At 38.4% G+C, this 72,089-nt stretch overlaps 1 protein-coding gene across 1 annotated transcript; it reads right to left on the bottom strand.

Annotated features, from left to right (window-relative positions):
* Window positions 1-37,298: 37,298 nt before the first annotated feature.
* Window positions 37,299-67,090, bottom strand: LOC139724664 (protein sel-1 homolog 3-like). The gene is made up of 22 exons (XM_071635823.1): window positions 66,975-67,090; window positions 62,166-62,856; window positions 61,380-61,506; window positions 60,295-60,419; window positions 59,503-59,618; window positions 58,814-59,005; window positions 57,889-58,027; window positions 53,685-53,896; window positions 52,957-53,094; window positions 52,378-52,498; window positions 51,589-51,650; window positions 50,489-50,608; window positions 46,740-46,883; window positions 45,781-45,843; window positions 44,469-44,642; window positions 43,715-43,839; window positions 42,973-43,147; window positions 42,251-42,338; window positions 41,228-41,334; window positions 39,817-39,950; window positions 38,045-38,144; window positions 37,299-37,601 (listed from the first exon to the last, which is right to left on the bottom strand). The coding sequence occupies exons 1-22, from the start codon at window positions 67,065-67,067 to the stop codon at window positions 37,299-37,301; spliced, it is 3,549 nt and encodes a 1,182-aa protein (XP_071491924.1). The 5' UTR covers window positions 67,068-67,090.
* Between the last annotated feature and the right edge of the window lie 4,999 nt (window positions 67,091-72,089).

Genomic DNA, 72,089 nt, shown 5'->3' with positions numbered 1-72,089 from the left:
AGTAAAACGCAGCACGGAAGTAAGAACAGACCTTGTGAGGTAGGGATCAGACTTCACAGACACATTATGATTGGAATCTAGACAAGCCATATGAATGTTTTTAATGGATTACTAAACCTGACAGTACTTCAAACTATCCTGTAGAGTATGTAAAGATTATAGCAGTAATGCTGCATAACATCTTCTGCAAATGACAATGATTACCCCTAAAACGATAATAGAAATTCCACAAATTTTGCAGTACATGGTCCGTGAAAAGATGGCACTAAAATTTGTATCAGTCTTTCAGACATTTCTCATGCCTAATAAACACATGATGAATTCATTCATTTCCTCTAAAGAGGTACTCAGCCATTTAGTCAGACAGGGGCATTGCCATCAAAAGGAAGGAGAAAAAAGCTGTCAAATTTTCCCACGAACTTGAAGCCCCCTGGGGAAATCCACAGCCAGAGGCATTCTTTTATCATAGACGACGCACAGGGGGATAAGAGATTAACAGAAAACATGGAACAAAGAATTCATGAAACAATTGCAATTCTAACTGGGTTTACCCACAGTCATAAAGATCTAACAAATTGTCATGGTATTACACCACTTTATAAGTCTCTCATTGTTGCATCATGGAGCTACTAACCGCTCCATGGTTGCATGAAAGATCAGCTGCTTTTAACAACTCAGCTCACAAGATGCGCTAATGTCTTCTGAGAGTGTGTGTGTGTGTGTGTCTGTCTGTCTGTCTGTGTCTGTGCTTGCTTGCTTTGGAATAGAGCACACAAAGAATACTTGAGTACAAGGACTAGTGTACATACAAGCTGAATATTTTGCGAGGTTTTTATTTTCGCATATTTCACGAGTCAAGTGTTATTCATGAATTTAAAGATACATGAAAATACCGACATGACTGTGACATGTGTGCATACATTTCTGCATTTAATAGTACTTTACTCCGCGACTGTGAATTTAACCACTCGCAAGATCATTGGGAAGTCCAGATTCATGAAAAAATAGACTCTCTAATTTTACATGGCGTGTACAGCAGGTCATCATCAATATATGAGTCATTATGACATGTTTTGATGTATTATCAGCCAGTCAGTACTTTAATTTTGGCTGCTGCTCAAATCCAGTATATAATGTAATGATACAAAATGTCAGATAAAAAAGTACTACGAAGAAGAAGAAGAGGACAATAAAAAAGAAAAGATTATGATGAGAAAGATGAGGAAGAGGATATTCTTGATAATGATGCTGAAGAGGAGGATGGAGAGAAAAGGAAAGAAGAAAAAAAGACACAAGGAACAATAGGAAAGAGAGATAGGAGGATAAGAAAGGATGAACAAGAAAGAAAGCAGAGCAGGAGAAACGTGGGTGGATAACTGGCCCCATGTATCACAGGAAGAAATCCTAAAGTTCAAAGTATTAGGGGAAGACTTCAAAGAACGTTTTAAAATCTCACATATTGTAACAATACATTCAAATTGTACTGCTAGCCAGTGTACTATTAACGATGTGTAGAAAAAAAAACTGTCTAGAATTCATGCCTGAGTAAAATGTATATTTTGATATTTTGTGCATTTTAAGCAAAAGAAAGATTGGGAAATGTTCTACTATTAAGTATCCCATCCCACATCAAAGGTAGCAGACTCTTAGACCCCCTCTAGACAGACACAGGGCTATGGGAAGTGAGCACTAAAAGGGGGATTTACAGTATTACAGTCAGCTACAAAACCTGGTCAGCTGTCTATCTACACTACGCTGCTTAGAATAGATCACATCCTAGAATAAGCCGTCTCTTGTCTCCTAATTCTACCAAAAGTGACCCAAAGGATCCAGGGGATGGTAGAACACAACTGAACAAGGCAAGAAATATTTTACAACAGATTTCCTGCAATCCTGGTTGCTTAAATTCCCATGATAGGTGGCCAACTAGTGGGACACACCCAGTAATAAATAATATCCCATAAGAACTAAAATAAAAGGAGACACAGCACTACCAAATGAGTCATCTTTTTGATTAACACTGAACATAATTATGGGTAGATTACAGGAAATCTATCATGACAGTGAATTTGAGAAAAGGTAGTACTCTGCAAAAAGCAAATCAGTGGAAAATATCATGAAGTCATTCCATTACTCACAGTGATCACAATATTCCTGATTTTCCTTCAATTTTTTTTTTGAGGGTCATATCTTTCCTTCTACCATGGTCATCCACACTGACTCTTTGTTGCAGATTGTTCATCAAAGACCTAAATCTAATCTAAGCCTTTAATTTCATTTGATGATGTCACTATATCATGTGATATACATTACTCCAAAGCCTTCACATTACATTTGCACGTAGAAAAAAAAGTCATGAAATTCCTGTAATTGAATTTCTGATTAAGAGAGTATGTATGATGTGCGATACCTATCAATTTCTAAATCACAGTGATATGGCATTGAAATCAAGTAGGGATCTATAAATAAACACCATACATAATGTATCATTTTCCAAACAGATTTTGTGGCTTGATATGAAATGTCATCATTCACCTCTCCCCACTCCCCCCTCTCCATCCACCCCTCTCCCTCCCCACCCCCCCCCCCCCCCCCCTCCACGCACACACACACACACTCAATGAGGGAGTACAGAGTCCTTGACTATAGATCATACTGCCTACTACATAATGTTTGCAACTAGAAGTAAGACAGACTCCTTAAAATGAGGTACATGTAATCAAAGGAAGAAGACATTATGTGAGATTCAGGGATGGCCTCATTCCCTTCCTTGTTAGAGACACAGAACAGATCTTGTCATATAATGTCGCTTGGGTGACAAGACGTTGTATCTCAAATTTTGGTGAAAATGACTTTCCTTAATTAATGGTCAAGTTTAATGATGTCCTCTCCAAATCCTAGCTGTCTTATCCCAAAAATGAAGCCACGACGGCATGTCAAAGGAAAGGCTATCCCATTTGATACAGTGCTTTGGCTGCCATGTTTCTTTGCTCTCCTGAACATTTGACATTTTGTAGATACGAGGCCTTACGCCCCAGCGACGATACAGCTCCTACCAATGAGGTATGGTCCTTACTTAAGCATGAAATCCTTTGCATCCAGATGAGGGCAATAAGTTGCCATCTTGCTATTTAAGACTAAGGCTACATCTATTGTCTTTCCCACGTTTGAAACATGTATCAATACCCACTATCGAAATGCATTTGAAAAGTCCTTTTGGATCACATTTCTCAAGTTGTTACATTTATCATCTCTTTCAGGAGTTGAGAGGAAGGCAGCTTCATTGTTCTGATTGACCCATGGAGTAGAGATCATGTAGTTGACATCATAGTCTAAGCTATAAACATGTTTCAAAACAATTCAAATTGTTCTTATCATCTCTACAGAAACATGTTTCTGGCTCAACCACAGCGTTTCAGAAAGGCATTTCTAACCCCACAATCAAGCAGCTTTGCGTTTATCACAGCCTGTAAAAATCTCCTTGGAAACCTTAATTCTACACCAAAAGTGAGATGATAAACATACCCCTAGACAGACATTTCCACCATTATGAAATACTTTCACTCTACCTCTTTAATATCAACATCACTTCTTTGTCTTCCTCCCATTCCCCCCCCCCCCACCCACCACAAACACACACACATACAAAGTAATGGGTACCAGTGCCACTGATATCTCAATTACCATTTTAATTCACTCTAATTCACAAAATAGGCACTTAACCTTCAAAATGTGTACGGTGAATTCCTCTAAAATTCTTTCAGACTGTAAGTAAGTATCGCTCAACAGGAAATATCGGGAAATTGAAGCGCAAAATACGAAAGTCACCAGCTGGCCTCATGCTGTAGGTTTAGACACAGGCTTGCCTGCAAATGGTGGATTGGTAGATATATTTTATATAAAATGAATAAATAAATGAATAAAAAATGAATAAATACATAAATACATGTATAAATAGAGATAGGTAGATAGATAGATAGATAGATAGATAGATAGATGAATAAATAAATAAATGAATAAATAAATGAATAAATAAATAGATACTGTAAAACATGATATATTCGCGGCATGAATTTTTCGCGAATTGGAGCCGACGGCCTTTTTTGCGGCATGATAGTTTCGCGAACTGCCACTGGCATTCAATGCATATAGTGTAGACAAGGACTATTTCGCATGCATTTTAATTGCGCGAATCTTGGCGCTCGCGAAATTCGTGAAATTAAAATGCACGCGAACATTCCTCGTTTTACAGTAGATAAATATGTAGATAGATAGATGGATGGATAAAGATAGATAGATAGATAGATAGATAGATAGATAGATCCAAGACAGAAAGACAGGCAAATACAGAAATAGATGGACAGATAAAGAAAGATATAATAGCATAGATAGACAGAGGAAAGAAAACATATTTATAATGTCATACAAAGGTTCTCTTGTCAGAAGCAGTGTTCTCCACCGGCAAAAAGGAACTTAGATTTCTAAAAATCATCTCAGTATCATCATAGACAGTGTGTAAGGCAAAACTCTGAGTGCATCCCACCACATCTGTGTCATAAGTATAGCAATCTAGGAAAGCGACCAACTGTACTGATAAAGTAACAAGAAATGTGTATGTAGTTACAGTCTTGTAAATCAACCTTGAACACCTCGAATAATGACAGTTTGACAACAAGCCCTCTCCCACCACCCTTTGCTGCCTCTATTGCCATAAATATGAGACCACCACTACACATGGGTGGCTGTCAAACTATGGAGGGCTTGATGTGGGTTTGCTGATGCTGGCAGAGGTTAATTAGACCTTTCCCTCTCCCTTCCATGGCTAAACAGGAGCTCATCAGGTCCAACATGCCGACACGGGATGAATCCAGTCTGCACACAGGCCTATATGCTTTCCATGATTAATCATTGGAATGGAAATCGATCCGCTCCATCTGTCTCCCAAAATTGTGTCATATCTGCCTGGCCGACGTTTGTCAGCTTTATAGTCTTCATCCACAGACCCCTTTCTCTATACTATCAGAATCATGTTCTGTTACTCTACACATCACAATAATGCTACACTCTTCAAATGGTATCCCACAATATCAACTGCATCTCTCTCTACACGAAAACTTGCCTATCTTAGAATGTCTGGCAGATTTCATGATCTAGACTAATCAGACACAGTTATTGTGCCAGCTGAATGCTAGATAATGATTGTTAAAATCAGTGTATGTTTGTGTGGATTATACTACACGAATCTTTTGTTAAGTGTAACTTTTAGAATCCTACACATCGGCAGACAGCATGTCACGAGGGAAAATAACACTGATTATACTGTATGTGCTAGGCATGGTATGATGCAGTAAAAAAAAAATAAAAATAAAAGCAAATATTTCTATTCGTGATCACCTCCAAAATGTGTTTTTCCACACTAGTTTTTGAACAGCCTTTCCAACTAGACCCCTCACTGTATCACAAACTACACTATGTTTCATTAATCCACAATATCCTTAACAGTTTCAGTGTGACAAGAGGAATGTATAATATTAATCCAATATACCTACACTAGCAGCAAAGCACTCTATTGGTATGACTGAAATGCCAAGGGCATGACATAATGAGATGTTCTACACAGCCATATAACCTACCGACAAACAGTAGACAATATTTAGAGTACAAGTCCATAAGAATGTGGTCTGTTGACATACCAAGCTTGTCATCCTATGACTGCTGTCTATGATTATTGAGTGGATTCTACACTGTGACATCACTTAGCCTGACATAGACTACACTATAATGTATTGCTGCTCGGCCATTTGAGCATCCATTTCTCCCTCTTGCAAGTGGATCGCTTCGCTTGCAAAACATCAAGAGGCATGTACAGTAGAACAGTGTAAGGCCAAGATATCCTATAGAAATATAGCTACAAAGCCACAACATTTTAAAGTTCCGGCATGTTCTTTTTCTTTTATTACACCACAGTATTTCTCTTCCAGACTTTCATACACTCGGCATGCATTTCTTTTTTCTAGTTCTCTGTTTTCTCCTAATCTGTAGTTAAAATGTCTTTATATTTCTTGGTCAATTTTTCTTTCCTTCATCTTTCTCAATCAAAATCTTAGCTGTACTAGATCGATATCTCTCTTTTCCCCTCCCTTCTCTCTCTATCTCTTTCTAATCAGTCGCTACTTTTCACTTTCTCCGTTCACACGACTCCCAAATTTCCCTCATCTTTCACCTTTTCTGTCCATCTATTTCTCCTCAAACTCCTGATGAAGGTTGAGCTATTTTCATTCCACCATCTGTCAGATCCAGTCCATCCTACGGCAATCAGAATCATCATCTCGTTTCTACCCACCACGAGGTCATGCATGAATTTTGCAAAGTCCAATCTCAATCTTGGTATGAAAAGGTCACACAAACACAGCACTGACATCAAAGACAGTGGAGAGATTTTGTGCAAGCAGGAAAAGATAGATCCTAAAAAAGCTGGATCAGTTCAAGGACTGAAATCCTTCAGTTGAGCCCAAAATTTATCTGCAAAAGTTGGGCAAAACTGATGGTGATTTTGATAAACTTGAACTAAAGCAATCAGACGACTTGTGCTCTCTAGTAATTAGGATTTCAATAAATGTGGAGTCAGAGCATGGTTGTCAACCATGAAATCTGAAATCTATTGATGAAATTTCCACTTCTTCAATTAGATCGGGGGGGGGGGGGTTCAAATGTCATTTCTATATATTTGCCATCCCCACCCCCTCTTTGCCATCACCAAAGAGACAAAGCCTCGACATATATGATTTATTGTACAAAAAACAATAATAATAAAAGTGTATGCTCTGCTTCTTCTAAATAGTATATATTAAAGTTGGTTTCATATTAAAATCAAATTCCTCATACTTAAATGCATACTGATTTGCTATCGTCTGACCCTTATTCCTATGAAACCCATAGCCTACACAAGAAATGTCACATTATTTCTTCTATCTATCACTTTTTGTCATCCAAATGGTATTGGGGAATCAGAGTTTATCACACAGACAACACTAAATCTGCCTGATGTGTCTCTTCAGCACAACTGTTCTACAGATTATGAATTCCAAAGAGTGGTCAATACCAAGCATACTGTACTGTACATCTAGACCATTCAATGAAATCTAAGATCATCTCAAAATATGATGAAATACATTAAGTCTGTTAACTTCAAAGTCAAGCACGAAGTCTGCTTTGAAATTTGATTCGAACTGCAACTTTTGAATATTAGATGAAATTGATTTTGATGGAAATGGGAAGATCACATGGTAAGAATGTTCCTCTCAAAATTTCTCACATCTGGGTATGGTGTAAGAGACTACAGCCCACTCGACAGAAGCTCAGCAGTGGAAAAGATGGTCTAGCATAGCTCCTTGCTCAGTGGTAACTAGTCTTGACAACCAGTCACTATCTTTTTACCACGAGCAATAAAAATGGTGTCTGTGATTTTGCCCATCCCTTGATTTGATGCCCTTGGTACAGGTTCAACTTTATCCTGCAAAACTATAGTGACTTTGTTTCATCTACTTTGTACCTTTTTTCTTCTTTTTTTCCTTGTGCCAGAATATTTTTAGCTCAGCAATTTTAAGCTTCCTGCAGCATTCAAGCCAGGTGATGACACAGTCTGTAGATACCCTCTACCATACCCAGCATCTTTACAACAATCTAACAATGTTTTCTAGGTCTTAAAGACCCATTTAGCAATAGCATGGGGAGACATGGGTAATTTGTAACCTGTATGATCAATCCTCATTCGCTGCCCACTGGGGTACATTCGAAAAACCACGAATAATGTCTATCAGCGAATATGTGCATCAAAGCGTGTACGCTCATCAGTAACGGTTGAATCCACTCGAGATTCTCTGGCTAGGTATGTACGTACTTTCATGTATAGGCCCGAATTCACGAAGGTACAGTAGTACAACTGAAACCATGGTTTAAACCATGGACAAAAAACATGGAGTGCCAAGTGTAGCACCAAATATTTCGTTACGAAATTGGTCATTTCGTCAACAAAATGACCGTTTCATTAACGAAATTATCATTTCGTGGACGAAATGTTCATTTAGTTACAAAATGTTATCATTTTCTTACAAAATGATCATTTCATCTACGAACTTACTGATTTCGTAACGAAATATTCCATGCGACATTTGGCGCTCCATGGTTTCATTTGTATCACCTTCCTGAATTCGGGCCATAGAGACCACTGATAAAAGCTGTACACAAATCATTATGGGGAGTCTCAAATATATCGGAGCCAGGATAGCCTTCTCGCTCCATAGTACCCCTTCCTACCGGTTTTCTACCTACATGTACCAATGTGCAATCAGGGAGGTGTCACCTCTCTGGTGCAATGCAATGAAGCTAGCAAACTGCAGAGACTCCAACTCTCCCGTTTTCGACGGGAGATCTCCCGCCGAAAGCCCATTTTTGCACAATCTCCCGTTCTCCCGTTTGAGATTTGATTTCTCCCGCCCTGGCCCTGTGTCTCCCGGTGGAAAGGATATCTTTCTTATTTCTATCGCATGTTGAAAAAATAAGCCTTAGATAGCACCAGAGAACATCTAGAATCCTAGGAACTTCGCGCTTCGCACACATCAACTTGGAGTCTCCCGTTTGCTAGGGGTTTCTGGCGGGAGAATCTCCAGATCAGAAGGTGTTTGGGGTTGGAGTCTCTGAAACTGATCACAACACACAATAATGTAAGGTTCCCATTAGTTGTCTTACGTATTCTCCTTAGGGCTGAAAACAACATGAAGAGACTGATACTGACTCACGTCCAGTGTTACATTGTAGGCCTATGTATGTGAATCCTAGTGTTACATTGTATGTGAATCCTAAACCACAACACATTCCTGGCTATAGAGATTAGAAGACATTATAATGTGATGACTTAGAGTGGGGGAGAGAGAAATGAGAAAAGGGCACACTAATTAATTCACCGTTCACTCTAGACAGTGTACAGGGGACACACATGGGGGGGGGGGGGGATAATGCCTCCGTCGTTGTCCCTCCCCCTTTGACTGACTGCTGAGCCAAGGGGAAATTTTGCAGGTAAGACTCTGCCTGGACTTTACAAGTTACACCCTCACTCTCCTGTGGCCCAAATCCATGGAAGACAGACAAAACTCTACCCCTACCCTCAGGGGAAGGGAGACGTAGGTGTGCAAACACTTCACTGACCGTTTTTTTTAAGGATTCTCTCAGCTCGAATGTCTTGTTCTTTTCTCTTTTCCTCATGAGGAACCTCAGGATAAAGACTGCAACTTGAAATGCCAGGCTAGTGGTTTACTTTTAGATGAAAAGTTACCAAAATATCACAGAAGTTCAAGAAGTGCAATCAGATATCAAACTGATGTGACTTCACTGCCGGTTTAATTCAGGATGAATCATGTAACAGCTTGGATTCCTGCAACAAGGAAAGTAATTACCCAGCAAGGGATTGTCCCGAAAGCAATTGTCCAGTGCTGGAGACCACAGTCACTGACCACTGAATAGAGAGGACCTTGAGATGGTTCACACATTACTCAGTGAAAACATGATTTTTTTTTTTTCTCCACATGTTCTGAAAACACAAACAAACGATCATTACTAGGCAACGCTGGACTCATGTAGGCACCACACAAAGACATGCAGACCCGACTTTGATATACCAGACTGATGTACACAACATAGTGGCCTTACACACAGTATTAAAAACCACTGTCACAATACAAACTCGACTGAACTGTATTCACTTGTGGTATCTGCTGGAGCTATCCAGAACCTATGGCTCACAGCTTGGCTTATCAGCTATCATATGATTCATTATGATAGTTTTCATATCATCTTAAAATCTCCCAAATTTCCAGCAGCGAAGGAGAAAGATAAAGAGTGTGAATAGACAAAGAACAGTTTGACTTGTGACCTCTAAAGGCAAGGGACTTATTATTCACAAGGTACAAGTGTAAAATGTACAAGAGTTGAAAGTAGAACCATTTTCTCCAGGACCAAAGGATTATTAATAGACAGGTGATGCATCTAACATCAAATACCATCTGAGCATCATTCTATCCTACATACATGTATTCAAGACAGACAAAGAGAGGGATTCTCCTAGAGTGAATATTCTTATAAATTAAATTCCACCCAAAAGTTTCTTGTGTCTGCGTTAGGAAGAGACATTTGTAGGCCTTTATTCACAAATCTAGTCTTCATTCATTACGATGCATGTCTGTTATCATTTTACAGTAGTCATCTGAGATAAACCAATCTGAGATTTAAATGCAATACACCTGTCTTCATTCTCTATTTTGAAATGGTCCAACATCCTCATGAATCCCCTTCAGATCAATGCCTTTCACTGTCTGACTCATCCATGTCTTCTACAAACACAATCATAGTTCCACATCAGATTTTGTCGTGACCACAGATCCCAGATAAGCCCAAAGCTACAATTTGTCCAGGAGATGACAACTGTGCAGATACAATTTGTATAACATCCATAAAGAAGAGAACCTCTCACGCCACAGAGCCCCCCTGTGATGGTTGCGACTCCTCTCACCTAACATTCCCCATTGTTCACCCCATCCTTACACCCACTGCCAGCCACTCCGCTTGGCTGCCACCATTGAAACTGAAACCCTTCCTAGAAGGAGGGCTTAGGCCAAGCCAACAATAGCCATCTTTACATTGTTGAGAGACTCAACCTAAGTAGTCGTAAGGAGTTTAATGACGCAGTTATCCTACTTTCTTACTCTTATCCCACTTTCTTATTTGAAAGAGGATCACAAGATAACAGTCGGGAGTATTGTCGCACCTGTTCCGATATTCTTTGAGAAGAGGCCCAAATGAGTTGAGAGATTCCTGACATTAAGATTACTCACCACAAACTAGAGAAGCTACTGGGATTCTTCACAGACAGAAGTCAACAAGATGAGATTCAACCTCAACTTCTCACCACAGACAAATCTGGCACTCCAAAGACTTGGTGTAATTCCAGTGGCATGCCTGACCAGAGTGTAGCCCAGACCAGGGTTGAGGGACAGTGTGACTCCAAATTCAATATCACTACCATGATCTCTTGCCAGACACCTCACACCTGTGTCTACAGCCATATGTCCACACATAATCATAGCTGTACAATATGTAGGCACATAATAGACTCCAAATCCTCATTCACAGTGATTGAGACTACAAACATACATGAAGAAAGATTTGTTGCTAATCAGTCTAGAAGTACTAAGTACATCATGTGATTATATGAAGAGGTGTAGGCCTACACAAGATATCAAGTAATCGTAATCTCAATATCATATGTCACCTGTTATCAGTAAGACTGATTTCCTGTGTGATGTATATTCCTCATTTATGTGATATTAAAAGATGTTAACTAAAAAATCAAAGTGAAAAAATGCAGCCATGACATGTATTTTATGTTGGCTCATGAGCAAACATCTTGCACTTGAATACTGCAGTATGAAGAAAATACTGCAAAATCATGTCAAATTACCTATATGCGCAATATCAACAAATTCAGCACAATTCAGATTTCAAAAGAGGTTGGATGCCCTTTTCCTTTTATCTATAACAAACATTGCTTTTTCTTTCCTCTTAGTCCACAAACTAGCCTTTATAGTATTATACCTAAAGTCAGTTGTTAGGCTGAGAAAAACAACTCTTAATTACTCTAAAGCACTCATGCCCTTCGGTCTTTTCAACTGAACATATCATGCATACATTTATCCAATTCCTTCTTTGTCTACAAAAGAACAATACTGTCCCTGATCACGCAGCGTACAGACCATTTTTTCTTCTTCCTGTTCACTGTGAATGTTGCTAGAAAATCCAGCAAATTTTCCCTCATGAAGCAGACTGATGGTGTGTTCTCTCCTACGAATCATTAAAGGGTAAACTTTTTTTTATACAAGATAAATTAGATTATTATTAGTAATTTTCCCTGCTGTGGCGAAGCAAGCTGTGGTGGGAAATGAAAAGGTGCTGAGAAGCTGAAGGCTGGCAAGAAGGAAGCAAGGAGAGTTGTGCTTTGTTAATTAGATGAACAGCCAAGGCTGGCTCCATTAGATTAATGAGAAAATGTTATGGGTTTAATCAATATCGCACACTATTAGCTGAGAGACAGCAATGCCAATCAGCATGCAATTATTACAGATGCTGATCATATTGTATACATCATGCTAGTCTTAGTTACAGACTTTTGTTATATGAGCTGATTTCTCCTTCTTGGCATGATTGATATGAACCTACATCAATGCATTTACCAATAATGTGAAATATCGATCTTTTTTGTGGAATATTCATGCATTTTTACTGTGTTACTGAAGTTTGTGTTTAACATATAAGAAAACAAATCTTTCTGAGAGATATTGAATTGTTAAAGGACAAGTTCACCTTCATAAACATAAGGATTGAGAGAATGTACACTGTAGCAATATTAGTAGAACACATCATTGAAAGTTTGAGGAAAATCAGACAATCCGTTCAAAAGTTATGAATTTTTGAAGTTTTTGTGCAGTACCCGCTGGATGAGAAGACTACTGCAGTGTATGAATAACTTAGATGTCACATGCGTACAACAATATAAGGAAAATATAAAGAGATTTTTCACAAAATTCCATCTTTTGAAAAAAGTACACATTCCCCTGACTCGTTACCGACAAATGTTATGAGTAATATTATTCCCCCTGCCTTTAGAAAGAGGCAAGTCAAGTGCTCTTTTATTATGCGAAAAAAGTGAAAATATGTTGAATTTTCTTTTACATTTTCTTTATACTGTTGTACGCATATGACTCACAAGCTGTAGTAGTCTCCTCATCCAGCAGTTCCAACACAAAAATTTAAAAAATTCATAACTTTTGCATTGATTGTCCAATTTTCCTCAAACTTTCACTGATGTGTTCTACTAATATTGTTGCATTTTCTCAATCCTTATGTTTATGAAGGTGAACTTGTCCTTTAACAGAAGAAGTCTTATAAAATATCATATGCAAGTAAATTTCTCTGAAAATGGACCAGAACAATACACACACAAAAATAATAATAAATAAATAAATGAAAAGTCTCTACATTTAGAGTGTGCATGAAAGTTTATTCAGAATGTACAGTGACACCACAGGCACACATAATAGACTGGAATATTCCTTCTTGTTTGTAGTCTCTTACTCAAAGTTTCAAGATTAAAGTTCAAACCACTTTACAAAGTGCAACAGCCTCCCAGTAAAATGCCACTGTCATTTGCATAATTGGCCTGCAGAAATAAAAGCAAAGGGAAGCTGAAGACAAGACTATCGGAGGTCACATGATGAGGGAAATTTTATCACATATTTCCATCAAAGGTGTTTACATGTTTTGTGGTCACATCAGTGAGATATTTAATCCTGATAAATATAGTGGCCTAGAGGTGGCCACAATCTCCTTACAAAAACCCTGCATGTCTTTATCCAGAAACCATCAATCACAACCAATCCACTGCAATTCCTCCTTTTTCACAAAGTAAAATGAGATGAAACCAGATACTAACTGGTACATATTACACTGCATTGTACACCCACAACACTTTGTTCAAACTAGTCTACAAAGAAGACTTCATGATACTTCATTCCTCTTCATCTGTCCGCCTTTTGATCACAATCTGTGTCTGTACCAGAGAGGTGACCACCTCCCTGGTCTGTACTAAGGTAAAGAGTGAGGCTTGCAAGTCAGCGTGCTATTCAAAAACAAGAACAATCTGTCTCTTTTCACCCTAATTCATTACACATGGTCTCACATCCATACTTGATAAATACATAAAGGAATGAGTATAGTAACTGATGAGATTCCTACGACAATCATGCTGTATTTTACAAGTGTGATGATAGTACAATTTAATACTTCTAGCACCCTTTGGAGAAGAGGCGTATAAAGCTATGTCAATATATGGCCTGAGGTACAGTATTGCATGCCAACACATACACATCATTCCCACATATTAGTTGACACAGTCAAAACAGCTTCATTATCTTTTTACAGTACACAGCTGTCGTCCATGCTGTTACGACCAATATCAAAAGGTCTGCAGACCATCTAGACTAGGAGGTAGGGCCGCTCTTCAAAGATGTCAGTAAATTGTGAATTTCACAGCTGAACTTGAGCTCCACGGCTCAGAGTACGCTGAGGTCGTGTGACAATGGAGAGCTATGGACAATACATCCAGCGCCCTGGGCTCAGCTAACTATCTCTCTCTCACCATACACCTGTCAGTATATTGAGCTGATAACAATGAGGGACCCAAAACACACAACATGTTTTTCCCCCATTCCATATCTGGCTTTGTACAGAGTTCTCTCTCTGCCAAGATGCTGATAGTAAAGAAATACCTGTAATAGTGAAGGGAATGTTTACCTCCCGGGATGCAGAGCTAGGTCAGAGTTAGGAGAAGAAAGATTTCGTTCAGCTTTTAAAGGTACTGTTTACCTTTGGAAACAGTGATTTCAAAAATATTTGAGTTATCACATATCATCACGCATATGTGTAGGTCAGTTGTATCACAAAACATCCTCTAAAAATATAAAAATTTTGCAATGAAGCCAAAAACATAAGGAGATATCACTATTGTTCTCACTAAGCCATAACTGTAGACAGTTTAGTCAAGAAACAATCTTATTTTACCAACTGTCTACATTTTGTATTTAACAATTTTAGAATTATTTTGAAGCACTGAAGCTACACTTAGCTGCAAATGGTAAATGATGCCTTTAAAGGGAAGGAGCCCTAGAATTTGACATCAAACCTATCAACAGGACTTTAACTTGAAATAATCATTATTTAGACCAATCCGGATGCAATCCGCTGCATGTTTCAATCTACCTACACATCTCACATCCCTCATTCTACTACAGAAACAAAGTTACTTGAGCACCATCTATCAAGCTATTTAAAACTGCCCTTGCAACCTCCTTTGGCGAGACTGCTCGATATTTTGCAGTGCAGTAAATGGAGGTTGATTGATATGATAAAGGAAGGGTCCTCGTTGAATATCACTTATATAAGAAGTGGGTGAATTTCACATACTCTATCCACAATGCTTGAAATAATGATTTTTAAAAGAGATCTGGGACAGAAACAAAAAAGTTTTGTATTAACAAAAACCTATGACATCTCATTATCTTTGTAATTCAAAGATTCAGCCTAATCCAATACTTGAAATCTACTAGTTATCATTGCAATCTATGTCTTTTTAATCCTATTTCACATGCTTCTGTTCATTTCAAAATGTATTCTTAATTCCTAACAGAAATCTCTTAGATGTTTCCAGAGGTGATTATGTGTGACGCTGCGCCCTAGGCAGGACGATGGTCCAAAGCCTACAGAACTCTCAAACTCTCCCTCCCTCTCTCTCCTCCAAGGGAACTTAACTAATTCCTGGCGTCTCAGACTCACAATACAAAACTCAGCTATGTGCCCACCAAATCTCCCATGTTATACTTCAATCATGTACATGTAACAATTCATGATTCTAGCAGAATGTGGATTTAAAAAGTCAAAAATGTTACAAATATTTATCTAATGACACGAGGTCCCCTGCTATGCTAGACTGCACAGCCATGCTCTAACACACACAAGTCCCATTCTCCTAGGCAGTGGGTTGTTTACTGCACAAAAACGAGGAAAACACCATTTACTCCCACAAGACTGCCTGGCTAGACAAAAAAGGCTGTTTACCAGTTTAGCATTCATTAAAGTAACAAATATCTTTTCATGGGCAGGAAGGCGTGGGTCACATGATGTGGTGGCATTCTACACGACCCCATATCGGCATACAGCGGGGGCAGTATGCGTGTCGGGTCATGTGATCAATATTTCCTGATAATAATAATGATGATGATGATGAAACAGCATTTATGTAGCGCCATTTATCTGTAGAAACATTCAAAGGTGCCAAGATCCTAAAATATGTCACGCATCATTCACAAAGTTGCTGGAAAAGATAAAAGTCTTCACAGTTCAGATTTGAAGGTATTGAGGTTGTTACAATTCCAAAGCGGGACTGGTGGAGAGTTCCACAGACATGGTACAACATAAGAGAAGGCTCTATCCCCATACATTTTTAGGTGGATATTGGGCACATGGAGAGTCAGTCCAAGACTCACACCAAAACTCATGTCAAGACTGACAGTCAACATTAAAAAAAGAAAAAGACTAATGCCTCATGAATATCACCCTGTAGCAACATGGGTCAGTGTCTAGCCCTGCTAGCTGTCACCAGTACTGGCTCTTACGAGTGCTACCAAAAATAGACACATGTTATGCAAATACTTTATTCTCGTGTAATGAAAAGTGTGGAGTGCTTAAAAGTTGTCTATACTTTGAAATAGCACAAAGAAGAATGGGGTAAGTCACACATTGGTCCACTGTACCCTACAATAAGACCACAGCAAACATACACAGCTGCTGTTTTGAATACAAGACACCCTCCTCACCTTGCTGTAAATCTGTCCTGTTTACTTTTCTTGTTTCTTAGGCCAGATTGGCAGGAGTGGGACTATGACTGGTCTTTACACAATACTTCCCACGCTGTGATCAACAAGACAACACAAGCTTGTTGTTTGCTCTCCAAGCTAATTGACAAATAGGACAGTGCCTTCCTCAACACACACACATGCACACCTTTGACGTTTGTATTTGAAGCCTCTTGGGCAATCTCTACACATTGAACTGGTTAGTGTGCTGTCTCAATACACGCTGACTTTCTCACGACACCTTCCTGAAAGTTACTCCAAATTGAGTATCTTTGAATTCTAAAATCTATGACACAGCTAGTTTTATGTGATGTCACTAAGACTGGATAATATATCTGTCTTCTGACTCTAGTCTATAAACTTAAAGGTCCTGTTTACCTTTGGCAGCAGTAATTCAAAAAATGTTAACGATATCACATTTGATACATGTTCATATGTGTAGGTCTGTTGTATCACAAAACATCCTATCAATACCATAGAAGTTAAAGCCTAAAATATAAGGATATCACTATTTTTCTCAATAAACTACAACTGTTGTGTAGACAGTTTAGTCTGAAAACATTTTTATTATAATTACTGTTCACAACACATCGATTATACTGATTCAAATTTTACACTGGTTGTTGCTATCCCTAACTCGCATATTTTAGAACTATTTTGAGGCACTAATGCTGAGTTTTCGTTTCATCTGCAATATTATGTTAAATTATGCCTTTAGTCATAATTTCCCTCATTGTAACACAGAGCTTGACATTGTTCTAAAACAGACACTTGACAGCTATAGTACGATGACAGAGAGCTGAGTGGTGAGACTCCCAGCCAAATATGGCTCATACTGACGGCTGTAATCACTGAAGTACAGAAATAGAAACCAACAGGGTAATGTCTTCATCGAGTAGACAACTAGTAATGGGGCGCTAAATCTTACAGGAAGTTGTCGATTTAGGAGCTCACAGAATTAGGCATACAGTAGTCCTCTGAGAGGACATGTCTCATCCTACTAGATCAACAAATTTATCTCATCCACCACTCGTCTATTGCTTTCCCATTACTACTACTAGCAAACATGTTCTCATATATCTTCTTTGCTTTTATAAATAACATAAATTCTGCACAGAACAGCAGAAAGTACTACATTGTACCTAAGAATGACAACTTTGTAAAAATATTGCATTATGAGGGATAAAAAAGGCATAAAAATTTGGAAGAAAATATCATAGTACTTATTTTCACCTTTCCTGCAATGAACATGTGTACAAAATAATTGAGGAAAAATTTTTTTTATGAAAACCTGCAGTATTTTTGGGAAGAAACAGAACAAAAACAAAACTGAGCCTGCATAAAAGTAACAGTTGGTATCTCCAACAGGACTTTGGAGTCATCATAGAATGTGACAGCTACTATAAATGCACAGGTGCAGCCCCATGGCAGGTTGGTGGGTTTTATTTTAGATCCGCTCTGTGTCAATCTTCAGTCAAGTGCAAAGTCTCCTCACAGGAAGTGGTCATAAGAAGCTTATCTCAGCTCCTTCATTCAGAAAAATAATAGCATCACCTTGATTGTCAAGTATAAAATACAAAAAGCTTTGTAGGTTTTGGGGGCTTCAGGGTTTTTTCCTGGTATCTCAGTCTAGTGACAGCTATGACAAGAACTCCATATGGCCACGGAGGTACAAAGGTACACAGGGGACATGTATAAGTACATCATCACGGTAATACAACATACCTTACAATGCTGTCACAAGAATGAGGGCATTTCATTGAAAACAAGTTACCAACTGAGTGTTTAGCACAGTCCCTTGTAAAGCAAGCATCAAACAAACACACAGTATGTCCTGGTTCTATCACCAACAGAGAGTACCAGGTATAAGCAAAAGGCCTCAATAGGTACGGTGCACCTTTACTGAGAAAGTAACATACAAAATTCATTTAGTAAATCAATTGTATTTCAAAGTCAGATAAAGAGTTCGTCCCAACAACATCTATCATTAAGTATCAATCAAATAAACAGTTAACTTAAACATCTGCTAGGCTGAGTAATGGGTTCATACTAGAATTTACCCAGGTTCTACTTTTGTTATGTACTCGCTTTCAGTCAAAGCTATACATTGATACTGTTCAGTTGACAATTTATGCATTCAAAACACTCACAAGTTGCGAATATATTTTGCTTGAAATGGTTTCTTTCTTCTCACTGTTTGATCGTGTTGATAGATTTTATTTCATTAGCTCTTTTTTCTCTCGCTATACTATTTTCCCTTGGCTTAATGACTTCACAAGACACCTGTCACTGAAAATTAGATAAATTGTCAATCACCATCATAACTGAATATCTTCATCAATAAGTTTCTCAAAATCATACAAGAAGCTATCCATAAATGCATGATTGTACTAATAGATGCAAAGATACAGCTCCTTCTCATTCCACTGGGTTTAAATGGATGATGTCCGACACAGGAACTGTTTTTGTTCCTTATCGATCAGCAGCCTTTAACTACAGCACATGTTTACTGTTGGTAAAATGCTCTCTTAACAATTAAAATCAATCAAGATTAAATGCGGTCTATACCACACCACCCTCTGGTATTGATCCTGGGAACAATTGTTGAGTATTTAGTGGAATTGAACCATCTCTGTCAAGCGTCTTGGAGTCTCGGGTTGGATTTAAAATTGGGACTCCCGAGGATCTGTGAGACCAACATGAGACCAGTGCGGTTGCAAGGTCAGTCGAACTATCAGACTTCATGTCGGCAAAACAGAAATTCTCCTCCCGCAGCCATTGTGATGTGAAAAGACGCATGTACCCACGGGAGAACTACTATGGTTTCCGCCTAATCACTGCATGATCTCTACTAAAGTACTAATGATCCTTGAAGGAACCATTTCTGTAGATGTGATCCCAACCTCTGTTCAACTTCAAAACCATTTGCCAATCAATTTGACTATACGGCGGATGCTTTTGTTAATAGAAAGAAGTTTCAAGGTGGATCTTTACAAAAATGATGAATTATTTGCTTTGCATTTAAGCCAGAGGCAAATGCCCTACCACCTGGTTCCTGGAGAGACTCTCAATAGCAATTCAAAGAAAAATTATTAGAATTAGAATACTTCTTTGCGTCAAGAATATGTATTTGTCCACAGATGAATAAGATGCTGAATTTCATTTCATTGTTGTTCAGAACGTCATGTACTCTTGTATAGATTCTAGCTGTCATTATTGGAATTGCATCTTATAAAAATGTACATATAAACCATAGAGTCTTTTTACGAGTGTATATCTTTTCTGAGTTGACATATCGATCTGTTTAATATTCCAGAACATAATTCCGGTGGGAGGGGGGGGGGGGGGGGGGACATAAGGAACTCTTTCCAATATTCCATTTCTTTTTTAATAAACTAGGTTTTATTTTAAAAATATATATATATTATATATATACCGTAGTTATGGGTAAACTCGGCCGACTTTACCCGCTAGGCCGAGTTTACCCATAACTACGGTATATCACTGCACTGCTCCCTAAAGTCTATCCTGTGCTGTGCTGTTTATGAGATGTTTCCCTTTTTTTGTGTGAACGTTCGTTGAATTGTTTTGTCAGGCAACCAGCTGTTCCTCCACAAAGCTTGCGGTATATTTCTTCTTACATCCCTCTCCCATCACCATAGAAAGAGACAAAGGGATGCGGCCATCATGCCATCATATTGGAAGCATTCGAATTCATATCGTATCTAATTAAATCACCGACATTCATAGAGGACTGCCCACCGCACATTGGACCAAGCTCAAGGGGCAAGCTGCGCAGCGTTCACCTCCAGCGAAGCACACACGCAGACAGAGACGCACACACACGAACACACCTCTCGCCCCAACCATCATCCATGGAGTAATACCATCCTCCTATTCAACCCGCTCCTGCGCAATCTCCTCAGCATCTCGTTGTGAAATGAAAATGTGATGGATAAAATTCACAAAATATCACATTTTACTTACCTCTACATAGTTGGCTGTTGAAACTGAGAATATTGTAACAAGTAACACGGCGTAAACTGCTGTTTTGGACGCCATTTCGGTGAAAATTTCCATCAAAATATCCAACGCCCAGTCACAGCTCCTTCGCTTGCAGTATCTTCGCCTCGGTAATGTTACTCCAGAAATGTACACGCACTCAACTGCACTTACTACACACAGCGTACTGTGGAGTGCTGTCGCTCCCTAAAGATATACACACACTACTTACAAAGGGAACACACTGCACTTATCAACGATAAAACAGCGGCCGCTTATGCGTGTGTATGTTTGTGTGTGTCTCCCGGCGTGCGCGACTTGAGTGCTTTTCACAAAGGGGAAAAAATATTGCCGTGTCCAGCCAATCATGACGTCATATTGATAATTACTAAACTATCTTGTGACTGGCCAGTTCATCATTTCGCATGAAATGCGGACCACTCAGCGGCTTCCTTATGTGTTTTCTAGTAATTAATTACGAGCTTCTCCCCTTACTCAAATGTATTACATTGCAACAAAATGTAGCAACTTTGGCATTTGGAGAATGTATCGTACGCGGAACGCGCATTTTAAAAGGTCTTCGTTTTGTTTACATCCTCAAGAAGAGACGCCTTTAGCGTGTTGTCAAACCAAAACGTTCATTATTTTGTCGACTGATGGCCGTGTATATTGCAGCTTGTTACCGACGACGACCAAAATATTTGACTTACGAAGTGTATAAACTACATTTTCATGATCCATCTGCGTAGCTAAACAGGAAATATATATTATCATCAAAGCCACAAATATTTGACAAACTAGCACATTCTGGGAATTTTGTAAAAGGCATTTGAACGAATTGTTTACTATTCGAGATCTTAAAATATGCAGTAATCAAGAGAGGCTCATATCAACATTCAAAATGTATCCATGCCACAATGGTGTTACATGCGTGATTTGTTTTTCAATCTCAAATTGTGTGCCATGCCTTGTCGAAAATTATTAAATAACTAAGATATTCAGTGAATAGCAATCGCTGAAAGGTTAGAATATTGATATTAGGTCACGTTCTCGGAGAGAGCAACCACATGGTAAGTTTTAACTTGAGTAGATGTAACTTCTTGATTTTATTGACACAACTAATCGCGTGTCTTAAAATGTTAACCAAATAACCTAAATAACAGAGACTAAGAAAAACAAAAACAATAAAAAGCACAAGGCAATGGGGTCATCCAGTACTGAGACTGGCACCCACCACAGGGGCGGACCCAGGAATTCCGTATGTAGGGGGCAGTGGCGGCTCGGAGGGGGGTGGCGCACCGGTTGTTAAAACAAAAGAAATAACAATGATAATAATAATAGAGAGACTCTTATAAAAAGAATTCCTGGATCCGTCCGTGAGGGGGGTGCCAAACATGGTTTCATTCGCCCCTTTCATTTTTTTTTCTTTTAATTTCTTTTGTTTTAACAAAATATAAAGGGGTGGGCGCGCCCGGGGAACCCCCCACTGGATCCGCCACTGTACCAGTCATACGGCCCACGCCATCGACATTAAACAAAAATGTCCATGAGTCATACAGCCCATCAGCTCTACACTAAGGCAAAGAAGGCCCGTGAGTCCGACATTAGGCAAACAATTAAGGCCAGCAATTCCGACACCAGGTAAAAAAGGCCCACGAGACCGACACTGCGTACATGAAGCCCGTCATGTAATGTCAGTCTCGTGTGCCCTTTTGTCTAGTGTCGAGCTGGTGGACGTAACAGCTCAATTCACAGTCTTTGAATTGAGCTCATATAAAGCGAGAGAGAGAGAGATATACCTGAATATTCCAGCAGCAAATACGTTTTTATGATGGTTTTTATTTTTTATAACAGACGCCATACAGGCAGGTCAAATGAACATTCGTGACCAAGTTAAACTTCATCATTCTCACAAAAATGGTAATATTGATTGTGATATCATGTTAATGGTATTTATTGATTACGTGTTCACATGTTAAAAACACGTGCGCCAAGAGCTGTAGGATAAAGGATGCATGGTTGCTTGCCCGAGAATTAACCTCCACGGAAAAGATGAGTTGATTTGAAATTTCTTACACGGACAGAAACAACTGCTCAAGATGGGCACGATTTAGAGGTAAACATAATTTTTAGATAATAAACATGAAATCTGTCTTTGTCATCTGACTGTGGCGTCTTCTGCCGTGTAGTCTGTGTGATTTTCTGCGATAAAATGGCCGATATTTCCTTTTCAAAAATATGTATCACTTCCTAAGGAACAGCCATGCAATATCCCTTTTTAAATCCCCTGAGAGAGTCGTCATTTACCTTTTCAGATCTTGGCTCTTGCCGAATTGATTTTGGATAAGTAGCAGGGCTGGCGCAACCGGGGACAGGGGGCCCGCTTTTTTTTTTTTCATAATACATACGGTCTTACCAACCACTTGGGCCCCATTGTTGTTTGTTTTTTGTTATTTTGTTTTTTTTTTGCTTGTAATCCTATTAATTCCGGAAGTGTTACCAGAACCTTATCCAAAATATCTTTCCCCCTCCATCATTAAATTGAATCGACGTCCCTGTTCTCATAAACAGGGCCCCTTACTTTTAAAAACGTAGCGCCGAGTAGACCTATACATATAGAGATCCCAAACATCTCCCGTGGAGTTTTAACTGGAGATTAGGAGATCATGATGATTTCCACGATGTAATTGATGATCGATATCAGTGGTGATGGTGATGGTGGTGATGATGAAGATGAAGATGATGATGATGATGATGATAATGATAATAATGATAATGACAATAATGATAGTAATAATATATAATAATAATAATGATGATAGTTATGATAACAATAATAATAATAATAATCACCATCATCATCATAATCACACTTAATCATAATAATAATAATAACAATAATAATAATAATAATAATAATAATAATAAGAAGAAGAAGAAGAAGAAGAAGAAGAAGAAGAAGAAAAAGAAGAAGGATAACAATGCTTACCTTAAGGATGATAACTGCTACCAACAGCATTATCATTCACTCATGTTATTATCATTTCAGTCATTACCATCATTATTATGATAGTCACAAATAAGTCAGCGAGTCTCATTCAGGCGAAACTGCTTTCCGGTTTGCTCAAAAGAAAAAAGAAAAAAAAAAGAGGGAAACAGAAAAAGAAGTGATCAACCTTATTGATACGATCTATAAGAATGGAGTGAGCTTCTTTTACCGCAAGAGAACAAGCAGTGAAGACGACAAATACATGACTAACATATAATTTGAGTTTATCATGCAAATGATTTCTACGAAACCAAAACAATGTAACCTGCTTGATGGCCCACAACTCGTACACTATCGGTAACGAGCACTTCTCGGAGCGGTGCCGTGCAAAGACGTGGCGGAGCAATATTGAAGGGCAGCGCCATCATCGGCAAGAACCTGTAAGTCTTTTGTTGTTCGTTCTAATTGCCTTTCTTCCGTTTTCGGCCTAACACAGGCCGACCTGAGAAGAATGTGATGTGTATTCGTACCTATTATTTAAAAACAAAATAGACAAATCTGTTCACCATTTGCCCATAAATGGTGCCGACTGAAAAAGAAAAAATGCACAATCCATCCCTTTCAATCAAAAACTCAGCAGTCTCCAAAGAATGTCATTCAATATTGATTGTGAATATAAACAATAAGATCAATAATTAGTTGAATAAAAAAACTGGAAACAAACATACTGTGCACTGTTCACTTCCCAGTTTTTTTTTTTTATTCAACTTATTATTAATCTTGTACTTTGACTGGATGAATGAGAAGAATTTACATCAGTCTATAAACAATTATATTTTGCTTACTACTTAACCCATTAGTAACTGAACTGCCCAAAACTGCCCGTCTGCCCTTATTTCCAGTTTTATGCTTAACTGTTTTCATTGTCTTTATATAGAGCATATACAACTTGTAATTTGAAAGAGGTTAAAGGTAAACAAAAGTACATGTATGTCAAAATTATTTCTGTGACACAGAAGTCTTTTGGTAAAGTCTTAATAGGCTTTAAAATAAACATAACTTATAATAGACAAAAATAAACATGCATGCAGTGATCTATTTTGCATAATTTAGAAAGTTGTCGAAATGAGAATAATATTGCTGTACCTTCCTGGGAACAATAGGCCATTACATGTGGAATCTTCAGTTGCTAAAGGGTTAAAGAGACAGTTTAGTATTGGTGGAGATGAGAATTTGGCTTTTAACTTTTTTCGAGACACCAGGAAACCACTTATGAAATATATGAAATTTCATCAAATAAACACTGAATTCCTCTTAAAATTACATGCTCTTTCGTATTTCATAAAAAAAGTTTCTTATTATCTCACCAAAAAATGTTAGAAATCTGAAGTTAGGTCTCAATCGAAACGGTACAATCTCTTTAAACTCTCCCTCTCCATTTCTGTCCCTTCTCTCTTTACCAACTTATCTCTCACACACACATTAAATTTGTCTTTTACTCTCTTGTCTCAAACCAATCCATTGTCTATCACTAACATCCAACCCAAGACAGATCAACTCATCCAAAAAACCAAACAAACAAACAAACAAACAAACAAACAAACAAACAAAAAGCAACACATATTTCTCTTGGACAGACAATTTTGATAATTTTAATAGTAAATTTCTTTTAATACTTAGCATTATAAAGGAGGCTTTAGTTCACGCAAACGGTGTATTATATGCTGTCATAATTGTATACTACAGGAAATTGTAAAAGGAAGTGTGGTGGAATTTGCAAATAATTTTTCTTTACCTACAACCTTATAATGCTATTGGTACAATGACATCAAGAATTTTGTCAAACATTGCGTTATCAAACTTATTACTGCAACATCCTCTTCAGTGCACTCAATATAATTACCTTGTTACATCTGGTATAAAACTGGTATACATTTTAGCACAAAGAAACAGCCATTAGCCTGTTAATTTTATATGTGCATATAAATTGCAAATGTACAGTAACAGATGCAAAGCTTGAAATTTTTAGCAAAAATTGCTTTTCCATTTTACCTCAAATGTTAAAGACTATCTTAAGTCTCTGGTTTTGAAAATGCTCACTCAATTACCTCTGTCACATATTCAAAACATCAAACCTGTAATGCTATAACATGTTTTTTTAGTTTTCTTGTTACTCTACAACCATCAAATTCTAAAAGACATTACTCATGTACTTCAGCAAATGCTTAATATTATCTTTGAAAATTTTATAATCCTACAATATAACCACTAATATCTTACAAATACAAGTCACCCAGCACTTTCTGAACTGTCAGAGACATAGTATACATGTATGTTCATAGCATTAAAAGCCTGTTAGATCATGGAGCTCCGTGGTTAGATGTACAACCTAAACATACACAAGTCTTGTAATCCTTGGTTCAAATTCAAGCAAGGTTTGTGATGAATCTGAATCAAATCTCATTTGATTTAAAGGCAAATTTTCTCTCCTAACAATTATCAAGATTGCATTGATACAGAAGTCAGAACATTGGGGGTCTTTCTCCCTTAGAAAGCAAGTCTACTGTGAACCATTTTTAACCACTGAACACACTAATAAGCAAAGAAAACAGCAGTACAATGTTTAAAACCCCAGACCAAGGTGTTAAAGACCATGTCATTATGCCATTGAACTGTTATTCCTGGTAAATATAAAAGTATGATCAAATTAAATGCAAGAAGGCATAACTCCATACACTAAAAGCAGAATGATGAACAAAATTTATACATGTGGATTGAGTAAATGCAGCAATATTAGTAGGAAACATCAGCAGAGTTTGACAAATATCAAACAATCCATTAAAAAGCTATGATTTTTTACAGTTTTGATGTCTCCATCACTGGATGAGAGGACTACAACTAGTTTCTGATGTCACGACTGGCCAATATGTTGTATTATATACCTCATTTCTAGAATCCTCTCATCTGATTGGTTAAAAGGGGAGTCATGAAAATAACTGTGCCCTATTTTTGAGTTACTGTGACCGGGGCCCGGGCACAGTTAGTAAATAGGTTTTAGAGACAGTCGCGACCCCGCACACGTAGATCGCTCATAATACGCACCAATGATACGACCGCCGCGCATTCAATCAGCGTGCTGTAAAAGAGACTAGCGGACTGGTTTGGAGACAATCGCAACCCCGTAGTACACGTAACGTACACTGTACACATCACTGTACACACCAATGATACGACCGCAGCGCTGTCTATCAGCATTGATTACGAGTGCTGTAAAAGAGACTAGAATCTATATTTTCGGTATCTATATTTCGGAATCTATATTTTCGGTATATAAAACAAATAATAACTGCTTGACATTCGGGTCACAATTAAAATTATGGGCCCTCGGTGATGTGAAAACCGTAACCATGCCCTCAGCTTCGCTTCGGGCATAGTTACGGTTTTCACATCACCTTGGGCTCATAATTTTAACTGTGCCCTCATAAGCAGTCATTATTTGTATACTATTATTCCCCCTTTAAATTGTGTGTAGTCTAATGTGGTTCTTAGTTGATGTTTGAAATTCACTGCTGTACACTCACAATACACTTCAGCTGGTGATCAGTCATCACAATGGACAAAGTTTCTCCCAAGGCTGCTGCCTGATATCAACAATCATTTGTTATATTATTGTAGAGTCACTTCACTGGAGAAGCCCAATGGTGTCTCCATGTCATCCATTCAATGTCTGAGACTTCTCATCAGTTTCCTACTAATCTTGCTTCAGTGAATAGGGGTCAATTCATGGCACTGATCATGACACTGGTGTAGAGATTAGTACTTGGTGGCTCCTGATAATACCTCATAATCCATGCATTGTGTCCATGTGAATAGGGCTCCAAGAATACAGCCCCTATGTCTCCCAGGGCATGGCTTTGAGCATGGACTTGATGGTTTTATATACTGCCTTCACACAGCCTGGTCCAGGGGGTAAAGACTGCTTTGATTATGATCTCAGAACACGTCATTTACAGTTCTATGAACCATAGAATCATGTGATGAAATCACAGAAGAAAAACCTGTTCACAAACACATCATTCACCTCTATCATAATCAGTGTAATCATTACTTCACTTACTGTACATCCTATGTTGTACACACACTGAACCCTAAAAACAGGGACTCTACATCACTTACATCAAACAAATCACAAACTCATCATGTTACACGATGATCATCAAATAGAATCCACATTTTTGCTATTTAAGATGAGCCATTATTACAAAATGAATGGAAGTTTTAAGGACTGCAAATGATCTCATAATGACAACATTCCTCCTAGGTGATTGGTTGTTGTCCAGTTGTTGCCATAGTAACTGCACTTGTTAGCATTTCCAATTACTGTCAATGACTAGTGAAATGTTGCCCTGGACACTGTGCCTTGACTTAGGCCTAATGAAGAAAACTGCAAACAGTTTTATAATATGATTGATGTGTTGTGGCTAACTACATACATTTACAAAATCCCATATTATACAAGATACAGAGGGACCTGAATTTTTCAGCCATGATCAGCCACACAATTATAGAAAACTTGTACTTTCATCATATGCAGTTTATAAAGCAATTACAGCTAATTATAGACACACTATCTCCTCTATAGAAAAGAGTGTTCTGACACCCGATTCATGTTCTTTGTGGCTGATTGTAAGAATCATGAACTGATATCATCAAAAACCTGAAAGCAAATTTCTTCACTAACATTTTTATAGAAAGAAAGTATGTATTGTCATTTGATCTGTAATACTACAATGGGTTGCCATGGAAACAGCATATTACCCTTTCCAGACATATGTTTCTCTACTTCTATGAATATCATCCTATCTAGTAATGATGCCAAAATTTTTCATGCTCCATATTAATGTTTGGTGATGGAAAAAACCTTTTAGTCTAGTTTACATCACAGTAAAGAATATCATGTAACATTTGGTCCAATGGTAAGCACAAAAGTTAAAGTTCAGCCTCAATAGTCTACTCTACACTCCAAGGGATATAGTCACTTTTCACCTCGGTTATTTGGCATGGACACATAGCCTCATGTCAAATGATGCACATGAATACCAAATCATTATAATATACATTTATGTAACACAAATAACAACTAGCTATTTTCTATATTATAACTACAGCTTGTATCTTATACATTTTCCTATGACACAAGCAAATATGCACTATTATCAATATTCAATTAACTTATGCAAACACATTAAGTAGTCATGTAATACATGTAAACTTTTCTCAATTGACTAACCACTTCATCTGTATGTTATATCTGAAACGCACACATTTATATTCTGACAAATATACACGTAAATACTCTATGATCCTATATCTATAAAATTCAAATTATTATTTTTTTTTACAGCTAAAACTCTCTAGTTTTCTTTAAGTAACTATAAATATGTCAAACATAAACATAAACATACACATGGCAATAATACCAATATCACCAGCTTACAGAAGATTGTTAATATAATCTAGATAAAGGCATTATACATTATCTAAATACAAGTCATCTACAAAGAAAGATGTCTTTACTATTTGAATGTGCACTATTTGGTTGCAAAAGTATTTGATCAAATTGTCATGTTTAATAAATCCCAAGACAAATGATTAATTCACTCAAACAACAAAACAGAGATATAAAAGTCCCCCTCAGGTTGAGGTCTAGATTGACAATAAATCAACAAAATGCGTTTCTTTAGTACAATTGTACTTAATTTTTCACTTTTATGGTCAACCCCCCCCCCTTCTCTCTCTCTCTCTCTCTCTCTCTCTTTTAATATTTACAAAGGGTAAATCTTTCTTTGGTTGCATGGTTTCTTCAAAAATAGTTACAAGATGCAAAACATACTAAATATCATCAAATTTTTGATAAGACACATTGTGGCTGATACCATTGGAAGCATTCAGGGAGGAAGACTGTTACTAAGAACAGACATCAAACTATTCACAGCATACGTTGAACAAGAGAAGTACTCAGAGCGCAGACCTCCGCCAAGCAGCTCATTTCCACCACTGATCTTGTTCTTCTGTACAGATCAGTAATTTCCACTCATACGTATGCATGCTGAAAGTTGCCCAATTTTGCAATATACAGTCAACCTCGCGTAAGTCGACATAATCGGGAATGAGAAAAACACGTCGACTTACGCGAATGTCGACTTACGCGTAAGTCGACATTTTGTCGACTTATAAATGAAAACTAATTTCCCCTATACAGAGTAAGATCACGATGCGGATCGCTACCCAAATCTTACTCCTTTTGCCGCCAAAACATACCTACTGAAATTAGCAACAATTATGTTCTAGTTCATGCATAAATCTCGCGCGGATTAGTAACGGCAACGCACAATTCCCAAATCTCTAGAGAGATTTTGAGAGAACGGGATCGGAAATCTGGGCCCGTTTCTAGACACTGTACGTTTTAAATTTGATTTGAAAAATCAAAAGCATATTCCCCAAATTGCATGCAACTTTGCGATTTAAATTCAAGTGCGTTGCTGCGAAGATATGCGTGTGAATTCGTATGATTCTGTCGAGATAATTTTTCAGTGCGTTCTGAGTTGAAATAGGATGTGTTATTTTCCTTCCCTAAGTCGCCATATTTGTTTTGCTTAAATTACTATTACCACACTCTGAAAATGAATTGTTCTCGCGCTCCGATTTGCAACAATTACCGCTCTGTACGGCGTGGGCCAGTCTGAAATAAAAAGAAGAAGAAAAGTTTGTTAATCCAAAAACGGCATCTTTCGGATTACTAATCTTCGTAAAAACAAATCTCTTTTCCTCGTCGGACTAACTTCGGCATAGTGAACTGTAACAATAATTTGCTAATATTTTTTCATTGACATTTCGTGAAGCAGCATGCGTTTCGGTAGTTTGAAACGTGTAAATGTTGCGATGTCTTTCCCCTGCTAGTGCAGACTAAGTTCGGTCACGGCGAAAGTTCCGTTACGAAATAAAAAATAATGCAAGTCTTTTCAACAATAACAATTCCGTATATAGATTTTTATGCGTTTAAACGCAGTTTCTAGTTTCGTACAAAAACCGCAAGTCTTTTCTTCAACGCTCTTGCGTTTTAAATACAGCGTTGCTTGTGATTTGATGGACTTGCATTTGCTTTTTAGGAATTGCGTTTAAACGCAACTGAGTTTAAGTATCTTACAATTTTCTAGTTTCGGATGATTATCAAATGCAAGTCTTTTCAGAGTGCCGTGTGATTTGATGGACTCGCATTATTGATTTTCGGGGTTGCGTTTAATTTTTAATTTTGCGTACGAAATAAAAAATAATGCAAGTCTTTTTCGACAATAACACACTTCCGTAGATGTTTAGAGATGCGTTCAAACGCAGTTTCTTATAGTTTCGTACAAAAACTGCAAGTCTTCTCGCAACGCTCTTGCGTTTAAATACAGCGTTGCGTGTGATTTGATGGACTTGCATTTGATTTTTAGAATCGCGCTTAAACGCAATTGAGTTTAAAAAAAAAGTTCCCTACAATTTTTTAGTTTCGTATGATTATCAAACGCAAGTCTTTTCAGCGTTCCGTGTGATATGATGGACTTGCAATTGCATTTGATTTTCAGAGTTGCGTTTAATTTTTAATTTTGCGAACGAAATAAAAATATAATGCAAGACTTTTCAACAATAACGCACCTCCGTAGATGTTAAGAGATGCCTTTAAACGCAGTTTCTAGTTTCTTACGAAAACCGCAAGTCTTCTCTGCAACGCTCTTGCGTTTGAATACAGCGTTGCGCGTGATTTGATGGACTTCATTTGATTTTTAGAGTTGCGTTTAAACGCAATTGAGTTTCAGGTTCGTACAACTATTTTTCTAGTTTCATATGATTATCAAACGCAAGCCTTTTCAGCAACGCACTTGCGTTTATGTGCAAATAAAGTTGCTCGTGATTTGATACACCTCCATTTGATTTTTAGTTGCATTTAATTACATGCACAATGTAGTTGCATTTTAATCAATTTTCTGAAAACGGGCCCAGGTTTCTGTTTCCGCTTCGGAATAATTAACGTTCAAATATTCGGATAAACGGAAACACCTATTTCATGTTCTGATAATGATTCTCTACTAGGACCTATAGGTGTACAAAATTTGTGCGTTTTGAGAATAACGAGCTCGGAGCAGGAGAAAAGGGGGAAAGTGAACTGCTTTGGGTACTACATGTAATTCTCCAATGTAAATGAGTGTATGCCCTTTCTATTCTGGCGTACAAGACAATGGACGCATGGCGCGAACGCTACCGCGTCGTACACTAGCGGATTACCGAGTAGAAATGCTGCGAATCGGAGGGGGAAAACAATTCTTTTTCAAAGAATGGCGATAAGATTTTGAGCGAAAAAAATATGTCGACTTGGACGAGGGAATTAACACATATTTCAGCTCAGTTGGCACTCAAAAATCAGGTCGACTTACGCGAGTTGTCGACTTATAAATGTCGACTAAGACGAAGAAATTTTCAAGGAATAACAAAGGCAAAAATCGGGACTTTTATATCGTGTCGACTTAAGCGAGTTGTCGACTTATGCGATGTCGACTTAAGCGAGGTTGACTGTAGAAGCCTTTTGTTACGTCATCAACTTCCAGCTGTGCGGCGCGCCTCGTCCTAGCAGAAATTAGAGCACACACTTTAGTGCGCATATGAAACCTCAAAAATGCGCTGCTTGAACCCCCCCCCCCCCCCAAAAAAAAAAAAAAAAAAAAATTCATTGACCCTACCTGCCAAAATATCGAAAATCCTTCATAAAATCCACAAAAATTCCCAATCACTACCAAAATTTAATCATCTGATACTTGTACCATTCTCAACTTTTCCTGAAAGAGTCATATAACTCCATTCACAAGTTTTGAGTTATGTAGCACTTGGACAAACAAACCAACGGTGATGAAAACATAACCTCCTCCCGTGACGGAGGTAATAAACTGTAGGATATGACAGTCATTCCATTCATCTTCCTACTGATTCCTGGATGTTATCTGGTCATACACTCCACCACACACGGGGCATTCTTGGACTTCACATCCAATCCCATTTACATAAACTGTTTATATGAAGAAAAACATTTGACATCACTATGAAAGTGTGTTTAACTTTACCTTAGACTATCAGCATGAATAAATGAAAATACTGCCTTTCTATTTCTTTGTTAGCAAGTGCTTTGGATATCTCTAAGCTTGCTATCAAATAACCAGACTTTGTTCTTGTAAAGATTTATGATGTGATCTTGAATTCCCTTCTTCATCTTAGTGTTTAATCATAGAATGAAAACTTCTGTCTGTGAGACCCAATGATTAACAAATACACATTCTTACCTTAAATATCATTAAACTTGATTAATTAACAACAATGACAGATAGTACTAATTTCAATGACAAAGACACATAATATTGAAACGGGCAAAATAAAAAACAAGGAACTACATAACATGATATCACAGAATATACTCACACATCTCTACATGGTCACACACTAGCTATACATATTGGCAATAATATATACAACATTTGATTTATTCACGATGTAAGTTCATAAGGCACATTTTGGTTAATACCAATGGAAGCATCCAAGTAAAGGAAGATCCAAAAAATAGACTATATACAAAGAGAGACACAGAAAGAGAAAAACTATTGCTAGTAAGGGAAAGTGATTGGTAAGAGACAGGTGAGTGAAGGCAGATGAATCACATGTAGAGCGAATCAAAGTGAAGAAGTCCCAAAGATCCTTATTTCTTCATCAGAATACAGTTCAACCTCAGTTATCTGGCCATGCTGGGACCGGCGGCTATCTGGATGAGTGATACTTACGCATAAGCGAGCTGTATTCAAGCACAACACTTTTTAGCAACCAGGTACTGTTAATTTACCAGTCACTATAATAATTCACATTATATTTTCATGTTTCAGAATTCAGATAATGTGGAAACCAATGGACTATGAGTGGAAATACTCTTTCCCCCAGTTCTTTGTTCCTTCTAGCAACAATATTTTGGTTGTTACACATGGTATCAAAGTGGTATTTGCAAGAGAATCAGTGTTTCTAGTGTTAGTAAATTTCCAAAACAACTGTATGCCTGTCCACGTCTACATCTGTATATAACAGAGAGATAATGAAAAGTAATGGCCAGATTACATGTAGTTGGACTGTAGTGAATACTGTGTGAATTTGGCCTGTTCATCTCACTGAAAAAAAACAAGAGACCCGCGGGTCTAGCGCTCACCTGAGTATCGCAAGTTCACCTTTCACGCAGTCACTAATCTAAATTATTCACAGCTCTACCAAAATTTGACCAGGCATTCTCAAGTAGAAGATGAAACTGTACAATAAGGGCCCAAATTTTTTAAGATTCCTTAATTTGGGGGGGGGGGGGGATTGGGGCCCCCTGGGGCCCTCTGGGTGGGGCATGGTGCCCATTTTTATAAATTGAGATCCTGACCCCCTAGGGATGCTACCTGCCAAGTTTGATGAAAATACATCATGAGGTTTTCAGGAAGAAGATGAAAATGTACAATTCAGGTCCCCATTTGGACCTTCCCAACCAACCCCCCCCCCCCCCCTGCCCCCAAGAGGGGCACCCCTTGATCTCCTATGAACAAACTTGAAAATACAGTCATTAATGTACTCACTCATAGTATTATCTTACCTCTATAACTTCTGATTCTAGAGAAGATTTTTAAAGATTCCTTCATTTTGGGGGTTTGGGGCCCCCCTGGGGGCCCCCTGGGTGGGGAATGGTGCCCATTTTAAGAAATTGAAATCCTAACTCCCTAGGGATGCTACCTGCCAAGTTTGGTGAAAATGGGTCATGGGGTTCTCAAGAAGAAGATAAAAATGTACAATTTAGGCCCCATTAGGACCCCTCCTCACCCCCCTCCCCTGGGTCCCAAGGGGGGCACCCCTGATTCTGCCATGAACAAACTTGAAACTACAGTTATCAATGTACAAACTCATAGTATTAACTTAGCTCTATCACTTCTGGTTCTGGAGAAGAAGATTTTTACAGATTCCTTAAGTTTGGGGCGTTTGGGCCCCCTGGGGGCCCCCTGGGTGGGGCATGGTGCCCATTTTAACAAATTGAGTTCCTAACCCCCTAGGGATGCTACCTGCCAAGTTTGGTGAAAATGGGTAATGGGGTTCTCAAGAAGAAGATGAAAATGTACAATTTAGGCCCCATTAGAACCCCTCCCCACCCCCCTCCCCTGGGTCCCAAGGGGGGCACCCCTAATTTTGCCATGAACAAACTTGAAACTACAGTCATCAATGTACTAACTCATAGTATTAACTTAGCTCTATCACTTCTGGTTCTAGAGAAGAAGATTTTTATAGATTCCTTAATTTTGGGGGGTTTGGGCCCCCCTGGGGGCCCCCTGGGTGGGGCATGGTGCCCATTTTCACAAATTGAGTTCCTAACCCCCTAGGGATGCTACCTGCCAAGTTTGATGAAAATCGGTCTTGGGGTTTTCAAGAAGAAGATGAAAATGTAAAAAGTTTACGCACGACGCACGACGGACGACGGACGACGGACGACGGACGACGGACGACGCACGACGCACGACGCACGACGCACGACGCACGACGCACGACGGACACCGGACGAAGGGCGATCGCAATAGCTCACTTGAGCCTTTGGCTCAGGTGAGCTAAAAAAGAGGTGAAATATAAATTTCCATTGACTATCATCTACTGAACCAATAGCTATGTTCATCCTGAAACCCGTGTTCCATGGATTAACATTACATTTGTGGACTTAAGCAGGGATACAGCCCTTTGTTTCTGTCTTGAACTGTAGTTTGATTTTTATCTCTTTATTGAAATGCACACACACGTACAATGCTCCTACATACAATGGAGATTTCAAAGCTGACTTAAAGAAATCATGAAGGAGGAGATTCTCTGAAAGGTTTGAAGAACACAATCATTTCACATCAGCTTTGGCAATTTTTCCTCAATCTCTCACTATCTATCTACATCATTACAAAGCTACCAAAGTCAATCAAACCTATTTACATCAATATTCACAAGGCACATCGAGGCCCTCGGGAAGAAAGCAAAAATGGAAGACATAACGCGATTTTGCTGCTTGTGCTGAACAAGGCACATAAATTGAAAGTTTTCTATCAACTTTCTTAACTTATGAATATGGAATGTATTGCACAAGAAATACATAGATATCATAAATATTTAATTATTACATAGTCATAGTACTCTACATAGCTACACTTTACAATCAAATAAATATGTGATACTACACATATCATATATGTCACAAAAATTCATTTTTTAATCTTTACAAGAAACAGAAATAAATCATTCTCTTTAGAAAAGAATTCCACTATGCACCATCTAATGCTGTATGAAATATGAAGCAGAAGTAGACTTGAATCACACAGAACACTTTGTCACAATCATAACCCTACATAAATACTTGAGTTGTTGGCTCTAAGGGAACATAATATACATACATATCTTGCATTTTTTTTCTATTTACTTTTTTTTTTCTGATGAAATGAATACTTCTGAGTATGATATCAGATTGTGGGCATTGCTACCAAAATTCAAAATATACACAATATTCACAGACACAGAACACAAACACACAACACTTGAGTGTTGATTGATACACATTACACAATGTCATGTCACACACCTACATACAACATAAGACTTTCTACACACTTTACCTTGTCTACAGTGGCAAGTTTAGATGTCAAGAAAATGCTAAGTGTGAGAGCAATGGAAAAAAAAAGCAGTGAACATCACATGCATTCTTGAGCAAGGACTATTACCTATTCATTGATCCACAAACTCTGTATGATATAACATCTGCTCCAACATGAGCAATGACTTGGAGATACTAACATTCTTATGAGAAAGATTCTATGCACATAGACTTATTAAGATTAGCTTAACTTCTCTCAATAACAGATGGCATACCCACATAATTCTGTCACTCTATGTATAACAGTTAGAATCATGAACACAAAAGAAATTTGACATTTGAACAAAATTGCACTATTTTATTTCTGTCATAACTTGAGGGGTTTGAGATGGGAGGTGCTAAAATGGCACAAACTACTTCTGTCTCTTGAGTACGTAAATAATGTCTATATCAATCATAAATAATGTCTATATCAATCTACGAACAATTGTGGGATATATTCTCTCCACTGGTTACTGTTACCAACTTCTATATGTTCTGCATTTTATTTTATTCAATATAATACTCCGTTAAATGCTTGTAACAGGATGCACCTGGTAGTCCTACCAGTAAATGGAACTAAGAAATATATTACCTACATGTATCCCTTTCTCAGAAATAAGTTTTTCAGAAATATTCCTACAAAACACACACACACACACATTAATGTAATTTTTTCAAGTACCTTGATTATCTAATTTGCTGTTTTCTACTGATATTTCCAACAAAGATTTTACTATTTGTTTATTTGTTCCATCTCTTCTATATACAGTAATAAGGAAAGAAGTACTAGTATGGCACAGTCTGGAACATTTTAACACTGTACACCTCTGATCTACATGTACGTCTCCTCCATTCAAGTAATGAAGTAATAAGATATGTTGACAATGTCTCGCCCATTGAGAGTGGGTAGAGATAAAAGCTCGTCAAACAAAATCTAATAAATGACATTTTCTAAAGTTTTGAGTATTAATGGTTTACTCAGAAATATTATGATACTGATGATGGTAGATGACTAATGAGCTTCAAATAGTGATCATGTTGCTGAAGTGGTAGACGTTTCACTTGGTGATGTTGTTGCCACGACAACTGGCCCCGCCCCTGGTGGAGATGCCCCACTGGTCTCTGAAGTGGTGTCACATGTAGCAGGTTGCTGTTCTTTTGGTTCTTCTTCTGACTGGTCACTCGTTGTGGAGACATCGGGGGACAATGGTGAATTGTTGTCACTGTTGTTGTTATTGTTGCTATTGCTGCTATGTGTACCAGTTCCTAAGTGGTTTGTGAAGACTGACACACAAGCCAGTATCGTCAGGAAGCCAACCACCACTGCACTGGCCAACTGGAAAATGGGTTGGGGATGAGGAGAAAGAAGAAGTCAGGGATTTTTTTTTCCCCAAGAAGAAAGCTTCTACACATGGCATTGAGCTACAAAAGTGCTGAAGCCCTTCTATGTAAGTCCTTTTATAATCAAACATTGGAAGTAGTGGTCTATTATTTATATTCACTTTTTATAATGATTACATGAAAGGTAAGGAAACAGGTAGATTTTTATCAGTTGTCTCTCTCTGTACAAATGCGTCTGTAAGATCACAACTGCTGATCCACATTTTTGATTGAACAGACATGTCGGAAAAAGGAAACTCGAACCTGTCGTCTACTACTTTCTGGGCAGCGACCTAACACCAAGTTATCTCTGGTTGCTGGCAGTTATATTTTGTTTTGTTTTGTTTTTTGCTTTCTTTTTCTGGGGGAAGGGGGTGTTGGGATGTTATCTTTCCTTACCTTTATTGTAGCATCATGTTCCAACCAGAGCTGTTTGAGTTGGAATCTCAGGAGAGCTAGACCACAAGGAATAAAGCCATCGGCTGAACCATCACGACACCTGCAATACACAGAAAGAACACTGATTGAACCATCACGACACCTGAAATACACAGAAAGAACACTGATTGAACCATCACAACACCTGAAAGATGTCATCACAGAATTGATTGTCTATTGAAATGTGCTGATGTAGGTATCATTGTAGCACTTGTAATACTCTCTAAAATTTCGGCAGATTAAGATTGTATGGAGTCTCATAGCTATAATCACACATTCACCCCCCCATCTCCTGCTTCAATGTTTACCATTGTACTGGAGGATTAGCATCTTGGCACACTATACATACACCTCTTGTTCAGACCCTGGGCACACTGACAGTATAAAAGGACTGTGTGACAGTAGTTACTTTATTTCTTTCAACCACTAATAACATGTTTCCTAATCACCGCGGCTGGTTTATCTACTCTGCATAATAACACCCTGATGAAGTCTGACTCCTGATGGTTTACACTCAGCAGCAAGCTTGGATAAATCTTCTGTTTTCTAAACACAGGATTAATCAGCCAGTACAATAAACACTTTACTTCTCTATAGTCTAGGGTTTTCTGGGGTTAAAGCTTCACTACATAAACCCAACTAGAAATCCTAATGGGAGGAAATGTACAGAGTTTATTACCAAAAGGGATATCTTATACCTGGAGGCAGTGGGCTGTGTTTAGTAATTAATCCCTAAGAACTACAGACAAGAGGTATTGTCCAGCCAAACTCTTCATAAGGTACACTCTTTGTCTGGCTGACCTACTATCAGGACAGAGGGAAGTTTTCACAGCAAAAAGACAAATCTCTATGAGACCTATTATTGTTGAGGTTAGTGCAAACAAGATTATGTCCAGATAATGGGGCTTGGTCTTTGTTACTGATCATGTCAATTAGCAGGGGCCTTACTCTGATTACCAGTACAATCAAACTACTTAATGGTGCAATTTTCTCTTTTCAAAGAGTTACACTCTAATGCTGAGCTCCTTAGAAGGGTGAGTCCTTGTTAGTGTTTCCATGTATTGAATGTGAGAACAGTGCTTTGGGATCTCTCTGGTCTACGACACAGCATGCAAACAAGGTAAAACTTTGTACAATGCAGAGAGCCTAATTTATGACAAGTCTGAAACTTGTCCACAAGGACATGCATGACATTATTTCCACTGAATTTGTACAGAAAAAAAACATTATCAGGATCAGCCAACCACTTCTCCACTAGTATTATCTAAACTTGTTTAACACTTTTTCAACTGTGAATATAACTTCACATCTTCTAGAAGACACAGAGATCTTACTTTTCACACAAAACCATTTTCCTCCAGAATCTACTTTCTCCCTGTGCTATGTAACATGAAGCTTGTGTTTCAACTGATTGACAAACTGCCCTTCATCAATGTAAATAAGCATTGATAATTCAGTATTTTAAGCAATAGCCATGATAACAAAATTATCGGCACACTAACTCTAGTGGGTAGAAACAATTGAACACAAGAATCATTTATTCATATAAAGAGATTTGTGATTTAACAAAGATGTAGAGACTAACGTTCGGTGGAGTCTAGTCCTCAGATCTAGGATTTTACATGATTCAACCCTTCTTTGTCTTCTTTGTATTATAAGACTTTTGTCTTTCCAGGGGCCCAACAAGACAAGTGAATAAAAGTGAATTCAGGTGAAAAGATTTAGTGACTTACATTCGGTAGAGTTCAGCAATCTTGGTCACGTTGTCTTCTGAGCTCAGAACCTTGTATGACATACCCAGACTTCCCCAGACATGTGTGGGAATGGTGACCCCATTCTCAAGAAGGTATGCCAGGTTGAATAGAGCCTAAAGGGACAAGAAAGGCTATCAGTCAAGAACTAATGATTTATCACTTGGAACTACTAATTCAGATTCCATGATTCATTGTAATACTCTTCTTTGTAAGGTAATATGATTATTTGTATTCTACTTTCATTTGCGAGATACTTCATTCACTTGTCCTACAACAGAATATATGTGACCTGCTACAACAAAAGGATCCTAAAGTCGCTGACGGGTGAGCCAAGAAAATTGAGTTTGAAGTCATATCATCAAAATCCGTCAAAACGTTCGGATTTCTGTTTTTCAACATAATTTTGCAGTCTAATGTATCTTCTTATCATCTGCCGAAATTACCAAGCTAAATGATCAAAGGAAAGGCAAGAAAATAGCATTTTTCTAGGCCATGATTTTCCGACTTTCAATGGAACACAAACGTGTCTGAAGATTTGGATATAGCGCCGCAGCTAGACTCCGCCCCCAGCAACGAGGGAGTGATCTCATTGGTCAGCTTGTGGCATCCTGGTTACTGATTGGTCGTACGTAGACCGCTGGCGCTAAGCTTGAATGAACATTGCGGAGGTTGCTAGGAGCCTACCTTCTATTGTCAGGCGGTGAAAACTGTCATGCCTCCCCTTGATCATGATAACGTCGGAAGGAAAACTTTGAAGGTGGTTTTCTTGAAACACTGATTTCTTAAACCACTCGACATGCGCTAATAAAATCATCGATATCTCCGCAACCGGGTACTTTTATAAGTCATGTTATATATGACATTAAAGTGGAAGAGTAAGGGAATAATGTCATGTCATTTTCAGAAAATTGTCCTTCCCTGACTTTCGGATCCTTTTGTTGCAGCGGGTCACATATAACATGGCTCAGAAGTCAGAATGTGTGTATCATTATCAACTAGTTGTACAAAATGTAACTCTAGGACCCATGCTCATTCACCATTGACTTTACAATTCTAAATCTTGTCATTTCCGTTTAGAACGATCACACACATAATAACAACAGCAAAAAACAATCTAGATATTTTTGATCATCATCAAATCACGACAGTGACAAGAAATTATTATGTATGGCTGGATTTAAAACAAGTTAACAAAATGTCTTGATCACTATCATGTGGGCAAGAAATTATGATGTAATGAATTAAAGAACAGGACACTTTTATCTGGCAACTCTCTACTGAGTATTCTACTCCTGATTTCAGACCGGAATCAACTGCCACCAAAGATAAGAATACCAGTGACTAGAAGATACCACCAGCTATTACAGAGAGGATGGACTAAACATATTACCTGTGGCTCCCTGGTTTTGGCTCCCTGTATGTAGTACTGTATAGCTGTGTCTCTGTTACTCTCATTGCTGTGGCCATACCAGTGGTAGTCTGCCACTTTTAGGATAGCTGAATAAAACAAAGGATAAAATAAATACAGTGCACTCCCATTACAAAGAAAACCTGGTTACAACGAAGTAAACATTCAGGCCGCAACATTATCCGCTCTTTGTTTTTTATTGTTAATTTGAAAGAAAACTGCTGGTCCCGAGGACTTCGTTATAACGGGAGTCCACTCTACTGAAATTTTGCTATTCAACACGAACAACATGAACAACAAAACAAATGAGGCTAACAGATTCCTATCAGGAAGACATCTCACGCTCTTGTAAGGATCAATAAGACGCTCATGAGGCAAGAGATCACTGTAAACTTGCTGGCTTGCTGCTTTCAGTCAAACTGTTTTAGTTTTTCTCTTTCTTTGTTTTCTTTACTTCTCTCTCAACATCATCTCTCTAGCATGTAGATCAAGACTCAATTTAACTTCCGATGCAATTGCTATATGACTAAGAACCCCACCCCCCAAAAAGAAAGATAGAATAAATAAATGAACAGTAAGATTGCAAGTTGGTTAAGGACAATTCATGAACATTTCACAGTAAGTCTACCATCAGATAGAGCAAAATAAAACCTTTCAAATGATACCTGAACTGTATACCGAGGAAAATTCTTAAAATCATGATTCAAAATATCCTATGTTTTCTTATCATTTTCATTGTTTTCTAGCAGGTTTTATCGTAAATACCTCAAACTGAAAAGAATGTTGTTAACTCTTTTAGCCATCAAACCCTTGAAATCAACCTCACATTCGAATCTCCTATTCCCTTGATATTTCAGTGTTATCAATTGCATTTTTATCCTCATTTGATCTTTTAACCCGTTGAGGACGAGTCCCGCGTATACTTGAGCAAGCTTCTATGGGAAATGTGTGTTGCAGCAAAATCAGTCTGTCCTCAATGGGTTAAGGAGATAATTCCCTACTTACATGTGATGTGTGGCTGGGAGCCTAGGACAGCTTGATTCCAATACCTCCACGCACAGTCTCCATCAACAAACTCCTTAGCTACACCATCCTGTGTGTGGTCACATCAATTAGAGAGAAAAGGAATCTAGTTTGATAGGTCCTGGTAACCATAATCATTTCATAGGCTGTGAATGAATAACTGTATTTTAGACATACAATGTACAACTATAATCACACATGAATCAAATACGAGAATCAGACTGGTAAAAATTATTTATTTCTTTTTTGATTGCATGATAATAAGAGTCAAGAGAAATTGTTGATAGAGTGTTAAAGCTACAGAATGGAATGCTAGTACAAAAACTTCAATTTGGCAAAACATAGAAAGTCTTATAATCGTCTAGTTGATAGGCACATTTTTGTTTAATCTACATGTACTTGTGGTACTCAGCTTCTAGAGATGTGCCCCAAGCATTTTCAAATTAAATGAATTGTTATTTGTACTTATGTATAGTGTTTGCTAGAAATAAATTTCACTGAACTGAACTAAAAAGATTTCAAGTTGCACAAAACATGAGCAATTTGTATTTATTTTTCATACAACTTCTAATTAGACTAAAGGGAAATTCATCTGTTTATGATCATGAGTCAGAGCAGAAGGAAGTAACTCCAATGGGATTGCGTCTAGCATTAAGGTCCTTCAGCTTCTAATCAGCACCATGCCTGGTTTGTGTCTCACTCACATGATTCTCCTCACACAGTATGGCTCCATTGTACTGTGCTACCTCAAGCCCTGCCTCAGCTGCCATGGCATAGTGGACAAAACTCTCAGACCATGACTGGGCCAGGTAGGCATCCAGTCCTCGCCTCAAGGCCCACGCCATGTCTCGGTTCTTTTCAGCGATGTAACGTGCCCACCTGTTTGGTCACAAAGTGAAAGGAATTAAGAGGTGCCTTCAGAAACATATTGCTAAATACTCTCCTTGTTTTGTAGTTTGAGGTAATTAAGCAATATTTCACCACAATATCAAGAGTGATCAGAGCTAATCAAATACTGTATATGCTATTTATTTAGCGAGTCTAAATTTTCGCGAATCGAGACTTCCCAACGATTTCACAAGCGGTTAAATTCACAATCGTGGAGTCCTGTATTGAATGGAGAAATACATAAGTGTGCGTCACATTTATATCGGGATCAGAGTCTTTATATTCGCGTGTCTTTAATTTCGCGAATAGCACTTGACACGCAAAATTCACGAAAATAAACACCTCGTGAAATATTTGGCGTATAGAGTAATTTTCTTATCAAAAATTTTACATTTCAGTTTGTTACTTGTGCTCCTCACTTGCCTACAAGATTTAATACTTATGCACTGTATCTCCCTTGAAACTGCATCTTAAAAAGCTGTTGCAAGAAGAGCATGGTAAGACAGTGAACTTCTCGCTGCTATTCAGTAATACAAATGGAAATATAACATGTCTCACGCTGTGGCCAAGTCAATGTTAAGTGGTAGTGACTCGCAGCCATGGTTGTAGAACTCGGCGACCTTTAACCCCGAATCCCAGTGGTCCATTTGGGCTGCTTTCAGGTAGTAGCTGAATGCTTTGAACTGCACGGTGGAGTGATACAAAACAATGGACAGACACTATTAATCCTTTCCATACTGAATTCTAAAATGCCCATAGACTTAATGCATAGGCCACCAGGTCCCCATATGGAGCGGATTAAAAAAGTATGGTGTAAACTCCTGACCAAACAAAAACAAACGTCCATTTAAGTAGCTTGTAACACACACACAAGGCTCCTATATGGCAAGTTGATATACATCACGTCTTCATGCCTCTTGGCAACAGCAAATCATTTTTTGCTGCTTCTTCACAGCAACAAATAAAAAAGAAAACACCTGCAATCAGCCATTATGTGTACGGAACACAAGGCAATATGCACCACTGATCAGAACAAGAAGTGAACAATGTCCAATTTTAACCTGTTGAGGACGAGTCACAAGTATACTCGGGCAGGTTTCTATGGGAAATGTGTGTTGTAGCAAACACAGTCCTTCCTCAACCGGATAAGAGTCCTAGCTGCACACATCAAATTCCTCATGACATATGACCAAAATGCAAAATGCTGCAGTGCAGGGCAGAATGCACATTACTGCTGCACAGCCTGGAATAGAAAGTTGTACTGTTACTGGAAATGTTTCTATCCTAGATAACTGAAATTTATTTGACTTACCCGGTCGATGGGTTTCCCAGGGTAGCGTCCTACCAGGTACATGAAGCCCAGGTTGTGGGCTGCGTCCCTGTGACCCAGGGCGTCTCCTTGCTCAAAGTAACGAGCTGCAGCCTCATCCTCATGCTCCATGTTCAACTTGTACCAGCCGAGGGCGGTATACGCTGGACCATGGCCCTAGAATCAATGAGATATATGACTAAGGGTGAGTGAACAGAGACAAAAATGTTGGCTGAATAGAACTGATACAGCACATGCTGACAACAAAGAGTGTTAGTAGAAATTATAAACACAATTCATTTACCCGCTGAGGACGAGTCCCGAGAATACTCAGGCAAGTGTTAATGGGAAATGCATGTTGCAGCAAAATGAACCCGTCATCAACGGGTTAAGAATTCAAATTGTTTTAAACACAGCTGATTTCATATTCTAGCAAAGCAGAAAGAAAGTGTTATCAAAATGTTTCATCAAATTCATAGGACTGAGACTATTATATTTTAACACTGCCAACACTCAAACATCAAAATCAGGAAGACTGCAAAGAGTAATCAGAGAAATACTTGAGTGGAATGTTACTGCATCTCAAAGAGTGAGGATACAGTGTAATTCCCAAATCAGTAAAGTATTCATATTCTCCCACAGCATAAGAGTGCACAGTCAAACCTGTAAATGGTGGCCACCCAAGAGGGGGGGGGGGGGGGGGGTTGTAACAGGGTTGTAACATAATTTTTCTCTGAGGGGGAATTGTGTTTAGTGGTTGCAAATGGCAGTTGGTCGCATCCAGCAGGTGGCCACTATAGAAGGTGGTCTCTGTAGACAGGTTTGACTGTACACTCTTATTTTTCAGGGATCCTTCTGCAGATTCAGGTAGAGGTGGCAGCCCTGTAATCATTCCTTCTAACATGAGTGGTATAGGAAGTACCGTATTTGCCGGTGATAAGGCTGCAACGCTAGATAAGCCACATCCTAACTTTGGTGATGAAAAACAGAAAAATCAGAGGGATTTTGTTCTGATCAAAAGATGATTACTTTTCTAAGTTATCTTTTTTTGTAAGAAACTATGTCATTTCTATGTGTTTCCACACGTTTCCTAACAATAACAATAACAATCGGCACATTGCATAATCCCATACATGATTATGTGCGTCGGTTAAGAAAGTGATTCTCTGGGTTGGAAAGACAATACAGTAATTTGCTTGTGCTGGCGTATAGGCCTCACGTAGACTTCACTGCTTTATTTTTGCCAAAAATAGTGCGGCACTATCGCAGGCGAATAAGGTAAATTGATCCCAAGGCAATCAGAATATTTTCTCACCAGTTCAGCCGATCTGTTGAGATACTCCAGTCCCTTTTGTGTATCTACCTCAGTCCCTTGGCCCTACACAGAATGAATGACAACCAAAGAGTTATCTCTAAATCACCATCAATCTCATTCATTTTTCTCCTTGGGTAGAAACATCAGGATATATTGACCATACTAAGGGTCTTCCACTAACAATTCAGAAACGTTTCTTGAACTATATCGTACTTTATATGCAATTACCAGTATTTCACCTGCACACAGAAGAATATCAGTTGGTCACCATACAAACAGGAAACACATTATTTTTCATTCTTGCATCAAAAGCTTTATATGTTCTTCTTGTTTGAAAAGTAAAGAAAGAGAAAAAAAGAAATTAGTTACGTTCATTATATGTTCATGTCCATTTTTTTCTTTTAAAAAGAAGTTCTTCATTCTTTCCTCAGATGCAGATAAAATATGGATTGACATACATTGTATGAATATGTCAAATAGTCATTTGATATGCTTACCCATTTTCACAACTTTTTATCATATACAGAACTGTAGATCTTTAATTACGGGTTGAGAGGGGGTAAGAATTGAAAGTGGTGCTGAAATACTTGAATCTTCAGGGAAATATTTTACCTATATTTTTTTTTTTTTTTTTTTTTTTGCATCACAAGCGAAATGGTCAAGTCAAGACAAATAGACATCCTGTGTAATTAATGCATATCAACTAGCTTAAAATGTAAGCATCATGAGTTCTCACAATTCAAAGTCAGACTCTACTTTTTCTTCTTAAAATTCCATGACTTACATTGCAAAATTGAGAGCTACAGTCAAGAAAGCACTCTCGCACATTATGGTACAACTCACATTTTTAACAGTATCATTCTCACCTGTATGAGAATTATTTCAGTGTTCTTAAAATTGGCAAAAAATAGATCAACCAATGATTTTGCTGGTATTACAGAGAGTCTGTCACATCTCACCCTGATGAGGACTATGCCATAGTCGTAGAGTGCCACACGGTTCAGGGGGTGAGTGTTAGCCGTGTCGGCATAGTAAACAACGGCCTGCTCCATGTCACGCTTCACACCCTGTGTCCCCCAAAACAGCTGCTGGGCCACTTTGGCCTGCAAAGGTCAAAGGTTATGCCTATTTCTGGCCCAGCAAGGATTGACTCTCTCCACACGATGGTATTTTTGACCACACAGCCCCCACAGAACTCATCACATTTCATCTCATGTTTGCAGAGTCCAGCTTACTCATCACAAAACTTTTATCCAAATCATTTCATGTTTCAATCAAAGATACATGGTGGCGAGCATTACAATTTATTCATTCTGGCATTTTGTGCCATGATATCTTTGGATTGTACAGTGCATTCACATTATAACGCATTATAACAAACATGGTTATAACGGTTACAATGAAGTAAAAATTCAGGCTGCACCATTATCCGCTATTATGTATTTTTATTGTTTATTTGTTCAGTTATAACTAAATTTTGACACAACGAAAGAAAACTGCCAGTCCTGGGGACTTTGTTATAATGGGAGTCCACTATACTTTGCTCAGAATTTGATGAGATCATACAACTCTGATGGTAATAAGCATTAGGCCTATTGCCTCCAAGTATTACAAGCATTGACATTAGTGTATTTTGAAAGCATTAAATGCTTTAATATGTGATACACTGTCAGCTTCCATCTTCTCAGCTCTATGAGCTGTCTGCTATTAAGATGATTCTTTGTGATGGTCAGTCTCTCTGGGGGTCAGCCTGGTACTATTAGCAAGAAGAGAAATCCTTCAAGGCCAAAATCTACTATACCTGCCACTGATCATGTGAAATGCTGTATCTATCATGCACCCTCTAGCCTTCATTCAAAGCACTTGGTGTTTGCAGCAAGGCTTCTCATGCATGGAGCAATGGTTGTCTACGACTCCTTTCCCCATGATGCATTGTGGGTAAGACCTTTAATCCTATCGGCTCTACCCTATGAAGACACTGTGACAGTTGTATAGCAACCTGAAATGATTGGTACTACTATGGTAGTGGCCAGTCAGCTTTAAGATTGCTATTTCTTACTTTCTATTGGTGATTGATATCTTGGAAACTTCTTTAAAAAGTCTCTCATGTAGCATGCACTGGTCCTGAACCAATGACGACGAGCTTTTGATCTACGCAATGTGTGTTGCTGTTTTTTTATTCTTCTACATCATGAGAGGTTTGCATAATCAGAGGAGCAGAGGATACTCTATTAAAGGACAAGTTCACCTTCATAAACATAAGGATTGAGAGAATGTAGCAATATTAGTAGAACACATCATTTAAAGTTTGAGGAAAATCAGACAATCCGTTCAAAAGTTATGAATTTTTGAAGTTTTTGTGCAGTACCCGCTGGATGAGAAGACTACTGCAGTGTATGAATAACTTAGATTTCACATGCGTACAACAATATAAGGAAAATATAAAGAGAATTTCACAAAATTCCATCTTTTGAAAAAAGTACACATTCCCCTGACTCGTTACCGACAAATGTTATGGATAATATCATTCCCCCTGCCTTTAGAAAGAGGCAAGTCAAGTGCTCTATTATTATGCGAAAAAAGTGAAAATATGTTGAATTTTCTTTTACATTTTCTTTATACTGTTGTACGCATATGACTCACAGGCTGTAGTAGTCTCCTCATCCAGCGGTTCCAACACAAAAATTTAAAAAATGCATAACTTTTGCATCGATTGTCCGATTTTCCTCAAACTTTCACTGATGTGTTCTACTAATATTGTTGCATTTTCTCAATCCTTATGTTTATGAAGGTGAACTTGTCCTTTAAAGACTTGTCATGGTGTAGCTAAAGTGTGGTCATGGTGTAGCCATGGTGTCGCCACAGTGTAGCCAAGGTGCAGTCACGGTGTAGTCAAGGTATAGCCAAAGTTTAGCCAAGGTGTAGACAAGATTGTAAATGAAAATGAGGTGGGGGAGAGAAGGGATAGAAAGGAGGGGCGGGGGGAAGATACTCACCCTGAGGAGAATGACGGCGTAGTCGTACTGAGCTACCGGATCATCAAGGTTCTGAATGGCATTCAAGCGATAGAACTCAGCCGCAGCCTCGATATCACGCTGTACACCGGCAACGCCATGGTAATACATGCGAGCTAGATTGATCTACCATGTGTAGGAGAGAGTGAAGGAGAGAGAAGGGGAAAGGATGGAGAGAGATAGAGGAGGTATGAATGAAGGAGAAACAGGTGAACAGACTGAGGAATGCTCAACCTGTGCTCTAATGTGGCAAAAGGAAGCAAGTGACAAATATCCTAATTTGGGTTGCTGTTTACAGAATGGACTTGTTGCATTCTACTTTAGTGCTACGTTTAGAATAGAGACACTCATACAGCATGAAGGTTGTAAGTCAAGAGTCTATGATATGATGCTAATGGCATGTAAAATGACTGATGAAATTTGGTCATTTACAAGAAATAACACTTTGATCATTTGCTTCCTTTTGCTACAGTAAAGCAGTGCTAGTCTAGGATGGGACTTTTTCTGTATTACAAGAAGAATAATTTTGTCTTTCATGCAGCATTTACTAATGATTTTTATACTACAAGAAGTTTCACAGGGAAGTCATTTTTTTTCTCTCTCTTTTTGCGAAAGGATTTCAATGTGGAGTAAGTATTCATCTTTCTTGCCATACAATTCATATCTAAGAGTTGGCATGATTAGGAAGGAGATCCCAGGATGAGGGTTGCTTTAGACATCATTCAAAGCGATTATATAAAAGTTACTGAATGAACCTCTATAATAGTGATTTGGGTATGTACTAAACTAGTTGCTATAGACAGAAGATACTGTCCTGAAAATCACTGATGGCTGAACACTACGATGCAATGCAAACAATGGATTATTCATGCATGATATTATACATTTTGTGCTCTATTAAAAACTAGCAGAGTGTTTGTACATCACAAGTTCACTTTACCTGCCTTTATTATTACATTTGCATGCATGCTTGCTTGTTTACATTATGAAAAAGAAATTAGATATAACAAGCGCATCTTTAAAATGACTCTATTTTCTATCTATTTACATTATCTCAAGTTGCTTTGCAACAACATGCAGGAAAAAAAAGAATCATGCAGAACAGACATCCAGGAGATGACATCTTCCATAAACTTTGAATTCATCACCAGATAAATGCATAAAATTAATATTCAGGTGAAATGACATAATAACTTTGTATCTGACATGACAAAAAAAAAAAGAATGACAAACAATCCTAACATTGAGCCATTTGAAATTGAAACGAAATTGCTGAGCTAGACATCCAGGTAAACCAACACACATTTATTGTCAACAATTTTGGTATTGTGTGAAATTTGCGAACTTTTGAAATTGCATGCAATAAATTCTTGCCCTTTTTTCACTGCCATATAGCCAATGAAAAAATTGTCAGATAAATCATATCCTAACGTAATTTCACTGCCTAATATTAGCTGACATTATCATTTAGAATTACACATTGTAGTAATATTCTTGATTGGTTGTAACAAGAAAAAGTATTAAATAGGTAAGGCAATGTCTACCTTTCTAAATCTATATCATCCAGTAAGACATAATTTATTACGTTTAACTTGTCATGTACATGGTATAAAGTATCAATGACTTTCAATAATTGGTCCACGTCTGTCTGAAAAAGAAATGTAGATTTGAGTGTGAGAGACTGGTAACCCTACCTGGGCATCAGCCACGCCTTGCTTGGCTTGGTGTTTAAGCCATTTAAAGTAGTCACCAGTCTCACCGGTCTGTAGCTTGAGTTGCTCTGCATCAGTGAGTCTCACTTCCTCGTAGGTCACCTGTGATGGACAGACAAACAGACACACAAACAGACAGTCAGACAGACAGAAAGACTGACAAAGAGAGACAAATGGACATGCACAGACAGATATAGACACACACATACACACGGACCAACAAACAGAAAGACATACAGCCAGATACTGTAAAACAAGTAATGTTTGCGTGCGTTTAATTTTGTAAATTTTGCGAGAACCACGATTTGCAGAATTAAAATGCACACAAAGGTTTTTCCCTGCACCATATGCAACTGAATGCCAATGGCAATTCACAAAAAAATTTTGTACTGCAAAAAAGGCCATTGGCTCCAATTTGCAAAAATTTCATGCCACGAATATATCATGTTTTACAGCGTACAGCTAGACGGCAATAACTGACAACATTAAGGAAAACTGAGGTTGTGGAAAAATATGTTACTGTACATGCTATATATTTTGAAAGAATATCATGCTTACTGAGACTTGTAAGACAATCTTGTGAGTGGGTGAATCAAATAACAAGAAAAACTAAGGTAAATTGAGAAAAAGGTTTATCACTTTTCAAAAGGAAAAATAGCAATTTCTCCTCGTTGGAGATGATATGTAATACATTTGTGTTACGGGAGGCAATATTTTCACTAGATATCAATTTCATGGATATCAGTTGACTTGCGAAATACGGAAGAATAAAAACATCACAAGTAACTTGTACCATTCTAATTTGACAAGCACAGTAGAGAAACAAGGAATGACTATGAGATACCTATAGTGGAATAAGACAGACAGACAGACAGACAGAACAAAGTATTGAATATGACAGATGAGGTGGAAAATTATCAAAGGACCACAGAAAGGACATGCTGAAGAAAAAGGCAAAGATGTTGTCAGTCAGAGACTAAAGAGAAAGGGTAGAAGATTGAAAAAAAAAGAGCAATATTTCTTCAATATTTTGAGAGTTTAGAACAAAGGAATGAGTGATATAATACAGGAGAAAGACTCACATCACTGGCATCATGTCTGGTTCTATCCATGATGGTTTCCTGGGCAACGTGATAGAAATATCCTGGAAGAGACAGGTGGAACATGAATATATACTGATGATACATACTTTGACATTTTGACATCAATACAGTTTAAAATGCATACATCCATGGCAAAAGTGGCAGTACACAACATCTTCTTTCACCATGAATAAAGCATCTTGAGAAATATATGCATGCTTTAGTTTTAAGGAGATTGCACTGCAACTTTTGTTGCAGTCCAGCTAGTTTCATGTGAAGAATCGTACAGCTGTTGGAGGGACCAATGTAAGAAGTGATGACAAAATGCCAAAGGTTTTTCTATAAAAGACTGTAATGTCAGGCAATTGAACCCTAAATGAAAGTATTCTTTTTTCTTAAAAGATTTTACTACGTTCATTTCAAATTAGAATGTGTATTCATATAAAGGGATATGAGCTTGTGGCCTTCCCATAGCAAGCTCTGAATTTATATACGTAGCTGCACGCTAGTATTAAATAAATGGCTCATTATCAAGGATGCCAACCTTGTAAACAGCACTGCAATATTTTGAGAGTTGAGAAGGGATATTGGCTGAAAAAAAAAAAAACTTTTATGTTTCCTGCCATACACATATGTAGTAATACAATTTGGTAAAAACAGCATTTTCTATGAAACCTTCAGTATTTATTGACACAAAAAAGGTAAACATATTGCAAAAAGCAAAAAAGTAACAGTTGACATCTCTTCACTATACATTTTATATCTAGAGAGCGAGGAATGACCACTCACTGAAAGCATAGTCCATGTCCCAGGGGATGTGACTGTCGTCACCCATGTGATGTTTGTTGGCAAGAACCAGCAAAGCTAGACGACTTCCACCTTGTGCTGCTACCAACCAGTACACCAATGCCTGTAAAGCAGGAGTGGGGATAGTACGGAGAGGGGGATCAGCAAAATGTGTAAGCATGATTAGACTGGTAGGGACCAGGTTAAAAATACATGTATGAGGCAGAGAAATAAATCCTAATTGGCCGAAAAAATGAAGTATCATGAATCACTGATAAGTCATTAACTTCCTCAAGAACATGGAGATTCTATGTCTGCTTACTTTGAAGTAGCATTTGATTCTTGCATGACATGATTCTCATCTTTAAAGTCTTACGTCATCCTCACTGTCTTGAAATCCTTTTTACAATTGTGAACATGAAAACAAACATTGCTGGTAAAACATATCACACCCCTAGGTTAGGCTCACAGATTTGACGGCTTAATGTCACGAAAAATTTGTCAAAACAAAACACCTACAAAAGTTTTTTTTTAACATGTATTCCGATAACTACCATCATGCACACACTAGTGTGGCCTCACCTGCGATTGGTTCATCTTTACACCAAGACCACTTCCATAGACACATCCTAGCAGGGCTGTGGCATCTGGGTTGCCATAGCAACTTGCTTGTTTTATCCCAGGGACGATCTCTTTAACTGTTCCCAAGCCTTCTTTTTGCTACATGGAACCACGAGAAATGTAACAAAATTATAGGAAATTATTTTCCTTGGTAACAACATTTTAATCAATTAAGGCATGTCGCTTCTTAACACTGCTGGTATCTGTCTATGAAGAGACTTTACCTCCACAAGGCATTATGCATCAACATATTGTTAACTACGACTACAATACAGTTACAGCGTGAGAAGGAAAACATGTTCATCCAAGGAAAACATGAAATAAAATCGTCACACATCATTTACAGCATTATTTATTAAATCTGACATTGTTCTGTGGTAAAATATCTAGGTTACAAATTGTATTTAACCCCTAATTCTGCTGGTAAATCACATGATGCTACCTGCCAACTAGTGTTGTCAGCACACCTATGATGTCATTTTGAAATGGAGGAGGGAGGGGAGGAGGAGGAGGAGGAGGAGGAGGAGAAAACCATTCTTAGTTTACAGATGAAGGCATCAGACCATCAGATCATAAAATTATTTTCTTTGATTATCACAACTGATCAAATGCTTAAATCATTGTAAAATGACTAACAGATAAGAATATTCAAGATTTAAACAAATACTAACTTCAGTACTCCTACTTACAAGAATTTCCCAGTGATGGCTATAGAGCTGTTGACTCAAGAATTCATGGGTTGAGTGGTAGCTGTCATTAACAGCAGCAGCGTGTTGCAGCAGCTTCCACAACACCGACTGGTTCGTGGGAGCAGGTTGCTGCCACAGCTTGCAGTGCGGTTGTCCCAACAGATTGTGCTTGCTGACAAATTTGAGGAATGGATTGGTATTTTGGCAAGACCCTGGGAAGAATATACAAACATAGACCTATCACAATACAGTGGTTGATTATAAGAAAGGGGGACATGTAAAATTTGAGTTTTCTCAAAGCAAGATGACCAAATTATTTACCTTGCTCATGTTTCTTTTTGTGAATGAAGCTGGATAGATGCCGAGACAAATTCTTACTTCAGTGAGACTTCTTTCCTTCAAGGAAGTGAAATATCTACAAACGAACAAGTGCTGCTCTTGGAAAAGAAAGAATTACATTAACCCGTTGAGGATGAATCCCAAGTATACTCGGGCAGGTTTCTATGGGAAATGCGTGTTGTAGCAAAATCAGTACGTCCTCAATAGGTTAAGGACATCACCACAGGAACTCAATTAATTGTACCAAAAAAATTGAAAAAGACAGACAGTCAATCAATCATACCAACAACAAACAAGAGACCTGTGGGTCTAGCGCTCACCTGAGTATCGCAAGTTCACCTTTCACGCAGTCACTAATCTAAATCATTCACAGCTCTACCAAAATTTGACCAGGCATTCTCAAGTAGAAGATGAAAATGTACAATAAGGGCCCAAGTTTTTGAAGATTTTTTAATTTGGGGGGATTGGGGGCCCCTGGGGCCCTCTGGGTGGGGCATTGTGCTCATTTTGATAAATTGAGATCCTGACCCCCTAGGGATGCTACCTGCCAAGTTTGACGAAAATCCATCATGAGGTTTTCAGGAAGAAGATGAAAATGTACAATTCAGGTCCCCATTTCGACCTTCCCAACCATCCCCCCCCCCCCCCCCTGGGTCCCAAGGGGGGCACCCCTGATTCTGCCATGAACAAACTTGAAACTACAGTCATCAATGTACTAACTCACAGTATTAACTTAGCTCTATCACTTCTGGTTCTAGAGAAGAAGATTTTTACAGATTCCTTAATTTTGGGGGGTTTGGGCCCCCCTGGGGGCCCCCTGGGTGGGGCATGGTGCCCATTTTAACAAATTGAGTTCCTAACCCCCTAGGGATGCTACCTGCCAAGTTTGATGAAAATCGGTCTTGGGGTTTTCAAGAAGAAGATGAAAATGTAAAAAGTTTACGCACGACGGACGACGGACGACGCACGCCGGACGACGGACGAAGGGCGATCGCAATAGCTCACTTGAGCCTTTGGCTCAGGTGAGCTAAAAACTAGAAATGTTGCTATGGCGACTGGTATGCCTCCGCCATAATGCATGGTTCTCTGAATGGTTCTATAGCACAATGTCTTGACAATGTGTCATGACAGCTTCACATAAATGGCAAAATATTAAAATGACAGGTTTGTCACAAATGCATGGAGTGTTCACTTCCCTTGAACTAGGTTTATTTAGATGAATGGCTATACTATCTAAGAGTGTAGGTATTTGGGGATTTGAGGATTTGTACCCAACTTTTGACCCTTTTATAAGTTTAACCCTAATCAGGCTGGGCTTTTTTGGTTTAAATGCTATATCTGGGGGGGATTCCGCCCCCCCCCCCTTCAGATCTCGCCTATGGAACACGTGATCGCGCCGAAAATCGGCACACGTGACGCCCATGACGTACATGTATACTATCAAAATGTATGGTTGCTTTCTCCGAAAAATTTTTCTTATATTCTATATTAATTAATTATTGTAATTTATGCATAAAATCAGTTTTGGGCTCTAAATCACTTATTATTGCTCTAATTAAGCTAATTTCTTTTTAAAAATGTTTCTTGTATCATTCTCCTGAGACATAGGTTAAAAAAAAATCTGTATCGAAATTAATTTCTGATGTATTTGATTGTTTTTTGAATTTCTTATGTATTTCCTTGTTTTTTGATCTTTTGTTTTTGTTTGTTTTTTGGCCAAAATTTGTCACAGACATTTCTCGAAGCTTTATTATGCTAAAATAAATTAATTTTGTCCATTCTAGGTCAAGATATTAATTCTTATGTGAATTAATTGAAAAAACACAATTTGCATTGGATTTGTACACAAAATCACGTTTTGGAGCAATTTTGCGGTTGACAAATTTTTTTCGAACGGGCGTCGCGTCAAAACGGTACGCGCAGGCGCAACAATATTGGTCTCAAAAGTTGCGCAATACTTGAAAGAAAAAGTCATGAAACATCGCGGCGGGAGCTTATCGCGCTGCGAAGATATTGCGCGAAACGTGGGGGGGAGCGGATTCCGCCCCCCCCCCCAGCCTGATATGGGTTAAAGAAGAAGTGCAATCTAGCACTTTCACTTGACCTTTGACCTTTAGGCAAGAAACTTCCAAGAGAATCTGTATTGGGTAATATATGCATACACTAAGTTTCAAGAAAAAATCCTGCAGGCATTGCATAGATAAGAGAGAAATAATGACATTTTGATGAGTTGACCTTGACATTTCACCCCCTGACCTTTGACCCATGACCCCTAAATTCCCAACATGATCACTGCCAGTCAGTACATGCATATACACTAAGTTCCATGAAGATACCTTGATTTGTGAGATATGGAGAAACTAGATATATCGCTACGGCGACTGATATGCCTCCGCCATAATGCATGGTTCTCCTAATAGGTCTATAGTACAATGTCTTGACAATGTGTGATGACAGTTTCACACAATTGGCAAAATATTAAAATGACAGGTTTGCCACAAATGTGCTGAATGTTCACTTTCCTAGAACTAGGTTCAATTGGATGAATGATTAAAATGTCAGAGTGCAGGTATTTGGGGAACTAATGATTTTTACTTGACTTTTGACCCTTTTATAAGTTTATGCATTGAGTACACCGTAATTTTCAAGGTATTGAGAAAAAGTATAATTTCAGTATCAAATGGGAAAATAGCATTATCTAACCTGGCCTTTGACCTTTGACCTCACAGTTCTAAAGAGAATCACTGTTAGGTTGAACATGCATGAATATGTAAGTTTCATGATGATACCTTGAGTTACTTTTGAGATATGGAGGAAAAAATTCAACACTTTCATTTGACCTTTGATCTTTTGACCTTTGACCTTTTGGCAAGAAACTTCCCACAGAATATATATCGGGTAATACATGCATACATCAAGTTTTTAAAAAAAAACCCTCCAGGCATTGCATAAATATAAGGAAAGTAGTGATATTTTGAGGAGTTGACCTTGACCTTTGACCCCTGACCTTTGAACCATGACCCCCAACTTTCCTAGATAATCACTGCCCATTGGAACAAGCATATATACTAAGTTCCATGAAGATACCTTGAACCATTTGCGAGATATGGAGAAAAACATGAATTTTCAACCTTTTTTTTCACAAAATAACCTGTGACCTTTGACCTTTGACCCCCTGACCCTAAAATACAAACAAAGTATTATCCCCCCAGGATAAACCCTCATACCGAGTTTGATGTAAAGCCACCACACGGTTCTTGAGATATCGACAAAAACAAAACGGGACGGACGTATGGACGGACGTACGGACGACCCGAAAACATAATGCCTCCGGCCACTTCGTTGGTGGAGGCATAAAAAGTGAAATTTTAACATTTCCACTTGACCTTTGACCCTTGACCTCATGACCCAAATCTCTCTCTGGGGAATCTTTGTTTGGTAGTTCATGTATACACAAAGTTTCACGAAAATACCTCCAGGCATTGCACAGATATAGAGGAAATAGTGAAATTTTGAACATTTGACCTTGACCTTTTGACCTTTGACTTTGAGCATGTGCCCCCAAAAGTTGATAGGCACAGCTTCGCCCACTCATATCTATGTACATATACATGCCAAGTTTCATTAGGATACCTCTCACAGTTTTTTAGATACGCTGTCCACAAAATTGATTATGGACGGACGGACGGATGGACGGACAACCCGAAAACATAATGCCTCCGGCGACATTTCGTGGCGGAGGCATCAAAAAAAAAAAAAGAAGAGAGAAGAAAATCAATTAATGACTTTCTTTCATCATGGCTGATGCTCTTTTCAATTCTATTGGTAAGAAATGAAATGAAAAAAGAAAAAGAATGAAACTCACTGCGCTTCTTCTTGTCTTTGTGTTTCAGTCTGAAGGCAGCAAAGACTCTGGCCACGTCTAAATGAAGATTGTCACACTGATGGTAATAATCTGTGATCCCCTTCGTATGGTTCAGCTCTAAGAACTGTGGTGATGGCACCTACACAAATAAATGTCAAATCAGTGATAAATCAATGACAGAAATCAATGTCATATCAGTGTCAAATCAGTGTAAATCAAAAGTGAAATTAATGTCTAATTAATGTCAAACTCAAATAATGATTACAAATACTGATACATCTGATTCTGACAAGACACTATACCCTGGCAACACAACAAAGTCAAAGAAAGTATGGAAATCACTCCAAAGCAAATGTCTATAAGGCCATTTTATGTGGCTGATTAGCCATGGTAACACAACAAAACTCTACAAAATCAAGGAAACAGCCCTAAAGTAATTCCATAATTCCTTCTTTCATGCATTCAGCCATACATTCATCCAATTACGTTTTTGTATGTTTTTCATTTATTCATTAATATATTCGTCCAATTAGTTTGGTTTATTAATTCATTCATTCATTTATTCACTCACTCAACCACTCATTCATTCATTCATTCATTCATTCATTCATTCATTCATTCATTCATTCATTCATTCATTCATTCATTCATCTGAATATTTTGGCTTGTTTATTTATTAATTCAGCCCTTAATTCATTAATCAATTCATTCATTCATTCATTCCTCCAGTTTTGGTGTGTTAATTCATTCATTCACTCATTAATTCATTCAATTATTCATTCAATCATTCATTTATTCATCCAATTGTTTTGTTTTGCTAATTCATTCATTCATTCATTCATTCATTCATTCATTCATTCATTCATTCATTCATTCATTCTTTCATTCATTCATTCATTCATTCATTCATCTGTTTTCCCATCACCTTATCCAGATCAAGAGCCCTGCCCCTCCATAGCTTGGCCTCTAACATGTAGCCACTGAATGAAGCCACGGCACTGCTCCCACCCAGATGATAGAGGGCGTCTGTCTCGTTGTAGTGAACGTTGGCCTGATAGGAACTCTCACCCACCATGGTTGTCTCGCTCTTTTCTTGGGTGATGAAACTCAGTGACCACTGAAATAAAAGCAACATTGTTGACTTCCTCCAACTGTATTTTCCATTTACCTCAGAGCACTGCATCTAAACTGAGATGTCCTACAATTTGACATCAAATAACTTGACAAGCCTAAATCTACGATCATCCTTTCAAGCTAGTATACTCAGGAGTAGCCAAGATCATATCGGAGTAAGTTAATCAAGCAAGGGGTCCACGTATCATATGAAATTGTTATGAGCCATTCTGAAGTTTACATCCATTCAAGGGCAAAAAAAAATGTTATCACTGGTAACCAAAGTGATAAATGTCATTTGAAATTGTTTCATTTGATTTGTCACCATTTTTCCTTGAAAGTTTGATGACAGTTTTCCATGATTCTAGATTAATTTCACTAAAATGGAAATCATACTAAATGTACCAATGCATAAAAAGTCATTACTGATCACGATAAATAAACACTGCTAACATTTAGCTGAACAGACTGGGGGGAGGGGTTGCCAATTTGCTGAGCTACCTTTCTGCCATCCTGTGTGTAGACCAGCTGTATCCACTGCTTCAGCGGTACCTTGAATGAGTTTATCATACTGCTGTACTGACCATTCTCCTGCTCAATTTGAAGAAATGTTTTCCCTGTGAAAACAAATCATAATCAATCACTCTACATTGTCACAAAATGTGTAAACAGATCATGAGCAGGAAACAAACGACATTTTAACAAAAGTCAACCTTAACAAGCAAAGTGTGACAAAAAGGAATGACATGCATTAGTTTTATTAAACAAACAAATCACCAAATGCCGACTCCAGAAAGGCATTCATCAGTTATACTATACTGCCAATAAAAGTCTGGTTTCTAGATTGGAGTTGGTTCTTGTTCTTTCTATGTCAAAGGTAAACATATCTTTTATTGGGTGTGATAGTGATATTTTTTCAGCATTCTGGATCTCCTATCTAAGTAGTTACAGTAGCAATGATTATGGTATTGAGGATAATAATAATGAGAAGGAAAAGACAGAGGACGAGGATGATGATAATGATGATAATGATAAGGAGGAGGAGAAGAAGAAAAAGAAGAAGAAGAAATAAAGAAGAAACAATTACTTTAACCATGCTCAGTAGAACATTTACCATTTTTATGATTGTGTCAGGAAAAAAATATTTGCACATTCTCTCACTTCCATAATGATTGTTTATCTTCCCCTCTCTCTCTCTCTCTCTCACCCCCCCCCCCCCCCCCCCCCCCCCTCTCTCTCCATCTATCACACTCACACAGAGATACTGCTAGGAGACAAGGACCCCAGACTCACCTTCCTTGTTCATAAAGATGAGAGGTGTCGTGTATCTGTTTGTGTAATGAGTCTTACGGTGGAATATACCACAGAGATAATGCTTGCAGTACTCCAACACATACAACACTGCTGAGAAAGTGAATCTGTGGGTTGAGGAAAGAAAATTAATAAGCCCACATCAATGTTTATGGTTTTCACATCTTACATTTGATTGGCACCCTAACTCACCGTTGCACTGATGCATTTTGTTGCTACCCTACTCGGTTATACAATTCAATATGAATTAAATGATTTGTAAAGAAGTACAAGCCATATGCTTTTCCAGAGGCCACCATCAAACTCAAGCTTTAGCTTAAGATGACGGTCTCCTGCATTTTGTATGCATTAATTCGATTGAATAATCAATAATTTTTCAGCTGTTTTTGTAGAGTTACGATTCATCAAAACAATATTTCATTATTGATACATTATATGTGATTATATCTATATTCATTTTGTGTTGGATATAATGTAATTAGTATTGGAAAATTGTTTGTTACATTGTATATATTTTGTGAAAAATGCAGAAATCAAATAAAATCAAATAAAATCACTTTGCTGGTACAATTGTATTTCTGGTTTGCTACCTACTTTGCACAAATTTTTTTTGCGTATCGATTAAACCCTTTTTGATGAAGGAAAAAAATGAAAGACTAACAGTGGAAACTAATGGGTTGATATGCCTCTTTTAATTAATTTCATCAAAGACTGGATTTAACTTCCTTTTTTCATATCATATTCATTATATTCTGGATAAAAAGATATCTCTTGTTTTGCTACAAATTAGACTTTGTACATTATACACTGTACATAATTCATCTCTTTGTCAGACATATGTATTACACTTGCTGTCATAAGATTACAGATTATCGATTAGGTAGACACTGATGACATTGGGTTTGATGTAACATTAAAAATAAAACACAGCCATACAAGTTGATAAGGAAGTTAAAGCTGACGAGGAATTGGTTTTTACAATCAAGAGGAGTCCACTGAACTGGGCAGGGTATATTACGTGCAGTAGCATACATAGAAAGGGACCCAGGATAGCAATGCACACATACCTAGGCTGGTTGATATTTGCTTCAGCCCGCTGTCTCAAGCCTTTCTGTCTGAATGGAGGCAGGTCTCTTGACAGCCCGTGATGCACACTGGGAAATGCCATCGGAAAGGTCATGAGGTCAACAACCTCTGTTTGAGGAAGAAAGGTTAGAACTGAATGGTTAACATATAAAGAGATACTTTTTTTACTTCCTGTAAAATAACCATCAATGAATAAGTTTTGTTTAGCAAGATCAAAAGTCAATAATTTTTACCTAAACTTATAAATTTACAATCAACTGATAAGAAAACAGCATGAATACCTGTAAACTTTTGACACAGTTGGGAGATCATGGTCAAAATGCCAGATAGCCTCTGATTTTAAGCAACCTAAAAACTTGTTCTCAGTAAGTGGCATCAAAATTGATCGTCAAACATACAATTGTAATATTGACTGGTAGACAGGAGTGGCGTGAAGACCTAATTTTACAATCCAAGGCATTAAACTGCACAGCACTGACTGATTTATGTGTGAATCATGTTACATTTATCTCATATTATGCACACTTGTACTTCAATCAAGCATGAAATACTTGTAAAATTTTTCTTATTTGGTAGGTATTCAGGGAATAATTTTCCAACTCAAATTTGATTAGCAATTTCAGCTGATGAACAATATTTCACATGGTATCCTGTACATTTCTATGAAGAAAACTGCTACACAAAAGATAGTTTGTGTAGCAGTGGTGTAAAAGTGCATAGCAAATTGCGATGCGATACCAGGAAAATTATTCCCTGGTATTTCAAACCTTTTTCATAAGGACATTGTAGTATTCCATTCCAGACTCTGCTGTGTTTCACCATCATCTCAGCGTACCAGGTCAGACATCCGAAGCTGGCGTGAGTTTTACGTGGTCTGGAGTAAGGTGGTAAGACCTTGATGTTGTACTGCGCCTTGGCTTTGGCGAAACCATAGTAACCTTTCTTCCGTGAATGAAACACATTGGAGGGAAGAATCCAAACTGAAATTACAGCTCGGGTAGCAAGACTGACCCCCTGGTTCATAAAATCAGGTTGATAAACGATTCCATCTGGTAATTTTAATCTTTGAAAGACTTTTCTAGAGTGGCGTGAGTGACCACTACAAGTCCAGTAATGCCTGAATGCTCTATAGCGACGATTGTCCGTAGTCCAGACGTGGACTTCTAGTCCTGCTACTTCTCCTGGTACACAATCATATTCCAGCTGCAAGAGGTTGTCTGGGGGATAGATGGAGGGGGTTGATTGCACTTGAATAAAACGTTGCTGAAGTCTTCTGTCTGTTCCCACGACGACAGACAGTGTTTCATGCTGAGAAGCGATAGGATGATGGGGAGAAGGGAGCTGGTGCACACGGTGTGTGGGCGGGGCAGTCTGGTGGTGGTGGTGGTGGTGGTGGAGGTGTTTGTAGGAGTCTGCTGGGTCTCTTTGGGTGTGTTTTGTGTTGTGAATGTCAATCACCTGTATAGAAAGACCAAATGATACCAACCTCAGTCAAACCAAGACACCTGTCCTACAACAGAACACATGCAGATTCCTTTCCCATGAATTTCACTTGACTGGTATCTGTGCAAACCCACATCCCCACTGAAGAAGGATAAAACTGACCATCACACAAGAAAGGGTATTCTTGCTAAATGCACATTTGGTACGTAAGATACACAATGATCTTTTATAGTCCAATAGTCAAAAGGCAAAACTATCTGAGTATTCATCTGCATTGTTTTGCTCTTTCTTTCTTTTTTTTTCATCTTAATTGCAAATACTGTGAAAGAATAAAACCGCACAATTATCAGTCTGGACAGATTCACATCATTCTGTAATTAACAATGCTACAATGTACACTCACCTACATATGCTGACCACCCCTCTCTCTTTAAATGGTTGATGCCTCTCTGAACTGATCTATCCACTTTCACTTCCTCCTATATTATATTTCCATGTAGATTAATAGGTTTATGTTCTACGCATACCTGGTACAATAATAAGATAGGACAATATTGCACTGTATAGTGTAAATCAAATGTCGCTTTCCCTCAGTGAGACACAAGTATGATGACACTGTAGACTGACTGGATATTGGTGACAGAGAAGATATGAAAGTGTTCTGTGGAATATCTCACTTTCTAAGAATACTGGTTTTAAAGGATCGATATCCTACTATTAGGCATTGTCAACTATCAACTCTCCACCATCCCCCTCCAAAAATAATAATAATAATAATTGTGCAAAAAAATCACATGGATCATGTTTACTATTAATGCAATAACAATGAATTCATGAAATTATAATCATCCAAAGTACAGTACCAATGTCATCCAAATTTAGAACACAGTAAATTTTTGAGGTACAGGTGTTCCAAAACACTTATCCAGCAAATATGAAAACACATGGTTGCATCATCATGTTATGCTACCTTGAAATTATTATGATTTCATATTTCAAATAATAAAACAATTCAATGAGGTTTTGAGACAGACAAAAATGGTGCTGATAATTGATAACAGCCCAGTTCTTCTAGAGACAGTGTTTGGTGAAAAACAAAAATACAGACAGACAGATTTGATCTATGGTGAGAAGAGTTTACAGACTCAGAGTATAGACACAGCAGAAGACAAACAGGGCAATAGAGAGACGTGTGTAAGCTACTGTGGGAAGCTTGGCTGGGCAACATGTGGTCTACAGCCATCTGGCCTAGGCTGATGTTTGCCAGAAATCACAGTATGCCGTCTTCACACACACACAAAATCAATCACACTACGCCAGATGTTATTGACAAGGTAAACAATAACCCAGTCATTTGAAGCACTTCGTGTTAGCGACACTCGGGTCTAATTAACTTGCATCATCCTTTCGTTCATCTCAGTACATTATATGGGGGCAATCACACGCAATCTTACAACATACACAAGCAATGCATGATGTCATGACAAATAAAAAAGACAAAAAAAAAAAAAAACCTCACTAAATCTGAATCAGTATCATACATGATCATGACTAAGAAAATTTATATTGATGTTATTTCATACCAATTGTCACTCCATTTGTTACTAACATCCACATACAATTTGTACATATGGCAGACATATTTGCTATGAAGTGAGTGGCATCACATAAAATGCACTTGCTGTGTAACTAACTCTTTTTCAGTAGGTGTGACAAAATATTCAAAAATACCTGTTCCCTCATATCCTTCATTCTTTCTCTCTCTGTTATGCTTGCAATGTCCCAACAAATTCTATTTCTTACAGTAACCTCTAATGCTTAATAACTACCATGACAAACTACTCACTACTTCTACAACTATTGTAATTCTGCTATTGCTCCTACTATAATTATGTACTCGTTACCATCACTACTGTCAGCTATTGCTTGGATAATACATTCAATATTATTAACCCATTGAGAACAGGCTGATTTTGCTACAGCACACATTTTCCATAGACTTCTGCGCTAACTATTAATAACTAGTTGATCATCATTGTAAAACTTTGATTTCTGTCAAAAAAAAAAAACCCCAAACAAACAACAAACACCAAAATCTTGTGTAACAGTAGCAGTCGTAGCAGACTTCTTTTTTTTTTTGTAGCAATACTCGTTCTAAATGTACAGTCACATGACCAAGTCAATTATCTCACAAGTTTTCCATAGTGTGAAGATATGATGTGCCTGGTTTTATTAGTGGAACTGTGATCATTATGGACAGACATTTCATTTTGAATCTACCATGCAGTCAAATCTTGGCTGTACCTTGTGGCGCTTCAAACACTTCTAAAATTACTTAACCCATTGAGGAGAGACTAATTTTGCTTTTACTATGCATTTCCCATAGACAACCTGCCCCGAGTATACTCGGAACTTGTCCTAAACAGGCGGGATTGCCACCATTTTTAAACAATATGCCTTTAAATAGATAGTGTGATGATGTATTATCTTACTCGCGACAAGATCCTATAACTTATTGTGTGCACTTTGGGGGCAGTTCAGTGCAGCGGCTTATGAATTTTCACTCGTGCCTAGATTCCGAGACCTAAGACACCAAACTGTCATTTGCAGAGATGGCAAGTTTCCAAACTGGCTGAGAGTGAGGGTGAGAAACTGCAATTCAGCGAAACAACCGGAAAGAGGGGGGGGGGGGGGGGGGTGCAGATGTGCCCATCCCCTGTTTTGAGCTGTTCATTTTGGAATTCAAAATTGTGTAATTTGGTGGACACTTTTTACTTGCATAATATAAATCTAGATTTGTTATGGGAAGATGGTCTACAAGACATCATGATATTTTGAGCATTTTTTTTTTTTTTTTTTTTGCCCGTATCTTGGTCAAGGGTGAATGAGTCTAGATTAGAAATGGATGTATGACTGACATGACTAAGCAGAATTTTTAGAGACCTCTTTGGATTATTTATTTAGAAAGAATAGTTGTAAGATACAGTGCATGTTGGGCAAGCCTTGGTATCATAGCCAAATTATCCATCCAATGATTATATTATTATTGATGTATTAGCACCTAAAACTGCCACAATTGTTGTTTTGTTTTTGCTTTTTTTCCTGGGAGGCATGAGAAAATGATTGCAGGGTGGGCGAGTCCAGTTGCTGAACAGGCTTTGATGAGAAGCACCATAGAAGTAGAAGTAGAAGTGAGTATGAGATGGGTTGCTGGGGAGCGAGACTCGCGTTGCTGGTGGAAGACTTGTTGGTACGGTAGGCCTGCATTGGACAATTTTCTCACACTCATATCACATCACATCACATCACATCTGATACGGAATATCATAATATCCCCCCCCCCCCAAACCGCCATTAACTCAACTGATCCCATAAATGAGCACTATTCCACTCTGACTACAGTAGTCAGTAGCTCTCTCTCTCTCTCTTTCTCTCTCTGACTCTGCTGTATTTGTTTTGCTTATTTAATTTCTGCACTTTCATTTTTATTCACCCTTCGACCAACATTCTTCTTTACCACAGATAAAACTGACTGAATCATTTTCATGTCACATGCACACACAGACAGACACACACATACAAAGTTCAGTAATGAAAGGTCTGTTGTAGATCTAACCGTTAGTGTTTTTACTGGAGTGTAGTGTTAGTGTTGTTGATGTTGTTAGAGTAACTTCCTGGTTATTGCCATTGGCATCCCCTTGTCTTCAAATTCAAAATTCAGCCTTTCCATGACTATCGTTAGTAACAAAGTCAGAGGTATGCAAACGATTCAACGTAGGCCTACACTGGCTTCACACTTCACTAGGCCAGCGGATATGGCTAACCCCGTCAAAACAACTCCGCTGCTCAGTCAACGTCGACAACGGAGCTACACGATACTGTAGTGCATCTTATACGGGCAAGAGCCTGCGCCTGCCGCGCCATCCATCGAAGTACACGTATCAACAAGTGCATGAATTACCGTATCGTAGCTTATGAGCTGATGGGTTCCGAGCTTGACGAGGGTATAGCTACACCTACAGGCTACAGCTCACAACTTGTACAGTACGAGACAACTTTTTAACAATGTTCTTTCACACTTAATACGAGCTGCTACAATTCAGATGAAATCAAGTAAATCTAGATGAACATACCTTTGCTTGGCTTAGCTTCACTGGCCCGATCATGAAATTTAGAGCCAGTAAAACTGAGCTAAATGTGATGACTTTGCTCCCATCCTTCGCCATGTTCTGGGTTGTTTAGTACTGTGAGTTTACAGCGCATGCGTTTACTGAAGTGTGTAACTAGCTAGCTGGCCATGCATGCCTAGGTAGGCTAGGCCACAAAACCAGCGAGCGAGAGATACGCAATACACACGTACAGGTACTTTATTACGAGCGATGCTGCTAGTTTCGCTTGTCTTCCCCTCAGCCTTCCCACTTTCGTTGAGACTGAGCGGAGAACATCAAGAAAATACAACCTCCAGCTCTTTTAATATCATGAGCTTTGCCTTTTAGCATTCAGTAAATTTACAGAACAATGTTCAGCAGGAGTAGAATTACAGACCATGAGGTCATTTATTTGCATACATGATCACTAAAACATGTAATTTTGTGTGTGGTTCGTTTTAGTTAAGATTATAATAATTTATATGACCACGCCCACTGGGCATCATACAGCCTCGGAGTTCGTGATCCAGAAGCCAGCTGCCATACGAATGGCGAGTATACTCGGGGTGGCAAGGGAAATTAATGTTTTCCTTTTTTCTTTTTTCTTCTTCTGTTTTTCTCATGATATTGGGGAAGGTCAAGAGGAGAAAGACATTTAAATACATCTTTTTATTGCACCTTGCTTTTCAAGTTTTATCAGTCTGTTAATTGCTTTGCTTGTTTTCCATTATCACAATCAGTTTGAAACTTGAGTTTTACAAGCTGCACTTCAAGCGTGACGGGAAATATAAAGGAAAACTGTGATGAAGTGACAATTGAACTTTCCATGATTTTAGCGATTCATTCAATGAAATTTAGAAATATATTACTGTACGACTATTTCAATGATAGGGTCATAATTTGTACGTCGTGATTCTTGACCTTTTTTATCTGGTTGCAGGGGCGTCACCAGCTTTTTTTCAAGGGGGGTGCGTTTTTGACACTAAATGTTTACGAAATTTTTTGGACAGACATTTGGAATATAGGAAGCTCTCAATCCCTAGACTTTTACTGTGTTTTGAGGGAAACCAAGCGGGGAAAGGGCACCGGCGTAGCTAGGATTTCATCTTCGGGCGGGGGGGTTAGTATGCGAGGGAGCGAGCAAGGGTGGGGGGAGGGTGCGGAAGTGCCGGAGGGGGTTGTACCCCCTATAAATGGATTATGGAATGACGGTGTGAAACGACAAATTACTGGCAGCGATATCAGGAGAATGGCATCACGACTACATGCGAGCGAGGGAGCGAGCGAGCTTGAAAATTTTGACATTTTACAGTCCAAAAACTGCCGTTTGTAGCCACATTTCATTGCTTTGTAAATTAAGGGGGCGCAGCGGGCGCAACTGCTGGCAGTTACTGGCAGCAACATCAGGAGAATGGCATAATAATTAAATGCGAGCGAGCGAGAGAGCGAGCTTGAAAAATTTGACATTTTACAGTCCAAAAACTGCCATTTGGAGCCATACTTTTCGCTTTGGAAATAAAGGAGGGGTGGGGGCGCAACGGGCGCAACTGCCGATAATTACTGGTAGCAACATCAAATTGCATAACAATGAAATGCGAGCGAGCGAGCGAGCGAGCTTGAAAATTTTGACATTTCACAGTCCAAAAACTGCCGTTTGTAGCCATATTTATATGCTTTGGAAATTAAGGGGGGAACACCGGGCGCAACTGCTGGCAATTACTGGCAGCAACATCAGGTGAATGGCATAGCAATTAAATGCGAGCGAGCGAAGAGAGCGAGCTTGAAAATTTTGACATTTTACAGTCAAAAACTGCCATTTGGAGCCATATTTTTTCGCTTTGGAAATAAAGAGGGGTGGGGGCGCAACGGCGCAACTGCCATTAATTACTGGCAGCAACATCAGGAGAATTGCATAACAATTAAATGCGAGCGAACGAGCGAGCGAGCTTGAAAAATTTGACATTTTACAGTCCAAAAACTGCCATTTGTAGCCATATTTTTTTGCTTTGGAAATTAAGGGGGGGGGGGGCGCACCGGGCGCAACTGCTGGCAATTACTGGCAGCAACATCAGGTGAATGGCATAACAATTAAATGCGGGCGAGCGAGCGAGCGAGCTTGAAAATTTTGACATTTTACAGTAAAAAACAAACAAACTGCCGTTTGTACAGCTATATTTCTTCGCTTTAGAATTTAAGGGGGCGCATCGGGCGCAACTGCTGGCAAATACTGCCAGCAATATCAGGAGAGCATAATGATTACATTCGAGCAAGCGGAACGAGCGAGCTTGAAAATTTTACATTGTACAGTCCAAAAACTGCCGTTCTTAGCCATATTTTTTCGCTTTGGAAATTAAGGGGAGGGGCACCGGGCGCAAATGCAGGCAATTACTGGCAGCAACATCAGAAGAATGGCATAAAGATTAAATGCGAGCGAATGGAGCGAGCGAGCTTGAAAATTTTGACATTTTACAGTCCCAAAACTGCCGTTTGTAGCTATATTTTTTCGCTTTGGAAATTAAGGGGGGGAGGCGCACAGGCGCAAACTGCCGGCAATTACTGGCAGCAACTTCAGGAGAATGGCATTGCGACTAAATGCGAGCGAGAGGAGCGAGCGAGCTTGAAAATTTTGACATTTTACTGTCCCAAAACTGCCGTTTGCAGCTATTTATTATTTTTTTTTCGCTTTGGAAAATAAGGGGGGAGGGGGGACGCCCGGTGCGCCCCTCCCCTTGGATCCGCCACTGGTAGTCAAGGGTGTGGGTTTATGTTCATAACTGGGGGAGGTATATATCCAGCGAGGTGGCGTCGAAGTGACCAAGCGGGAAAGGATGTCCAAAATCTGCACTTTAGAGCATCCCCTAAACTAATTGTGCGTGTTTGTTTGTGTGTGTGTATGGAAAAGTCTTTTTATTGGCAATGCAAGACATTTTATATAGACTAGTATGTAAAGCAACACTGCAAAATCAATGATCTAGCTTTGATATAACGAAGCATAAGGTACAAAGGTGTACATTCTACATCACATTGCGCAACATTGTAGCGACTCTTCGTTCGGATGGACTGAGTCACTGCGCACATCCTGCTTATATGCAGAATGCCAACCAGGAATCACAACCTTATTGTCGGGTCCGGGCTTTTTGAACAATGTTTCACACTATATACCTATCTAATTATGGTTAAAAGAAATCATAGAAAAATATCTTATTTTTGGATCACCCCTTTCATACAAAAGCAGTTTACTAACACTTGAACTACTATTTCGGTAAATCTTTTTTTTTTTTTTTTTTTACCAGCGGATTGGGAGGGGGGGTGGCGCACACTCCCCCCCCCCCCCCCCCCCCGTGGTTACGCCACTGCTTTTGGGTGAAATAATTTGGACGGATTTCTCGAATTCTAACAAAAAAGCAAGAAAATCTTTTCATCGCGGGAATTATGATTATGTGGGGGTGGGGCAAATGGTGCGCTTGCCTTCCAATATTTTTTGGGGGGCAACATGTTTGTTTTCTTTCAAAAGCAAGAAAATCTTCTCATTTCGAGAATTATTAATTATGGGGGGGGGCAAAAACTAGATATTTTTAATGAGGCTAAGGCTCGCTCTTGGCTGGCAATATGGATTGGTCAGAAGTAACGTACAAGGGGACCCTACATACTTGTAAGTAGCACACGTACATGCAAACGTGTATAAGTGCTCCGTATCGTACGGATGTACAGTACGGCCGATAAATAGTAAACACTGTAGAATACTAATAGATATGTATAAATCAGTGCTGCAGAAACAGGGGTGCGAATTGTTTTTGCCGACGATTTTTTTTGTGTGTGTGCGTTTGTGTGAGTGTGTGTGTGTGTCCCTGGTGCAAAATATTAAAAAAAAAATAGAAAGAATAATTATTTTGAGTCCGGCGTTGAGGTCGCTCGCTGACTGATTTTTTATTTTTTATTTTTTGATCTGAAGGGGGGTGCGTTCGCCACCCAACGCACCCCCCCCCCCCCCCCCCCCCTGGTGACGCCCATGGGTTGTTGTTCATCCATTGATAACAAATTTCAGTTTGTTGTTGCTGTTTTGTGTTGCATATACATTACCGAAGGAACATGTTCCAATAATGATAATATATATAATTCATAAAGCACTTATCACAATGTTTTTTTAGCGCTGAACGCTTTTCAATCGCTTTATTGTTCCCTGCCGTTTATAAATTCAAAGTTTTTGCCAAGTCTTATCCCCACACATGTTCACTATGACTAAGATATCTTCCTTTGATGCCCCTCGCCCCCCCCCCCCACCTTTTTTTTTTCATTTCTTTTTTATTTTTTTTGCATCCGTATATAGGAATGCATAGGATGTCACAACTTGCCCCCTCCCCACACTTTTTTTAACCCCGGAAGTGACACCAAAAAAAAAAATAGAAAATGAAACCTTTCAGCGCGGTTAGGCCTTTGTGAAACCCGGAAGTCTCCACCACCCCCCCCCCACCCCCCCCCCCCCCCCCACACACACACACACTCATGAAGACGTGGCGCCGGCCATGGATACCTCATTAACGTAAATCCATGTTTGGTATTGTCATTTAGCTTGTACTTCCTAACGTACATTTTCAGTCATTTTACGTCTAATCCTTCAGACGTGTGACTTAAAACTTCCCCATGTTTTTAAACTTTCAATCGGTTTCTTTCCTATTTTCCTTCTGACTTTCCCCCAGACACATGCTCTTTCTTATTGTTCCGGCTGCCGGTATAAATTCACAGTTTTCGCCAAGTCTTAAATTCGCAAATTGACCTGTACAATGAGTGTTTCGTTTGTTTGATTTTTGGTTTGTTTGTAAATTTGTATTGTAGTGTTATTTTGACATTACCGGTACTTTTGTAAGTCTATATCACCAGTCTGCTATTTCGTATATCTATTTAAGAACTGTTTGGGATCTCCAACATTATGTTATATATACTCTTTTTGATTCATTTACTTTAAATTATACTATTAATGGAAAAAAAGACATCGTTCTTTTGTTGACAGCTTATCCACGCCACAAAGCAAGAAATGAGCTTTTGAATATTTTGATGCTCATGATGATGCAAGGAAGAAAAATCTTACATGAATTTGAAACA

Source organism: Diadema antillarum, unplaced genomic scaffold (genome assembly GCF_040938485.1).
Source record: "Diadema antillarum isolate AM-2024a unplaced genomic scaffold, OU_Dant_1.0 scf00000001, whole genome shotgun sequence".
Taxonomy (NCBI): domain Eukaryota; kingdom Metazoa; phylum Echinodermata; class Echinoidea; order Diadematoida; family Diadematidae; genus Diadema; species Diadema antillarum.
This window is presented reverse-complemented; position numbering and strand designations above follow the sequence as displayed.

Coding starts and splice junctions, on each gene's coding strand:
- LOC139724664 (XM_071635823.1), bottom strand. CDS start 67,067: ATGGCGAAGGATGGGAGCAAAGTCATCACATTTAGCTCAGTTTTACTG. Junction 53,897..57,888: donor CAAAGACAAGAAGAAGCGCA/GTGAGTTTCATT, acceptor TATTCTTCCCAG/GGTCTTGCCAAAATACCAAT. Junction 39,951..41,227: donor CCAAAACCAGGGAGCCACAG/GTAATATGTTTA, acceptor TTGTCCCTTTAG/GCTCTATTCAACCTGGCATA.